The sequence below is a fragment of the Bos taurus genome, chromosome 25 (assembly GCF_002263795.3).
Source record: "Bos taurus isolate L1 Dominette 01449 registration number 42190680 breed Hereford chromosome 25, ARS-UCD2.0, whole genome shotgun sequence".
Classification (NCBI taxonomy): domain Eukaryota; kingdom Metazoa; phylum Chordata; class Mammalia; order Artiodactyla; family Bovidae; genus Bos; species Bos taurus.
The window spans coordinates 20849081-20920898 of NC_037352.1; the positions used below are offsets into that span (position 1 = coordinate 20849081).

At 46.0% G+C, this 71818-nt stretch overlaps 1 protein-coding gene across 3 annotated transcripts; it reads left to right on the forward strand.

The window, feature by feature from the left end:
• Positions 1–4233: 4233 nt before the first annotated feature.
• Positions 4234–35566, forward strand: SCNN1G (sodium channel epithelial 1 subunit gamma). 3 transcript variants are annotated; one of them, XM_059881432.1, is made up of 13 exons: positions 4234–4363; positions 7774–8111; positions 9902–10211; positions 13340–13530; positions 14520–14623; positions 17801–17964; positions 26606–26704; positions 28232–28349; positions 29351–29429; positions 29513–29570; positions 29760–29821; positions 33360–33435; positions 33731–35566. In XM_059881432.1, exons 2-13 carry the CDS (start codon positions 7795–7797, stop codon positions 34109–34111), a joined length of 1959 nt encoding a protein of 652 aa, XP_059737415.1. In that variant the 5' UTR covers positions 4234–4363; positions 7774–7794; the 3' UTR covers positions 34112–35566. The 3 variants fall into 3 exon arrangements, with proteins under 3 accessions (XP_059737415.1, XP_024840811.1, NP_001180103.1); XM_024985043.2 differs by having other exon boundaries at positions 4234–4313; NM_001193174.2 differs by lacking the exon at positions 4234–4363 and having other exon boundaries at positions 7795–8111; positions 33731–34093; positions 35197–35436.
• The last annotated feature ends 36252 nt before the right edge of the window (positions 35567–71818 follow it).

Here is a 71818-nt window from a genome sequence, read left to right on the forward strand (position 1 = left end):
TATAGAGATATGTAGAGAGAGAGAGAGGAGTTCAGATAGAGTGGACACCTGTCACAAGGCCTGAAACAGCAGTGTGTCCATCATATACAAGAAACAATTGGAGGTCAATGAGAAAGAAGCAGAATAAACCAGAGTATAAGCCTTAGGAGTTAAAGGACGCTTGATAACAGGAGTCAGGTCATGGAGGACCTTGTAGGTGTCGTGAAGACTGGCTTTTACCCTGAATGAAGTAAAAAGCCACCGAATGGATTTAAACAGAAGGTGATATGATACAGCTAATATAACAGCATCCCAGTGGGCAGTGTACTGACATCAGGCTGTAGAGGATGGACTCATCCAGACTAGTTGGGAGGCTATGGTAACGATCCACAGGAGAAAGATGATGGATTGGAGCACAGTGGTGGCCCCAGAGGTAGTGAGAAGTAGACTGTAGATACTATTCATGAATATGCTTTCAGGGGGAAAAGAAGTGGATTATGGTCTAATAAGGGCTTCCCAGGTGGCACTAATGGTAAAGAATTCACTTGCCAAGGCAGGGGACAAAGAGACACGGCTCCATCCCTGGGTTGGGAAGACCCCCTGGAGGATGACATGGCAACCCGCTCAAGTATTCTTACCTGGAGAATCCCATGGACAGAGGAGCCTGATAGGCTACAGTCCACGGGGTTGTGAAGAGTCAGACATGACTGAAATGACTTAGCACACATGCATGCATGGTCTAATGATGATAGAGTTGTTTCAGTTTTTATAACTTTGATTAACCATGCCACCTTATGCAAGCACCTTGACAGAAGGCTTGCAGTCCCATGGCCTAGGAAGTGAGGGGCTTCTCTCCATCTCAGCCGTTCCAAGGATGTTTTATCATCCTTCACGTGGAACCTGGAAGGATGAAGCTTGGTCCTACTCACAGCAAGATTCTTATGCAGACTTGGGGGTAAGTGTGTAGGTTTTGTATTCTATAAAGCAGACTTGTATGCAGATATTGGCTCCGCCACTTACAAATGGTAAACTTCAGCTTTCCGAGTCTCAGTTCCTTCATCTGTAAAACTGGGGTAATAATAATTCCATAAGCAGAGGCAGCGATAGCATAGTAGAAAAACAAAAGTCACAACTGAATTCAGGGGGAAAACCAGACACAAAAAGACACACGTACTGTGTGACTCTATTTACATGAAGTTTAAGAACCAAAAAAGTGAATCTATTATTTGCCCTAAGAAATGCTGGCTGTCTGTGGTAAGCGAGTAAAAATGGGCTGAGGGAACTCTCTGGGGCAATGCACTATATGTTGATTTGAGTGAAGCTTACATAGTGCATATAACTTACCAAGATTCATGGCAACCATAAAATCTGTGCATTTCATTGTATATACATTCAACTGGATTTTTAAAAAGAAGGCAATCAAGCCTAAATTAACTATAGCCACAATTGCACTTATCTCACACGCTAGTAACGTAATGCTCAAAATTCTCCAAGCCAGGCTTAAGCAATACGTGAACCGTGAACTTCCAGATGTTCAAGCTGGTTTTAGAAAAGGCAGAGGAACCAGAGATCAAATTGCCAACATCCGCTGGATCATGGAAAAAGCAAGAGAGTTCCAGAAAAACATCTACTTCTGCATTATTGACTATGCCAAAGCCTTTGACTGTGTGGATCACAATAAACTGTGGAAAATTCTGAAAGAAATGGGCATACCAGACCACCTGACCTGCCTCTTGAGAAACCTATATGCAGGTCAGGAAGCAACAGTTAGAACTGGACATGGAAGAGCAGACTGGTTCCAAATAGGAAAAGGAGTACGTTAAGGCTGTATATTGTCACCCTGCTTATTTAACTTATATGCAGAGTACATCATGAGGAACGTTGGACTGGAAGAAGCACAAGCTGGAATCAAGATTGCCAGGAGAAATATCAATAACCTCAGATATGCAGATGACACCACCCTTATGGCAGAAAGTGAAGAGGAACTCAAAAACCTCTTGATGAAAGTGAAAGTGGAGAGTGAAAAAGTTGGCTTAAAGCTCAACATTCAGAAAACGAAGATTATGGCATCTGGTTCCATCACTTCATGGGAAATAGATGGGGAAACAATGGAAACAGTGTCAGACTTTATTTTTCTGGGCTCCAAAATCACTGCAGATGGTGATTGCAGCCATGATTGCAGTAAGTAAAAGACACTTACGCCTTGGAAGGAAAGTTATGAGCAACCTAGATAGCATATTGAAAAGCAGAGACATTACTTTGCCAACAAAGGTTCGTCTAGTCAAGGCTATGGTTTTTCCAGTGGTCATGTATGGATGTGAGAGTTGCACTGTGAAGAAAGTTGAGCGTTGAAGAATTGATGCTTTTGAACTGTGGTGTTGGAGAAGACTCTTGAGAGTTCCTTGGACTGCAAGGAGATCTAACCAGTCCATGCTAAAGGAGATCAGTCCTGGGTGTTCTTTGGAAGGACTGATGCTAAAGCTGAAACTCCAATACTTTGGCCACCTCATGTGAAGAGTTGACTCATTGGAAAAGACTCTGATGTGGGGAGGGATTGGAGGCAGGAGGAGAAGGGGACGACAGAGGATGAGACGGCTGGATGGCATCACCGACTAGATGGACGTGAGTTTGAGTGAACTCCGGGAATGATGGACAGGGAGGCCTGGTGTGCTGCAATTCATGGGGTCGCAAAGAGTCGGACATGACTGAGCGACTGAACTGAACTGAACTGATAGTGACATAGATCTGATGTTAAGTGGTATTCCTGATTTCAACTAGCTCCAAATCTTGTAAAAACATTTTTTATTTTTATGACACAGGTTTATATATTTATGTATATATACCTATATTTATATGGCTAAGCATTGAATAATCGATGCTTTCAAACTGTGGAGAAGACTTTTGAGAGTCCTGTGGACTGCAAGGAGATCAAACCAGTCAGTCCTAAAGGAAATCAAACCCGAATATTCATTGGAAGGAGTGATGCTAAAGCTGAAGTTTCAGTACTTTGGCTACCTGATGTGAAGAGCAGACTGATTGGAAAAGACCCTGGTGCTGGGAAAAACTGAAGGCAAAAGAAGAGGGCAGCAGAGGATGAGATTGTTGGATAATATCACCAAGTCAATGGACATGAGCCTGAGCAAACTTCAGAAGGTAATGGAGAACAGGGAAGCCTTATGTCCTGCAGTTCATGGGATCACAAAGAGTTGGAAACAAATTGGTGACTGAACAACAGAATATATATATATATATATATATAAACAAGAAAAAACAAATGAAATTCACTTGTAAGCCTACCCCAAGAGATAACTTCTTTTTAAATATTTTGATATATATTCTCTGTATTGTTTTGTAGCCTGCTTTTTTCTCTTAACTGTCCTTTTTATTGTGCCAATTAAACTGGGTAAATACATTGTCAGAAAAAAATACACTAATAGGATTTGATCTCCCCAAAATAATTAGAAATGAACATGATATTTTACAGAATAATTTATATTAGTAAAAAATTGGACATGATCTTGAAATAAATCAAAAGATCAATTAAATGATGTGTGAGTGGAATACTTAGGTAAATGTAGTTATTGGCAAGGCGAGTTACATATACTATATCAGGAAGTGAAAAAAGTGCAGACCCCTTCTCCTCTCTGCACCTGTTCCTTCTCTAGTCAATGGGGCTGTGACAGAGGTGTCCCACGGTCCCTCCCAGTTGTAATTTTCCAAGCTCATTTATTGTAGTTTTCAGCGTGAGTTCCTAAAATAAAAAGAAAATGACAGCTGAAGAGACTGAAAGATGAGCGACCTGCCCTAACATCCCTGCTGCCCAGGTGGGCACTGAAGTGCCCTCGGACTCCATCCAGGTCAGGAGGAAGTCGGGGACAGGAGGCTACTTGGGATTTCTCTTGATGCTGGGGCCGGGAGGGTGCCCAGCTGAACCAGGATGGAAGGCGCTGGGCAGTAACAGGGCGGCAGGAGGCGCTGCGAGAACGTGAGGAACAGGATCCAGTGTGGCCTCAGGGCGGCAGCAGGCACAGCGCCGTACCGCCTGGAAGCACGGAGCGGGACGGGCTGGGACGCAGAGCGCCCTCGGGATGGCAGGGGGCGCTGCAGAATCGTTGCCGACTCTGGGATGCCGCAAGTCCCCCCGGCCGCTGGGGAAATACACCTGGGCAGGTGGGGGGCGGGGCCCTATGGGGGCGGGGCCCTATGGGGGCGGGGCCCAGCCCACAAGAGCCTTGGCTGCTGCGGCTGCGGGATGCTCTCGCTGTAAGAGGAGCGGAACGGAGCGTACTCGGATCGCGCACACGCTAACCGCAGACACTTCCGACCCGAGTGAGGTGAGCCCAGCCGAGTTGGGTCGGGAGTTTCAGGCCTCGGAGCGGCCGCGGTGAGCTTCCGGACTTTGGTCGGGCGGTAGACGCGGAGTGTGCATCATCAGCCCGGGGCTGCCTTCGGGTACCGGGGATGCTCGGACTCTTTCCCAAATACATCCATTCGGTCTAGCGCTCTGCTGTCTGCCCACACGGTGGCCGGGGAGGCAGAGCTAGAGCCGGAGGCGTTTCTGATTTATTCAGAAACTGGGTCCAGGGGTTCGGGGCTGCGCCCCGCCCAGTCTCTCCACCCAGCACTTGCTCATTCCTTTCCTGGCCTCAGTGAGACGCGTGGACCTGACCGCGGTCTTTCCTTCCACCCCCTGGAATGTTTTCTTTAGGGTGACTGTGGTTGCAGAAAACAGCAAACACTTGAAGCGAGTTGATTGGGTTCTCTGCTGCAGCTTCAGCCCTGGCTGCCCTCAAGCAGACGTGGCTTCGGGCACAGCACCGGGTCTCTCTGCGCGGGGAGGGCAGGGGCTGCAGAGTTGCTGGTGAGAAGCGCGGATCTGGCGCCCAGAGCCTGAGGTTCGGCTTCCATCACTGAGATTTTGAGGACAGTCGAGGTCGGGAATGGGCGAGAGGGGTGCAGAAGAGAATCACGAGGGACCCCGGAATTCCAGAGAATTATTTTAATCCTTCTACCTGTGTGGCACTGGACAAGTTGCCTAAACTCTGCACCTCAGTTTTCTTCTCTGTGCCTGCTCGAGCTCAGTTGTGTCTGACTCTTTGTGACCCCATGAACTGTAGCCCGCCAGGCTCCTCTGTCCATGGGATTTCCCAAGGCAAGAATACTGGAGTGGGTTGCCATTTCCTCCTCAGTGAGGATTAAATAAGGTAATGGGTGAAAGGACTCTGAGGAGAAAGCTTGAGAGTAAAGGATCAATAAATGAAAGCTGGTATTATTTTTGTTGTTCTTGCTGCTGTTGCTGTTGTTATTATTATTTGGGGAGTAGTTTGTAGTTCAAGGCTCCTGGTTTCAGTTGCAACTCCACCATTTTCTAGTGTGACCTTGGGCAAGTTGCTTAACTGCTCAGCATCTCTGTTTCATTTGTATCATGGAGAAAATTGTGCTGCCTATTGCCGAAAATAGTTGTAGAAATTAAATCAGCTAATACTTGTAAAGTGCTTAGAAGAATGAGTGCTGGGTGTCAGTTACTAACTCTACCACAAGGGCATCATGTTTAATCAAGCAATATAACCTAAATGTAGCTACATCCTTGCTCTGTAGCAAACCTTACTTTGCTCAGAAGTTGAAATATTATATTATTTGTGTGAAGATGTATATGTTTTATGATGAGCAAGGTGGGTTCCCTTCTTTCACCTGCGGTTTCACTGACATTGGTGGCTGACCCACTGGGGTCAAAGCAGTCCTGGGGAAGGGGCTGATGGGCTAGAGGGACCCTAGGAGTTGTATTTAGTGAGAGGACAAGAAGGTTTGATGACAGAAACTTCCAGAATCACAGTTTCTGTGGAACATTCACAGAGGAGAAAATCTTCCCTGGATTGCAGTTTTATTTGATACAAAATTGTACCTGGACCTAGGTTTCTAAAACAAACTCTTGCAAATTTTTGTTTTTGAATTGTAGGGAGAGAGGAGGTCGGGATGGACAGCATTTAAAATGATAAAACACAATAAATCACTTTCCTCTTGCCAAGAGGTTTATAGCATAATTTTGAAGGTCAGAGACCACAGCAAGATTATATACATCTGTGAAGGCTTAGAGTGGCTGGCTGCCTCTGGACGTCTTATCTCCCTTGCAACACTCTGTATCCTTGCTGTCATAAACCTGAAACTCACTGACACCATAAACTTGAAGGCTTACCAGCTTGGCCCAAGCTCCCAATTTTGGACAATATCCCATGGGTTTAGGGTAGAGAAAAAGTGAGTGCTCAAGTCCAGAATCCTGAAGAACAAGATGGGGTAAACTATAGTCTTTGTCCCAGGCCCAAGCCTTCTGGTGGGGTGGGGTGGGGTGGGGGTGCGGGGGAGCATGGGGATTACACCGTATATCCTACTCCAAATTATAGTATATCCTAATTTGTCTCTGTCACCTATGGTAGGCACAGGAGACAGAGTTTCCATATACCCCTCCTCAATGCCCATGTTTACTAATACCAATGTTAGGAAGCGATTGTACTAACTACCCAGAATTTGAAAAGTAGATAGCTCAGGATCCCATCCTTAGTTCCAGGAACTGCTAATTAACTCATGAGGAGTGGGCAGCACCCAGCACAATACCAGTCCCCTCAAGGCATATACCATGATGATAAAGGTTGCAAGATTCCAACCAAGTGCCTCCACTATGTGATTTTGCACAAGTTACTCCAATCTCTCTGAGCTCATTTTCCTCCTCAGTAACCTGGAGATAATAATAGTATGCCTACCTTATGGCATTGTTGAAACATGAACTGAAGTATACATAGATAGATAGATTTGGATCGAGATTTATTATGTATGTTCTATATGAAGAATGAGACTGTACGCATTTATGAGATGAGTGAGACTATATATTATTTTAGTTCATATCTTAAAAGATTGTTATTGTACATTGTAAAGCTTCTGTAATTCATATACATCGTGCATATTGATGAATGTGGTAATTTGCTTTTCAACATTCTTCCCCAGACAAAGCTATTATAAAATCAAAATGTATTCTCCAAATCAGTGGTATGTTAGAATAAAGGAAATCTGGCACAATGCCTGGCAAATATTAAGTGGCCAATATTTATAGGCTATTGTTGTATTATTGTATCAGGTGCTCTAGAAACACTAAGAGATTGAGTATAAAGAGAAAAAGTGAAACAGAAGTGAAACAGAAACACTCCACTTGCAGTAAATCAGCTGAGAAAAGCTCAGGAAGCTACGGCTGGTCTGGCAAGGGACTGAACATGATCTAGTGTGGCTGCCTGGAAATTCTCTTGGCAGATTTTATCTGTTAGAATCGATTCATAAGGCACTTGCTCTGTGCCAGACGCTGAGGTCAGCACCAGGGGGGCAGGAGGAGGTAGGAATGATGCCCTCAAGGAAGGCAGGCTAATGGAGGTGATAAAATCAGGCCTCGGCTGCTAAGCTCACGATGGAGCTTGATAAGAGGGAAGTGGAGTCTGATGGGGTGGGGTTGTTCCAAGCACCCAGGAGAAAGGTCTTTCAAACTCATGGAGTCATTTTCATGTTAAGCCTTACCCAGCCCCGGCATCCACACGGCTTGGCCTGGGGGCTGCCCTGGGAAGCAGGCAGAGAGGGAGGCAGCTGTGGTGGCCCCAAAGCAAATATCCTGGAGCAAGGGCCAAGGCCTCAGAAAGCAGACTGTCTAGCCCAAAGGGAAAGAGGAAGACAGCCTTTGGGGACACATGAGCTGGTGTTTCCCAGCGCCCAGCCTCTGGGCTGTACCCACTCACTTGCCTTTTTTCTCTGCCCCTCCAGCTTGTCTGTCCCATCCTCACCATGGCTCCTGGAGAGAAGATCAAAGCCAAAATCAAGAAGAATCTGCCCGTGACGGGACCTCAGGCACCTAACATCAAAGAGCTGATGCAGTGGTACTGTCTGAACACCAACACCCACGGCTGCCGCCGCATCGTGGTGTCGCGTGGCCGCCTCCGGCGCCTGCTCTGGATTCTCTTCACGCTGACGGCCGTGGCCCTCATTTTCTGGCAGTGTGCCCTCCTCATCTCATCCTTCTACACCGTCTCTGTCTCCATCAAAGTCCACTTCCAAAAGCTGGATTTTCCTGCGGTCACCATCTGCAACATCAACCCTTACAAGTAAGAGGCAAGAGCAGGCACGTGGAGGAGGGGTCATGCCCCCTCCAGATGCCAGTGCCCCTCCCAAAGGTGACGCACTCCAGCCTGCAGACACACTGTTTAGAAACTTGAATTTCTTGCCAGTGTTGGTAAACTGCCCTCTCCCTGGTTTAAAATCTGTACCAAATTTTCAATCCATCAGCAACTTCTGAGGATGGACTGGCTCAAGGAAGGGAGGAGGGTGAGAGAGGCTGCAAGGAACTCTTCTGCTTGGCAGCTGGGTCTGGAATAGACAAGCATCCCTCCTGTCTTAGACACACACACACACACACACACACACACACACACACAGAGTCCAGCTTAGCCATTTGCCCTGAGCTCGCCAAGCTCACACCCTCACTCTCCCCTGAGCGTGAGCTGGAGGCTGACTCAGACGTGACACCTAGATGACTTCCAGAAGCACCTCCGCTGCCCAAAACCCTCACCTGAGTCAACCCAGCCCCACTAATTGAGATCACTGGGCTCTGGGCAGGACCATCCCTTCGTCCTGCCTAATTGTCTGTTGCCTGACCTGTTCTAAATGGGTCATCGGAATCCTTCTCAGGATTATTGAAAACTGATCTGTGAGGCAGATCAGAATTTGGCAGAGCAGGGGTGGGGGCTGGGAGAAGGGAAGAGCAAGGGAAGAAGACCTTCAAAGGGAACTAACTTGTAGAGTCCTCGATGAGTTGATGGCAAAGCTCAAAATCAAAATCAGGTCTAAACTTATCCTCCCCCTCAAAGTCTTTCTTTCCTTCCTTCCTTTCTTCCTTCCTCCCCACACCCTTTCTTCCCTCCATCAATTGTTCCGTAATCTCTTACTCAGCCTCTACAAGTTGTCATTCACTATGCCTCCTTCTGGGGCTTGGAAGTGAATAACTCAGACACAGTCTTTGTCCTCGTGCAGCTGATGTTGGTAGAGGATTGAAATATTAACAAATAAAATTACACTAATAAAATTAATAATATTTATTATTTACATACATACACATAGAGATATGTGAATGGATGGATAGATAGAATAAACTGGTTAACTCTTGCCAATAATCACATTTTACAGATGGGAAAACTGAGACATGAAAAGGCTAAATGGCTTGTCCAGAGTCCCACATCCAGAACCAGGATGGGGAACTGGAACCCAGGCAGTTTGGCTCTGAAGTTTCTATGTTCAGTCACTATGCTGTGTGGTCTGTGTGTAAAGCAAGGGGGCGAGAGAGTAAGGAGAGTTAAGAGGGAGGTCAGGACCATTCAGTATTGTGAAAATGAAAAGATGGTGTTGTTATGCTTCATGTAGTCAACTCCTGAATCATTCTGTGTTCTTGGGGGTTTTCAAGGTAACAGTAATACCTCTCCCTCCCAGCACTGATTTGAGGAGAACCTGTGGGCAGGGGCAAGTATGCCAGGTGGAAACAGAGCCTGCTGCTGGGGAGACTCCTGGTTAGCAGTTATTTACTTGTCTTCACTGTGGCTGGTTTATGGGAGGCAGCTGACAGTCACCACTCCAGAAATGCTGGTTGGGGCAAACTCATCAACACACCCCGAGAGCAAGCAGACAGTGATGGCAAAGGTGAAGCCACAGGCAGTTACACAAGGGTCATACAGGAGCCTGTCTCCATTTATTTGAGCCAGTGGTCACGTTGGAGGAGAAAATTTTTAAATGGCCTGGTCTTCTTGGCCAAGGGCGCTGGGGCGATGGGCACATCAATGGGAAGCAGCATGGTAAAGGGCCAGAGGGGTTTCCCCATCCCAATTCCTCCTTCCCACCTTGGCAGGTACAGTGCTGTGCGCCACCTCCTAGCTGACTTGGAACAGGAGACCAGAGCAGCCTTGAAGACCCTGTATGGCTTTTCAGAGATTACGTCTCGGAAACGCCGAGAGGCACAGTCCTGGAGTTCAGTCAGGAAGGGCACTGATCCCAAATTCCTCAACCTAGCCCCACTGATGGCCTTTGAGAAGGGTGATACAGGCAAGGCCAGGGACTTCTTCACGGGACGGAAGCGGAAAGTCAACGCAAGAATCATTCACAAGGCATCAGATGTCATGCATATCCACAATTCCAAGGAGGTGGTGGGATTCCAGCTGGTAAGATGCACATCCTCTCGGTTTCCGGGCCTGGGGTGGGATTATGGGTCCGGGGAGGTGAGGTCATGGGTCGGGGAGGCATGTCATGGGTCCAGGGAGGTGGGGTCATGGGTCCAGGGGGGTGGGGTCATAGGTCCAGGGAGGTGGGATCATGGGTCCGGGGAGGTGGGGTCATGGGTCTGGGGAGGCGGGGTCACGGGTTGGGGAGGCAGGGTCTTGAGTCCAGGGAGGTGGGATCATGGGTCTGGGGAGGTGGGGTCATGGGATGGGGAGGCGGGGTCATGGGTCCGGGGAGGCGGGGTCATGAGTCTGGGGAGGCGGGGTCCTGTCCAGGGAGGTTTCTTCTTTGCTGTTAGTCCTATAGTCCCTCAGAAAGAAACACATTCAGGGTGAATCAGCTGCAAGCAACTGAAACTGATCCAGGCAATCGTTATTATGTGTGCTGTGCCCAGTCATGTTCAACTCTTTGCAACCCTGTGGACTATAGCCCGCCAGGCTCCTTTCCATGGGATTTACCAGGCAAGAATACTGGAGTGGGTTTCCATTTCCTCCTTCAAGGGATATTCCTGATCCAGGGATCGAACCTGAGTCCCCTGTGTCTCCTGCATTGGCAGGCAGATTCTTTACCACTGAGCCACCTGGGAAGCCCCCAGGCGATCTTAAACAGATAAAAATGCCATTAGAACTGGTATCAGGTGGGTGGCCTGTTAGGAACCGGCCACAGAGTAGGAGGTGAGTGGTGGGTGAGCCAGCAAAGCTTCCCTGCTGCTCCCCATCACTTGAATCATCACTCCCACTGGCAACATCTGTGGAAAAACTGTCTTCCACGAAACCAGTCCCTGTGCCAAAAAGGTTGAGGACCTCTGTCTTAGAAGGTGACCAGTAGCTCATGGAGTCCTCTCAAAGGACAGAAATTAGGGAAGATTCAGGGATCCTGGTGGCAAGAAATGATGAAGAGTCATTTCAGATATTGCTGCTGGATTAAATAAGCTTCAATTGTTGATTCAAATTCCACTGGGGACTATCTGATTGACCAAGTTTGGGTCACCTGATGGCTCATGTAGGGTAGGGCATCTTGATGGACAGTCTTGGCTGACTATATCCAAAGAGGGAAAGGAAATTCTACCAAATAAAATTGGAGTGCAGATACCAGAAGGAAGAAAATAGAAAATGAGCAGCAGAAACACACAGTGTTCCCAGCAATACTTGCCTTCATGAGGTGCTATAGCCTGACTTCTCATCTCTCCTTCTTGGTCCCATTTAAGGGGCTCTGAAGAAGCAGCCATTTACCAAAAATGAATTCCATTGCCTTCCTGGCCACACTCAACCATCACCCTCCTCTCTGTGCCCCAGCTGTTTCTGCAGGATGAGAGCTACTCAGTCTTCATAGTCTTGGTTGCTGATTGTGAGACCTGATGGCTCCATTTGCCAATCCTGAGGGGAAAGTGGCACTTTTTCTAAATCACTGAACCTTTGTGAAGTTTTCCTGGGTCCTTACACAAGATAAAGTTCTCCTTGATACTCAAATTCATCTTTTGGTGTCTGTCTTTTAGGAGAGTTTTCAAGCCCTGTTGATGAAATGAGAGGGGCTTCTCAGGTCATGCAGTGGTAAAGAATCTGCCTGCAATTCAGGAGAAATGGGTTCGATCCCTGGGTTGGGAAGATCCCCTGAGAATGGAATGGCAACCCACTCCAGTGTTCTTGCCTGGAGAATTCCATGGACAGAGGAGCCTGGCAGGCCACAGTCCATGGGGTCACAGAGTTGAACATGACTGAGTGACTGAGCACACACACACATAAGTATGATGAGAACATCTGGGCCATATCACAGTTTACCTATAGAACTCCCATTATTATATATTTTGAATGCTGGTCTTCCTAACCAGCATATGAGGTGGGGAAGTATGGTATTTTGATCACATTTTGCAGGTGAAATAAGGATAGGTATGCAGATGACGCTACCCTTATATGGCAGAAAGTGGAGAAAAACTAAAGAGCCTCTTGATGAAAGTGAAAGAGGAGAGTGAAAAAGTTGGCTTAAAGCTCAACATTCAGAAAGCTAAGATCATGGCATCCAGTCCCATCACTTTATGGCAAATAGATAGGGAAACAATGGAAACAGTGACAGACTTTATTTTGGTGGGCTCCAAAATCACTGCAGGTGGTGACTGCAGCCATGAAATTAAATGATGCTTGCTCCTTGGAGGAAAAGTTATGACCAAACTAGATGGCATATTAAAAAGCAGAGACATTACTTTGTCAAAAAAGGTCCATCTAGTCAAAGCTATGGTTTTTCCAGTAGTCATGTATGTATATAAGAGTTGGACTATAAAGAAAGCTGAGCACTGAAAAATTGATGCTTTTAAACTGTGGTGTTGGAGAAGACTCTTGAGAGTCCCTTGGACTGCAAAACAATCAAACCAGCCAATCCTAAAGGAAATCAGTCCTGAATATTCATTGGAAGAACTGATATTGAAGTTGAAACTCCCAATACTTTGGCCACCTAATGCAAAGAACTGACTCGTTTGAAAAGACCCTGATGCTGGGAAAGATTGAGGTGGGGAGGAGAAGGGGACGACAGAGGATGAGATGGTTGAATGGCATCACCAACTGGACGGACATGAGTTTGAGTAAGCTCCAGGAGCTGGTGATGGACAGGGAAACCTGGTGTGCTGCTGTCCATGGGGTCGCAAAGAGTCATACACGACTGAGCGACTCAACTGAGTGCCTTGCCCAGGGTCTTGCAGAGAGGTCATGGCAGTGTCTGGGCTAGAATCTCAATTTTTAGACTGTTGATCTGATAAGAAATGGTGAGGGTTGGGTGGAACTCAGTAGCCATGATTGGTAAAAGCCTGGCTATCTGGGGACTCTGAGGAAGCTGGTCTTGGTTCTCACTGAGAGACTCATGAGAGTGAGGCTCTGTGTCCTTCCTCACTTAGCCCCTTCTTGGTCCTTGAGGCTTGAGGATGTTGAGTCCCTGGTCTCAGAAGTGAGAAGAAGCCCATCCTTGCCCAGGTATCTCTCCTGTTCCCCTGAGTATCTAGAGTCCAGTTCCTTAGGCTCACAGTCCTTCTAAGGGCCCCTGGCAGGGCCCATAGCTTTATCTTGGTGTCTCCTCCTCTTCACAGTGTTCTAATGACACATCGGACTGTGCGGTCTACACCTTCAGCTCAGGGGTCAATGCTATCCAGGAGTGGTACAAGCTGCACTACATGAACATCATGGCCCAGGTGTCTCAGGAGAAGAAAATCAACATGAGCTACTCTGCTGACGAGCTGCTGGTCACTTGCTTCTTTGACGGGGTGTCCTGCGATGCCAGGTCAGTAGTGGAAGGCTGCTCTCTCAGCTCCAGGGACCAGGGGCTCTAAGTGCTGGGCTCCTTGCACGCACCTGCAGCTCAGCTAGAGTCTTGGGAGTGACAGGTGCTCTTCTCACTGACCCTGCCTTTTGGAAAATGACTTATACAGGAGCTCAGCTCTAGAGTCTGTGAGGAAGATGAAGATGACTTAGCGTCAAAACATCCTTAAACTCATTAAATTATTAAAACAGAGTAGTTGATGGTGGACATATAACTTTGTATATTACCATCATGCATACCAGTGAGAACCATCAATCTAGTCAAGAGGAAGTAAGGAAGGAGAGATGGAAGGAGGCAGGAAGAGAAGAAGGGAGGGCAGGAAGGTCTGTGGACAGACGTGAGCTTTCATACCTTTCTACCATTAAGATAACACCCAGATTCCTGGTGGACACTAGGAAGTCATGGGGCATTCTAAAGTGTTCCTGTTTATTGTAAAGGCTTTCTTCATTCTTTTAAAATACTAAATGTTTCTATATGTTAGTTGGTATATTGATCCTTGTGAAAACTGAGTGATTAGAATCATGTCTCCTGAAGGTTGGATTCTAAAGTCAGTATAAGGATATGCATGATGTGATTCCTTTTCTGGGAATCATTTGCTAGGAATCGGAATGGGAAAAAAAAAGTCAAGTGTTGGCTGAGATATTCAAGCGAAGAGGAAGTGAGGACAGATTTATTGGCACAAAGCCTGCCAAGTCAGGATGGAGAAGGAGGTGAGTGGATTAAGAGGATGAAGGGAAAGCAGAGGGTGGTTCTACATCGACATGTGTCAACTGGACGAGGGGCCTTGTTTGTCATCTGTTGGAGGAAAGATGGGGAACATAAGTTGTGTCTATCATCCATTGTCCACAGAAGAGAGCTGGCCCGTTAGCACTGCCCACTGAGATGTCAGCTCAGGTGCGTGACGGGAGTTCCCAGCACAGCCCTTTCTGACCTGTATTCTTTCACCGTAGGAACTTCACGCTTTTCCACCATCCAATGTATGGGAATTGCTACACATTCAACAATAGACAAAATGAGACTATCCTCAGCACCTCCATGGGAGGCAGTGAATTTGGTAAGAAAACCTGCATCAAGGGGATCCTGGGGTGCTCTAATGACAAGCTTGCTGACAGCAGGCAGTTGGGGTGCTTGAAGCCTTCCAGAGATACAGGCTCTCCCTAACCTGGCCAGAAACTGGGGATACAACTTTTTCTCATCCATGTCGGTTCTTTCCTTCTCTATCAGAATCTGTTTTCTTTTTTGACATCTCCTCTTTGCTTTTGAGAGAGCAGCAGGGACAACCCTGGTGTTTCTTCACCTGGGGAAACCACTCAGGTTTAAAATTGTAGCTGGAGTGAATAATGCCGAGCAGGCAGCTTCAGAATGGACTTAAATCCAGACGTGCTGAGCAGGAGATTAGAGAGGCCAACACACCTTTATCCTGATTAAGATGACAGATTTTGGAGCCAAAACCCACTCTGTCACTCACTGTGAAGCCCAGTGAAAGTTTACTCCCCTTCATTTATAAAGTGGGAATAACAATGGTACTGATAATACAAGGTAATTGAGAAGTCAAAACATGAAAAGCAGTTAATAAGACCTGACACACGCTGTATTCATTTGGTTGGGCTGCCTTAGCAAAATATTATAGATGGGTGGCTTAAACAATGGACATTTAGAAACTCATGGTCAAGCTGCTGGCAAATTTGGTCCTGGTGAGGACTCTCTTGCTGGCTTGCAGTTGGCCACCTGTCTCTGTCCTCACATGGCCTCTCTTTGGTGGCATGCAGAGAGAAAGCTGTGTTGTCTCTTCCTCTTCTTATGAGAACACCAATCCTATGGGATTAGGGTCCACCCTTCTGACCTCATTTAACCTTAATCACCTGCCTAAGGCTGATTCTCCAAATTCAATCACAGTGGGGATTAAGACTTCAACATATAAATAGGGTGGAGGGTGGTCTGCAGAAAGACACGCAATTCAGTCCATAACACATACTAAGCACCCAATAAATGCTAGTTGTGGTTGTCATTACTACTGTTACTGCCGTTACTACCATTGCTGCTGCTGCTACTATTACCACCAAAAATTACTACCTCTAATATTATTATTATTGCTACTCTACTATCGTGACTTTTGTAGAGAAGACAGGAACTCAACCGATTGGTCTATCTTGAAAGATTCTAAGCAAACTGAACACGATTTTATACATAGATATGCTCCTATAAGGATAGGTAAGGTCTTATGGAGGAAAACCCAGTTGGACTCCTCCTCTTTGTTACTGCACAGTCTGTGTTCTTACCACACCTGCAAGAAACCATAACTCAGAGCACATACGTCAGTGGGAAGAAGTTGTCTGGGAACTGTTGCACAATCCTGTCTCTGCTGCATTTGAGCTGTGTGACCTTGAGCAAATCACTTCCCCACTCTGGGCTTTGATTCCTTCACTTACAGATAGAGTAAAGGCAAAGGCAGAAGGGGACGGCAGAGGATGAGATGGTTAGATAGCATCACTGACTCAGTGGACAGGAATCTGAGCATACTCCAGGAGATAGTAAAGTACAGAGGAAACTGGTGAGCTACATACAGTTCATGGGATTGAAAAGAGTCAAACACAACTGCTGCTGCTGCTAAGTCACTTCAGTCGTGTCCGACTCTGTGTGACCCCATAGACGGCAGCCCACCAGGCTCCCCCATCCCTGGGATTCTCCAGGCAAGAACATGGAGTGGGTTGCCATTTCCTTCTCCAGTGCATGAAAGTGAAAAGTGAGAGTGAAGTCGCTCAGTCATGCCCGACTCTTAGCGACCTCATGGACTGCAGCCTACCAGGCTCCTCAGTCCATGGGATTTTCCAGGTAAGAGTACTGGAGTGGGGTGCCATTGCCTTCTCCACAAACACAACTAAACAACAACAAAAAGAAGTCAGAATAATTTTAAAAATTCTCTTCTTTCAACTCACATAGGCCCTGTTCATTTGCTCATTTGTTTACCAAATATTTTTGAGTATCTTCTATACTTCAGGCTCTCTTCCAAGTCTTAGGGACCCAGTGGTGAATAACACAGATATCATCCCTGCTTTCAAGGAGCTCGTATTTTGTTGGAGAGAAACAGATAAATGGATGAACAAGCACATAGACATTATCTGGTTATCAATCCTAGGTTTATACCTCAAGAATTACCCCGCACAAGGGCTGAGTTGAGATGGGAATTTTATTTCAGATAAGGAGGTCCAGAAAGGCCTCTGGGATGAGGGTTATTTGAAGAGGAGAAGATGTATGATACGGTCCATTGAGGAGCATTTGAGCACTAGCAGGTCCGAGGACCTCAATGAGGAAATGGATTTGGTGTGCTCTGGAAACAGAAAGATGACCAGTGTGCTTGGAGCTTCCTGATGGAGGGGGAGAGTGGGATGAAGAGGAAGGCATCACCATATGAGAGCTAGTCAGGTTTCTGGATGGAGAAGGCAATGGCACCCCACTCCAGTACTCTTGCCTAGAAAATCCCATGGATGGAGGAGCCTCATGGGCTGTAGTCCATGGGGTCGCTAAGAGTCGGACACGACTGAGCGACGTCACTTTCACTTTTCACTTTCATGCATTGGAGAAGGAAATGGCAGCCCACTCCAGTGTTCTTGCCTGGAGAATCCCAGGGACTGGGGAGCCTGATGGGCTGCTGTCTTATGGGGTCGCACAGACTCGGACATGACTGAAGTGACTTAGCAGCAGCAGCAGGTTTCTGGACAGTATTTTATGGTGTCCCCGTGTATGCAATGAGATGCCTCTGAAGAGTTTCAGACAAGGGAGTGACCTGATTTTAAAAGGTCCCTCTGGCTGCTCGGCTCAGATTAGACACAGGTGTAACAGTAGGATCAGGGAGAGGATTTAGGGCAGTGGTCAGATGCACTACTGGAATCTCAACCGCAGTCCTGCACATCCCTTTGGGTGCCCAGCAGAACTTCCCATCTCAAAGAGCCCCAAGGAGGTTCACGTCTTAGGCCAGGTAGCAAAACTTGTGCTTGGCAACACTGCAGTAACGATACTATTCCTGAACCCTATTTGAGCTAAGCTCTGGAAACAGAGCAGTGAAAAGTCAGGCTCCCCTCACAGAGCTTCCCATTTTGCTCCTGTCCACTTTTCACTTGTAGGAAATGCCTGGGTCTTGGTTTTGAGGCTCCCAGAGTGGTGGGAGAGGTAAGCTATGAGCAGGGAATCTTCTCCTGGGTTTTGACCACAATGGGCTGCCTTGTCCTTCCAGGGCTGCAGGTCATCCTGTACATAAATGAAGAAGAGTACAACCCCTTCCTGGTGTCCTCCACTGGGGCTAAGGTGATTATCCATCGGCAGGACGAATACCCCTTCGTTGAGGACGTGGGAACGGAGATTGAGACGGCCATGGCCACCTCCATAGGAATGCACCTGGTAAGAGCACGCTCTGACTTCCATCTGCTTGGCAAGGAGGACAGCTTTCATTGAAGGACAATCAGTGAGGTGGGACTTACAGAAAAGGGTATTGGTTTTAAGAGGAAGCATAGTCTCATGTTTTTCAATGATTACTCAAATGGTCACTCTCTAAGTTACACTAAGGGCTGTCTTTATGTCTTCTGTATGGATGAACAATGACAGGACACCATTTAGGATAAGAATTGAAGGAACCTTCCTTGTTCAAGAGACAGACATCCACATTTATGAAACCTGTGCTGGAAGCAAGGCATCAGATACTAATGATGTATTTGTCAGTGATATAAATGGAGCGGATTTACACCTTCCTGGGCCACCTACAGGCCAATGGAGCATGTAAACCACTATTGGAAAGTCACTGGGCCTTCACAGGTCTATTTAGTCCCTCCTGCTTCCGTCAGTTTCAGCTCATGTACCAAGAACCCCTCTTCTCTCAAGTCTTTGACCTTCTCTGAGCTCACTGGGTGCTGAGAACACTCATACCTGTCACCAGGAGCACATCTGGGCTGCAGACTCCAATCCTTGGGTTGGCCATGCCCAGTGGAAGTAGAAGGGCAAGGTGAGGGGTGTCCAAGGACACCCCTGGTCACGTCACTGCTTGTATAGTCTCCTGTTTCTAGGCCTGGGTTTTTTTATGCCAGTCTCTCTCTCTCACTCTGTGACTCTGTCTCTCATTCTACCTACCACAATAACTATTAAGTACTTATTTCAAAGGAGTATATGTACAAAGTCAGTACAAGGATCCTACTGTGCAGACACACCTCCTCTATCCCTAACTGCTGGTCTCCTCCTTCCTTCACATGCAGCTATGGCTGTTGCTTCCATGACTCAGAAGGGTGTTACAGTCTTCTTCAAGCCTGTGTATGAAAGTGAAAGTGAAAGTGAAAGTGAAGTCGCTCAGTCGTGTCCGACTCTTTGCAACCCCATGGGCTGTAGCCCACCAGGCTCCTCCATCCATGGGATTCTCCAGGCAAGAATACTGGAGTGGGTTGCCGTTTCCTTCTCCAGGGGAGCTTCCTGACCCAGGGATGGAACCCGGGTCTCCTGCATTGTAGGCAGACGCTTTACCATCTGATCCACCAGGGAAGTCCTATAATCATTTCTTCTTTTATGCAAATGCAAAATACTGTTCTGCCCCACTTTTCACTTGATAGTATAGCTTGGAAATAGTTCCATAGCAATACACATAGATTCTGCCTCATTCTTCTTAAAGACATAATATCCCATTGTGTGGGTAAGTTATTGAAGCAATTCTCTGTTGATACACTTGAGCTTGTTTCCAGGTATGACTAAAAACAACAGTGCAGTGGGATGTGTAGTCATCCAATTACCTCCTAGAAGTATATCATTCAAGACGTAGATTAGCCAAATTGCCCTCCAATGATGTTGTACCAAAACAGATATCAAGCAACGTTTCAGTTCAGTTCAGTCACTCAGTCACGTCTGACTCTTTGCGACCCCATGAATTGCAGCACGCCAGGCCTCCCTGTCCATCACCAACTCCTGGAGTTCACTCAAACTCACGTCCATCGAGTCAGTGATGCCATCCAGCCATCTCATCCTCTGTCGTCCCCTTCTCCTCCTGCCCCCAATCCCTCCCAGCATCAGAGTCTTTTCCAGTGAGTCAACTCTTCGCATGAGGTGGCCAAAGTACTGGAGTTTCAGCTTTAGCATCAGTCCTTCCAAAGAACATCCAGGACTGATCTCTTTTAAAATGGACTGGTTGGATCTCCTTGCAATGTTTAATCTTTGCTAATTTAAGAAAAAATGGCATCTATTATAAGTTTAATTGACAGTCATTCTTAGTGGTATTTTTTTCACCTATTTATGGAGGGGAAAAAATCTCTCCTTATGGACCCTTTGTTCATGCCTTTGTTTATAGCGAACCTTAACATTCCAAGGGCTTCCCTTGTGACTCAGCTCGTAAGGAATCTGCGTGAAATGTGGGAGACCTGGGTTTGATCCCTGGGTTGGAAAGATCCCCTGGAGAAGGGAAACATTACCCTCTCTAGTATTCTGGCCTGGAGAATTCCATGGACTGTATAGTCCATGGGGTCACAAAGAGCTGGACACGACTGAGCAACTTTCACTTCACTAACGCCCCAAATTAAACCTCTTACCCTTCATCCCTCACAATTTTTTCCTCCAGAGAAGTGGTCTCCAAACTAGATTGGTCATTAGAATCAGGTCTACTGAATCAATCTCTCTGAGAGATGAGCCCAAGGATCTGTATTTTTACTGGACCCCAGCGGTCATTCCAAGAGAGAGCAAACTCAGGAACCTCAGCTTTAGAAACCTGAGTAGTTTAGAATGAAAGAAGAAGAAAAGTGTGTCTTCCTCAGAGAAAGTAGAGCTAGGATGACACCAGAGCTTTAGCACAGCCGTAAATGCTGTCTCCGAAGTGTTACAAAGTCACATTACGGGCACTGGAGTGCATATATCTATCCATTATCTATTCATCCAACAAGCATTTTCTGAGCACTTCATGTGTGCTAGATCCTGGAACTACATCAGTGTCCCCAGAACTGTCCCTGTCCTTTTAGACTTTGGGTCTAGCAGAGAGAATTTATAATAACAAACCAAAAATCACATAGGTGATTAACTGTAATCATCATAGGTGCTAAGAAGGATAAATACAGGATGCATGAGAGCATACCACAGAGATGCCTGAAATAGGGCTTTTATGGGGGGGGGGGTAGTGGAGAGTTCAAGGGGCGCTTTCCTGAGGAAGTAGTGTTTAAGTTGGGAAAGCAGAGTTGCTGAACTGGGATCTGTGGCTTCGATGCCTGGCCATGTCCCATTCAAGAGCAACCTTGGACAAGAGAAACCATGGGGATGGTCATCTGGGAGCCCCGGCGCTCAAAGGAGCCATGTCACTTAGGGGCTTTGTTCAATGTGGGCAGTTTGTTCCACATGAGAAGTGTTGTGTACCAACTTGGCCTGTGTGGATGCTGATGGCCCAGGAAAAAAATCTTGAGCCCCAACTTGCTCAAACTGTGATTTGAAAGACTTTAGGTTCCTACTTAAGGAACTAGGTCTCTGATTCCTCTCTTTACCAGCAGATTACAAAACTCCCTGATCAGAACAGTGAGCATTTTGATCCAATGTTCCCCTGGCAATTTTGTACTTGAAGAAGCACCTGGAATTTACAGCACATTCTTACAGCACGTGCTCTTCTTCCCTCCTGCCTGTTACAGTGTCTGCAAACTTAGAGCTTGGGAAAGTTTGAGAACCAAGGGAATTGCCCTCTGGTTTTCTTCTCTGAGCTTAAGAATGCCCATCACATTGTTAAGCAAATGCTCCCTTTAGCAGTGATGGGTAAACAAAGACATGGGTGGGTTTTCTGCTACACCTAACTTGAGGTGTACAAAATCAAAGCCACAGAGCAGGGGCAGGCAGCTCTGGTTCTGATTTATGAGCATTTAAGACAACAACAGAAAAAAACAGAGATTACTGAGAGGTCACCAGAGGGTCATTAAGAATAAATCCAAACACACTAGACGTCCTTCCTTCTTTATTTTTTAGGTAGTTATTTATTTACTTTTGAGAAGCATGTTAAACTGGTGGAATCAGTTGGTTAGGCAGCTGGTTAACAAATCTTCTTTCATTCATTGAGGGACTGTGTGTCCAAAGCACTGGCTATTCAGAGATGGGTATAACAGAGTACCTACCTTCAAAATTCACCTTTAAGAGAAGATAACACAGCTTTGCAATACAGGTCCAAGCTCTGTGGGAAGAGGGACCATTTCTGTCTGTTCCCAGGCTCAGTTCTTAGAGCATAGTAGATCCTCCGTAAATATTTTTGGATGGCTGGATGAACCGGAGCCAGGACAAAAGCTGTTGGTCTAGGCTTTCTAGATGATGATTTCTTAAGGACAAATGTCAGGCAAATAGAATCAGGAAGGGCCACTCCAGACAAAGGGCAGAGCAATTACAAAGGGGGTTGCAGAAAGGATTTGAAGTCTCATTTCAAAATGATTCATAATGTAGTGAATCATTTCGAAAAACCACTTTGAAGCGCACTCAAAATACTAGAGTATTCAAATCACAGTTTGAGCAAGTTGGGGCTCAAGTATTTACAGTAGCAGCCAAGTATTTACAGTAATACTAGAAAGAAATTATGACTCCCTCCCTGAGGCAATGGCTGTGGGGATGAGCAGAAGTGACTGGATTTGAGAGATCTTACAGTGTGGAAGCAACACTGCTTGACAACCAAGGTCATCGGGTAAAGGCCAGGGGAAGTTAGATCCATATTTAGGTTCTGACTTGGGTATTGTGTTGAATGGGAGTACAGGTTCTGAATTAGGGAATACAAGAAGAGTAGGGTTCAGGGAGAAAATGACCACTTCAGTTTGGCACATACCCAAGGTGTAGCTTTGGGAAATCAGGCTGAAAACGTCCAGTGATTAGATGCTCTAAGCCTGGAGCTCAGGAGAAAAATCCAGAGGCAATGGCGGGGTGTGGGCTGCATCTAACATAGTTCTAGACTTAGAAATAAATGCCATCACTCAAGACCTGAGACAGAACACAGATGTTTAAGGGCTGAGCAGAGAGGAAATGGAGAAATAGAGGCACCAAAGTAGCAGCAGAAGCTGGAAAGGCTTGGTGTCAAAGAAATGAAGATCGTTTCAAGGAAGGTGTTAGCTAGAGTGCCAAACACAGTTGAGCAGTCTGGCAAGATTAAGGGTAAAAGCTGTTTTCTGGGTTTTGCAACCAAGAGGTCACTGGTTCTTTGCCAGAACAGTTTTCAGTGGAAGGAGTGGAACAGAAACCAAAGCACAATAGGTTGGATCATGAATGGGAGATGAGGAAGTGGGCAAAGACAAGTTCACCTAGGGGGCTGCGGACCAGGCCCTGAAGAGGGGCGAGACTTCACTGCCACTGCAAACCCTACTGTGCATTCCTATCTTAAAGCACCCTCTTCTTTTCACAGGCATGTTGGTAACAGGAATTAAGGGCTCAGACTCTGGAGCCAGACAACTAGGATCCAAACCCCAACTTTGCACTTTGGTCGTGTGATCTCTGTGTCTCAGTTACCTCACTGTGAAATAGGGCTGATAGTAAATTACTGTACAGGCTGGTGAGAATTCACTGAGCTGATTCATGCTGCTTGGTGTGTGTTGAGTGCTCCAAAAATATTGGCTGTTACTATACACCTTTTTTTTTTTTTTAAAGAAAAGAGATATGAAAGGATGGAAAAATAAGCATTAGGGGAGATTTTTCTTGTCCTTCCTGACACCCCCATTCTTTATGAGTGAGATATTGTTCTCTTCCATATAGTATTTAGAAGGAGTACTAATGATTTGCCGTATGTGTTACAAATATCTTTCCCAGTTTGTGCTTTCATTTTAGTTTTCATTATGCTACCTTTTTCACATGCAAAACATCAGATGTTTACATAGTCAAAGTCTTCGGTTTCTTCTTAAGTCATTATGTTTACTGAGTATTTTTCCTCCTTGAGATCAGATACTGAGCTGAATTTCCTTCCAGTTATTTCATTATTTCTTTTCTTTATTTTTTCTTTTTACCTTGAATTTTATTGTTTTTGATACATTTATTTTTCCCTGGTGCATATTTATTCAGCTAATATTTCATTATTTCATTTAAAAGTTTAACCCACTAGAATTTCTATCTCTGAAGGATTTGAAATTGAGATAGGATTTATTACTTCCTCCAAATTCTTAACAAGTAGTCCTAACTTCATATGTTGAATAGTTCTTTTTCCTCCACTGATTAGGAACACAAATTCTTATAATTTATTAGCATCTAGGAATTATTTCATAACTTATTACAATATAAAAACAAAACAAAAGAAAAGAGAGTCAAAGCACCCATAACTCCATCTAGGGTTTCCTGTTGCCCTTGGGTGTTTCTCTGACACAGTTCAGACTTTACAGGGGTGAGCTAAGGATTCCTGTCTGACTTCCCTCCTCCCCCAGAATTCTCAGAAGGAAGCAGATAGGACCTGGTTTGAGAAAAATGAGTCTGTTTCCCCATACACCCACATACAACACATGTGCACACATACGCCTAATCACACCCACACACACCTGTGTGTGCATGCATACCACACACCTATCTATCCATCTGTTTAAACTTCACACACTCTCGCTCTCTCACACACACACATATATTCATTTTCATTTTGGGGTCTCTAGGGATCAGGACAGAAGCCAAAATGTTTCCCCACCCTGCCCATGTCAGCAGTTCTGGAAAGCTGACAGGGAAAAGCGGAAATGAAACATGAGGGAGTAAGGGGGAGAGAGAGTGAGAGAAAGCCAGGGCTCTGTCCAGGTTCCTCTGACTGAGGCTCCGAGAAGCTGAAGACATCTATTCCACTCTAAAAAGGCTGCTTGCCCTACCTGCCCCAGCCCAGGTGTTTTAGGAAACAGCCTGAATAATCCAGGAGCTCTGAGTTTGATAAGCATCATTCAGAGTAAAGGGCCATTGAATACTCAAAAAGCATAAAAATCACGATGTTAATGATTTTCTCACAATCAGTTTCCTGGAAGTGGTCTTCAGGCTGGTTCTCAAAGTAGAAGGAGCCACAGCTGCCTTTGCCAACTGCATAGGGCTTACCTGTGTGGACAGACCCTCTCCTCTAGATTTCAGGGTACTGAACGCTCCCTGCAGGCAAATAGAGCCCAGGGCTGACACTCGAGGCTCTGTGGCCAGTTTAGCAGGACCTGGGGGCTCCAAGGGACACCTGATTGGGAGTGTGCAGCTTGGAGAAGCTTAGAGGGTAGCATTGGGTGAAAGTGCCCTGAGGGAAGCCACTGCTTGGCATCTTGTGCCCATTTCCCAGCCTAGCCCTGGCATGTACTAGAAGCTCCGAATCTCTTTGTTCCCCAGCTCTTAGAGGAATGAAGTAAGTCTGTTTATTCTATACTGACACGGAAAGACACACTCTTTATTATGAATGAGAAAAGGATATCGTAGGGCAAGGGAACATGTGAATCTTTTTGTCTGGGTCTCAGGATGGAAATCTGACCTGTTGAAGTAGGTGCCCAGGGGAAGGGAGGAAATCAGATGATTACTTTCCTCTTTGCTTCTTCTGTTTAAATGTTTTAAAATGAGCCCTGTCTTTTGCCCTGGAGGTTCTTGCAGTTAATTGAGGAAGACTAATGGATCAACAGATGAATTACAATACAAACAGAAAGAGATCGTAGCCCTTTGAGATGGCTACAGTTTCTATCTGCACCAAACTTCTTGATTTCTTTCCCCCTCACCCCACCCACCCCCAACTATCTTTCTCTCTATTCAGCCACTTTTCAGGAGTTTTCTTCCCTCCCATAAATCTGACATCCATTTGCCCTTTACCCTCCCCATCTCAAAAAAAAAAAAAAAACTTTGTACACACACATACACACACACACCAAATCCTAGCTGTGAGTTGGTCACAATTTATATTCTATATTTGCTCCCCCTTGGGAGACATTATCCTTCTTTTCCCCTAATTGTCTTGTCTGGATTGTTCCTTTATAGTGACAAATATTAAGCTAGAATCAAATGTGTAAGCCATAATAAAAAACATAATTTAATAAGGCTTTCAAATAGTGAGTTGCAATGTTCTTACCTCCTCTGATCAGGGTATCATTCTATACTGCTGGGCATTCTTTGGTCCTCTATAAGAAAGTCCATTTTTCCAAATCACCTTCTGGGACCAAAAGGCAAGAAGGTAGGAAATGAGTCCTTCGCTGAGACAAGAATACCATGCAGCACAGTCACTGCTCATCTAATCCCTCCTGCCCCATCCCCGTGGATTCTTCAGTGGCTCACTACTCTTCAGAAAATCAAATCCAAACCCATGTTTCTCAGCAGTGTAGGAGACTGCCACAATTTGTCCTTAAATCCCTCTCAGACGTCATCTCCAGCAACAGCTCTCCCTTTTACCATGGTCCAGCCACCCTGGCCCTCTCCCGCCTCCACTCTGGCTGCTCCTTCTGCCTACTCCTCTTCCTATGTTTCTTGACAAGTCCAGCTCTTTCCTGCCATTCCATGTCCAACCAACATGTTCTTTTCTCAAAGATGTCTTTACTAATCACTTTGGAAAGGTTGTCCCCTCCTCCCAACCCTTCCAGTTTCTACCTAGTTCCATTAATCACTATAAAAAATTATTCAAAATGATTTATTTGCTTTTTGGTCATCTGTCTACTGCATTAGAATGTGAGCTCCAGGAAAGCAGGGAACTTATTTCGATCATTGTGGATTCCATAGTGCTCACAAGAGGGCTTCCCTGGTGGCTCAGTGGTAAAGAATCCAACTGCCAATGTAGGATATGTGGGAGACTCAGGTTCAATCCCTGGGTCGGGAAGATCCCCTGGAGAAGGGCCTGGCAATCCACCCCAGTATTCTTGCCTGGGAAATCCCATGGACAGAGGAGCCTGGCAGGCTAGTCCATGGGGATGCAAAGAGTTGGACATGACTAAGCAACTGAGTGACATAGTGCCTAGAATAGCATCAAGCTCCTAGTAGGTGCTCAATAAATAAATTGGTTAAATGAATGAGTAGGTGGTTGCTCAGCTCCTAGAAGCTGCTAGCAATGCCCCTTGTCTGGGTCCTGGAGAGGTGCAGGGCTGAATATGTGCTGCTGTGATTACAGACGGAGTCCTTCAAGCTGAGTGATCCCTACAGCCAGTGCACGGAGGACTGGAGTGACGTGCAGATCACGAACATCTACAATGCCACGTATTCCCTCCAGGTACAGGCTGGAGACAGCACCCAGCCCCAGGCTGTGGTCTGGACCCAGGAGACAGAATTATACATAGGTTGGGGTGTGTCTGGGACCAGGAACTGTGGTGAGAATCCTGGGGTTCATCCAAAGATCTCAAGAACAAATGATGCCGGCTGGTTCCAGTCCTCTTCAACCCACCTGTAACCAGAGCTTAGTCGAGGTTTGCGTGGAACAGAACGTACAGCTCGGCAAACCTGCTTCCAAATCAGCCTTGGGGAATGAGAGACAGGAGGAGGAGGCAGTCTGGGAGGGGCTGGCTAAGGGGTGCCTTTTATCCACTGACAGCCTTAGACAAGTTGTGTGCTCCTCAGTAGCCACCAGGGGAGTTTGCATTGGATCAGGAACTGCTAATCGGTGGTTTCCAAGGCCTCTACCAACCTGCCCACCTGGTTTTTCACCCGGTTTAAAAGTCGGGGAATTTCATAAGAAAACCCAGATTTCTAGCTTCTCTTGAAAAACAAGATCTGGTAACAATGGGCCCGTATTCCTACAGGATAAACAGTGGGTAGAGTGGCCTTATCAAATGAGACACGTTCTTTGGTTCCCTGCATTCTCCACCACCCATTAGTTACTACCTACATTGACCCTTGGGTGCGATCACCTGTTACACCTTGTCTTCTGTTTTGCGAGTCTGCCCTTTGCCTCCCACCAGGACACCTAGAGAGTCAAATGAGAATCACCCAGCAGAGCAAAAGAACCAGGCGCCCTCTGCCCTGAATCCTCTAGCTTCTATTAGAGCTGAGCTGAGAGGTGGTGGAGACACTGAATGAAAAGAGACTAGTGGTCAGACAAGGTCTGCTTGTAAGAAATAGAGATGCAATCACACTGACATTAAGACAGAAGAAAAGTCAGCTCAGTGGAAAGACACTCGGGACAATATTTAGTGAGAAGCTAGCATTTACAAACACTTTACATCTTTCTATTCATATCACAACAACCTCATGAAGTAGGTGCTGTTATACTGATTTCACAAATGAAGACAACAAAGCATCAGAGAGTTTAAGTAACTCACCTGAGGTCACACAACTGGGAGGTGGCAAAGCTGGTATATGAACTCAAGTAGCCTGAGTTCCAAGCCCCCATTGTTAGCTTTTATGGCTCTAAGCTTTGTGGATATCATGGTACCTTAAGATCCCCAGGGATCCTGCGTGGAGTGCGTGCAGCTGAAAACTGGAAAGTTGGAGACTGTGTTTGTTTCTCTGTTTCTTGGCACCTGCTCCAAGTTCCCCACTAACCTCTGGGTCAGCACTCACATGGTGGCAAATGACCACCCCAGCCCCTCTCTAGCTCATCCTGGCCTCCACAGCTCAAATTCCCAATACGTTTTCTAGCTTTGTCCCTTTGACCCTATCAGCCAGGACATGAGGGGTACATTTATGCTGTCTGCCGAGGCTGTGGGAGGCTGACCCTCTCTGACTGGGGGATGTAGGGAGGGGAGATCTCTGGCAGCCGCAAGCAAGGAGGTTAAGGGAACTCCTGGGTCTTGTCTTTCAGATCTGCCTTCACTCGTGCTTCCAGGCAAAGATGGTAGAGAACTGCGGATGTGCCCAGTACAGTCAGCCTCTACCTCGGGGAGCTGACTACTGCAACTACCAGCAGCACCCCAACTGGAGTGAGTGAGACACCAACACCCCCCACCTTGCACACCCCCACCTTGCACACCCCCACCTTGCACACCCCACCTTGCACACTCCCCCACCTTGCACACCCCCACCTTGCACACCCCCACGTTGCACACCCCGACCTTGCACACTCCCCACCTTGCACACCCCACCTTGCACACCCCCACCTTGCACACTCCCCACCTTGCACACCCCCACCTTGCACACCCCCCACCTTGCACACCCCAGGAGCAGCATCAGCCCCATCCTGGCAATAGCTAAGGCCCTCCCAGGACCCTGCCCTGATGGCTTTTGACCTGAGGGAGACAGAGAGATATTAACCAGTTTCACTCTTGTTGTGAAGCCTGGGTTGAATTCCACTTTCTGATTAATGACCAAATGCTACAACCCAGCTTCTGCGAAGTCCCTAACCCCCTCTGTCAGCTTGAGGAGGTAGGGACTATTGATAGTGTCCTTTCACAGAACAGGTAACTGAGGCTCAGAAAGGTTAAGCAACTTGCCCAAGGTCACACAGCCAGGGTCTAACAAAGCTAGACCCAAGGCAAGGACTGCCAACCCATCCCACCTCCAGCTAATGTTCTTAACTGTGGCAATTTTCTGTCTCTCAAAATCACAAGGTAGCAATTGTTTCCAGAGAACTAGTATTTGTAGAAAGTGGAAGGTGAAATCACTAAAAGGAGACTGTGGGGTTATCAGGCTTCCCAAGTAGCCTGGGTAAAGAATACGCCTGCAATGCAAGAGATGCAGGCAGATGCAGGTTCGATCCCTGGGTCAGGAAGATCCCCTAGAGGAAGGCGTGGAAACCCACTCCAGTCTTCTTGCCTGGAGAATCCCACGGACAGAGGAGCCTGGCGGGCTATGGGCCATGGGGTCGCAAAGAGGCAGACACGACTGAAGCAACTAAGCATGCATGCATGGGGGCATCACTGGGAAACCCTAGAAAGGGCCCTGTGGCCCCAAAGTTCATATCTCCCTGCACCCCGTTCCTCAGTGTACTGCTACTACCAGCTGCACCAGGCTTTCGTCCGGGAAGAGCTGGGCTGCCAGTCGGTGTGCAAGGAAGCCTGCAGGTGAGTGGACCCAAAGGGGTGGGACGAACACGGCTGGGCTGGGCCAGGCCACCCACACTCACTCCATGCCCTTCTCCGCTTAGCTTTAAGGAGTGGACACTGACCACCAGCCTGGCACAGTGGCCATCGGAGGTCTCCGAGGTAAGTACTCTGCCCACTCTTCCCCCCTGGAACCTTCAGCCTGTAGCCTGAGGTCCTGGCTGAGTCCTCTGGCCTCAGAGGTGATCCACATGGGAGGTCCATGTCAGGAGCTGGGGCTGAGAGGAGAGAGCAGACAGGCTGGCTCTGGCCTCTCCAGGCATCCCCAGGCCACTTCTTTCTCCACCACAGAAATGGTTGCTGTCTATTCTCACCTGGGACCAAAGCCAGCAAATAAAGAAGAAACTCAACAAGTAAGCTGATCTCCGCCCTGCTCCCTCTGCTCCTGCCCACCCTGGTTCCAGCCTCCTTACTTGATTCCTCTGTGCTAAACCCTCTCCTTTTCATTTGTTCATCCCTTCACTCATTCCTTTATTCAACAGTTATTTCTTGAGTCTTATCATGAGGTAGGCCCTGCTCTAGGCTAAGGGCTCTCAACTGTTGACCACAACGCACAGCATGAAAATATTGATACTTATCCTATTGTGGTGCATTGAATACACCGCCAGAATAAAACTATCATGAAACAGTACTCTTTTATGATGTACAGGGCATTCAGGCTGCTTGTCAGATGTTGCACACTTGTGTACCAAACCATCCGACTTGTGTACCAATTGTTTACAACCGTCTGACGGGTCACAGCATAGTTCCAAATGCTTAGTGCCTATATCAGTTGATAAAGATTTCGAATCTCTCTGTGCATGCAACCTGATCTTTTATATTTCACTTTGTAAAAGGTACTAGTAAGCTCAGTACATTTATTTCATGATTTCCTAATGTATCTTGACCCACTTGGAAAAATACTCTTTTAAACCTTGCAGCTTCTAATCGCACTTGATTTTCCTTATCAAAATTCACTTCCAAGAGACTTTTAGCAAAAATCAGCCAGGCCAGAGTTCAAGGATCTCAACAGATGGAGACAAAGGTGGAGAGGGTGGGTGGGGGATTGCCATGTAAACTCACATTTCTCTGGGTCATTACTGTTTACACGGTTCCCTACCCCAGTTTGGTCTCCAGCATCTTATTTAATGTCCACTAGGCAAGGTGTGAGGTGCTGGGGGGTGCCATGATGACCAAGCAGACATGATCCTTGCCTCCAAGGTACTTCAGTTCAGTTCAGTTCAATCGCTCAGTCGTGTCCAACTCTTTGCGACCCCATGAATCGCAGCACGCCAGGCCTCCCTGTCCATCACCAACTCCCAGAGTTCACTCAGACTCACGTCCATCGAGTCGGTGATGCCATCCAGCCATCTCATCCTCTGTCGTCCCCTTCTCCTCCTGCCCCCAGTCCCTCCCAGCATCAGAGTCTTTTCCAATGAGTCAACTCTTCGAGTGAGGTGGCCAAAGTATTGGAGTTTCAGCTTCAGCATCAGTCCTTCCAAAGAACACCCAGGACTGATCTCCTTTAGCATGGACTGGTTGGATCTCCTTGCAGTCCAAGGGACTCTCAAGAGTCTTCTCCAACACCACAGTTCAAAAGCATCAATTCTTCGGCGCTCAGCTTTCTTCATAGTCCAACTCTCACATCCATACATGACCACAGGAAAAACCATAGCCTTGACTAGACGGACCTTTGTTGGTAAAGTAATGTCCCTGCTTTTGAAAAATGCCATCTAGGTTGGTCATAACTTTCCTTCCAAGGAGCAAGCGTCTTTTAATTTCATGGCTGCAATCACCATGTGCAGTGATTTTGGAGCCCAGAAAAATAAAGTCTGACACTGTTTCCACTGTTTCCCCATATATTTGCCATGAAGCGATGGGACCAGATGCCACAATCTTAGTTTTCTGAATGTTGAGCTTTAAGCCAACTTTTTCACTCTCCACTTTCACTGTCATCAAGAGGCTTTTTAGTTCTTCGTCACTTTCTGCCATAAGGGTGGTGTCATCTGCATATATGAGGTTATTGATATTTCTCCCGGCAATCTTGATTCCAGCCTGTGCTTCTTCCAGCCCAGCGTTTCTGCATCTGTACTCAGTTAAATAAGCAGCCTTGTTTAAATAAGCCAAGTTAAATATATACCCTTGACGTACTCCTTTTCCTATTTGGAACCAGTCTGTTGTTTCATGTCCAGTTCTAACTGTTACTTCCTGACCTCAGATTTCTCAAGAGACAGGTCAGGTGGTCTGGTATTCTCATCTCTTTCAGAATTTTCCACAGTTTATTGTGATCCACACAGTCAAAGGCTTTGGCATAGTCAATAAAGCAGAAATAGATGTTTTTCTGGAACTCTCTTGCTTTTTCCATGATCCAGCGGATGTTGGCAATTTGATCTCTGGTTCCTCTGCCTTTTCTAAAACCAGCTTGAACATCTGGAAGTTCACAGTTCACATATTGCTGAAGCCTGGACTGGAGAATTTTTAGTGTTACTTCACTAGCATGTGAGATGAGTGCAATTGTGTGGTAGTTTGAGCATTCTTTGGCATTGCCTTTCTTTGAAAGTGGAATGAAAACTGACCTTTTCCAGTCCTGTGGCCACTGCTGAGTTTTCCAAATTTGCTGGCATATTGAGTGTAGCACTTTCACAGTATCATCTTTCAGGATTTGAAATAGCTCCACTGGAATTCCATCACCTCCACTAGCTTTGTTCGTAGTGATGCTTTCTAAGGCCCACTTGACTTCACATTCCAGGATGTCTGGCTCTAGGTGAGTGATCACACCATCGTGATTATCTTGGTCATGAAGATCTTTTTTGTACAGTTCTTCTGTGTATTCTTGCCACCTTGTCTTAATATCTTCTGCTTCTGTTAGGTCCATACCATTTCTGTCCTTTATCGAGCCCATCTTTGCCTGAAATGTTTCCTTGGTATCTCTGATTTTCTTAAAGAGATCTCTAGTCTTTCCCGTTCTGTTGTTTTCCTCTATTTCTTTGCATTGATCTCTGAGGAAGGCTTTCTTATCTCTCCTTAGAGTCTAATAATAAAGATAGACTTTGATGAAATCATTGAAAACTGTTAAACCAAGTATTGCAAAGTGATGACCCCTGAGCCAAATATGATTCCACCAATATAACCTGTTATTTCCAACTTTTCCTGAGAGATCAAAAATTCTGGCAACATTCAACTTCCATTTTTGCAAAGCACTGAAGAGTACTGAGTACTGGCTACCTTTCTGGGATAAGCATGAATTTTCTAGCTTGCCACAGTCCTAACAGGAGGGAATTTAGTCCAGTGAGTGGTTAAGAGCACGAACTTTAAAGTCAGATGTAGCTAGGTTTGAATATCAACTCTACCAGTCATGAGCTGTGTAGTCTTGGGCAAGTTACTCAACCAATCTGTGTCTCAGTTTCCATGTCTGTAAAATGGAGATACCTGCCTTATAGGACTGTTGTGCGAATTAAATGAGTTAATTCACACAAGGTTCTTGGAAGAATGCTTGGCAACACAGGAAGTGGTCAATAAGTGCTAGCTATTATTATGGTTATTATCATTTTTCCCCTCTGGTTCGTTTACATCACTTACCTGTCTCCCAGACGTGTTTTAGATTGCCATCAGACAATCACGATTGCAGGGTTTAGTTGTGGGAGGGCAGCTGTGGGGACTGACTTAGTCTAGAGCTGGAGAAATGGTTTTTGAGTGAAGGGATGGCTTGAGTGACTAGGTCCCGGCTGGAGATGTGCTCTGTGGTGCACAAGGAACCCCATAAACCAGGTTCTAAGACACCCTATGGAGCTCAGAGCCTGGGCCTTGCTGGGGGCTGGGCCGGAGATACACAGCCATGCTGAGGGGCTGGCTATTTGCTAGAGCACAAAAGCCTCCAACTCACCTTGGCCCTGCCTATTGGAATTCTTACAGGACAGACTTGGCCAAACTCTTGATATTCTACAAAGACCTGAACCAGAGATCCATCATGGAGAACCCTGCCAACAGCGTGAGTGGCTCCCTTCTGAGACTGTCCTGAGTCTGCGACTTTGCCCATCTGCCTGGCCTCAGGGAGCAGAGTCAGACTGTGGGGGGTCCAGCCCAAGCTAGTAGGGCCACCAAAGGCCAACCAGGCCTCAGATCAGAATGGGCAGGGTAGGAGGGGACAGACAGCCTGCCCTTGTCTTCCCCAAACCTGTTCAGGGCCAGGGCTAACCAGTGGCTCCCTTGGGCCTCAGGGTCTTTGCATGAAGCCAGCTTGGTGGGGATTCCCCCTTGATCATGTGCTTTGGCCTCCCTTGCAGATCGAACAGCTTCTGTCCAACATCGGTGGCCAGCTGGGCCTGTGGATGAGCTGCTCCGTCGTCTGCGTCATTGAGATCATCGAGGTCTTCTTCATTGACTCCCTCTCCATCATTGCCCGCCACCAGTGGCACAAAGCCAAGGGGTGGTGGGCCCGGAGACGAGCACCCGCCTGCCCTGAGGCTCCCCGTGCCCCGCAGGGCCGGGATAACCCCAGCCTTGACATAGACGATGACCTGCCCACTTTCACCTCTGCCTTGAGTCTGCCTCCAGCCCCAGGGTCCCAGGTGCCTGGCACACCACCCCCCAGATACAACACCCTGCGCTTGGAGAGGGCCTTCTCCAGTCAGCTCACAGACACTCAGGTGCCTGCTGAGTCCTGAGGCAGGGCGGGGAAGAAAGATGGAGCCAAGACCACCAGCCACGGTTGAGAACTTAGAGTCTCCAGCACACAGGGGGTGTCCTCCCCTCGCTGGGCTTTTCAGAGACATTGACTACGAGTCTGCTTTGAACAAGGTGGGCCTGGGCATGTGCAGGGGACCGTCGGACCCCTCCCAGCCGTACTCACGGCCGCCTAGGACAAGCTAGATCCTGCAGGCCAAACCCCTTAGCACACCTGCTACAGAGAGAGATGGGGCCAAGGAGATGGGGCCGGCCTGGACAAAGGCCAGGAGTGAAGCCTGACAGAGTTCTTGGCCAGATCTTGAGAGAAAGAGAGAGCAAGAGATTCCTCCAAAGCCCCAAGTTGGGGGTTTCAGCCACTCCTCCAGCCTGGGCTGGGACCCAAGGATGTGACTTTACGTGTTGAGGCCTGACATTCACTGCCTGGTGCCAAAGATAGGAGGAAGCTCTGGGCCTGGAGCTGGAGCTGTTTGTGAATAAACCATTCCTAGTCACTGACTTCAGAGAAGGCAATGGCAACCCACTCCAGTACTCTTGCCTGGAAAATCCCATGGATGGAGGAGCCTGGTAGGTTGCAGTCCATGGGGTCGCGAAGAGTCAGACAGGACTGAGCAATTTCACTTTCACTTTTCACTTTCATGTATTGGAGAAGGAAATGGCAACCCACTCCAGTATTCTTGCCTGGAGAATCCCAGGGACGGCGGAGCCTGGTGGGCTGCCGTCTATGGGGTCGCAGAGAGTCAAACACGACTGACGTGACTTAGCAGCAGCAACAGTCGCTGACATGGGGGCAAGGTCTGCTCTGAGCCCTCAGAAGGGAGCTGGCACAGGGTCCTTGGAGTGTTAGAGGGGAAGGGGGCTCTATGGGGGCACCTAGGGGTGTGACAGGAGGCCCTCACTCTGAGCTGGGGCAGGGAGGGGGACACATTCTGGACAGCTAAGCCAATACTCTGGGCCCTTAGCAGAGAAGGGCCAGTTAAAGGACTCTGTTGGCCACTCCTGTCCGGTGGTAGCCCAAGGCATGACTTCCTGATAACCCATCTCAGCTGCTTTTTCTCCAAGGCAGACCACCTTCCCCCACTGACGGCCTGCCCCTAAGCAGCAAGTCAGCCACGTGGACAGCTGCCTCCTGCCATATCCACACCTTCCATGATGATAGAAGCTGACGTGTATTAAGCACACAGTAGGTGCCTACTATCAGCTCAAGAACCATGTGCTGGCTGCTGCACTCAGCACTTCCAAAGATTGGCATAGGGGACTGCACTCTTCAACCCACAAGCCAAATCCTGTTTTTGCCTGTGACCTAAGAGTGATTTTGGTGTTTTTTTTTTTTTTTTTTAATACTGTTAAAAATATCAAAAGAAGGACCGTTTGTGACATGAAAACTATATGCAATTCAAATTTCAGTGTCCATAATAAAGTTTTATTGGAACACGGTCATGCCCCTTTGTTCACTAATTGTGTATGGCTGGATTACCACAGCAGGCAGAGGTGAGTAGCTGCTGTTGCAGCCCCCCGGAAGACTACAGTATTTATTCCCTGGCCTTGTACAGAAAAAGAAATCTACCAACCCTGGGATTAGCACAGTAAGTAGGTATGGTTATCCCACTGTGTGGATGAAGAAACTGAGACAAAGAAAGGTTGAGTGACTAGCCCAGGGTGATCCAGCTAGGAAGTTGCAGAGCTGGGTTTCCAACCTAGGCAGCGTGACTCCAGAGCCCATGCACTTTATCAGTACCATTTTTGCATCCAATCAGTGTCTGTGCCTTTTAAGGATGAGGCTCCTGTCAGTCCAGGTGGGAAGAGGGAAAGGCTCCACACCCAGCTGTAGGGCAGAAGGAAGTCCCTCATCTGTGAATGTGGACAGGCCTGCATTTCAGGACTGCCTTCTGCCCAAGGATGGCTGCTAGATGGAGGCAGGAGACTCAGTGAAAGAGCAAGGGGGGACTTCCCTGGTGGCGCAGAGGATAAGAACTTCCTGCCAATGTGGGGGACATGGGTTCGATCCCTGGTCTGGGAAGATTCCACAAGCTGTGAGCCACTGATCCCAAGCACCGCAACTACTGAGACCTAGCTCTAGAGTCCACGTGCCACAATCCCTGAAGCCCGTGTGCCCTAGAGCCTGTGCTCTGCAACAAGACAAACCACCAAAATGAGAAGCCAGTGCACAGCAATAGACCCCGCTCACCACAACCAGAAAAAGCCCGCACAAAGCAGCTAAGGCCCAGCTCAGTCAAAAAAACAAAGAGGAAGGCACGGGGAACCTTGCCTGGTCCAACCCCACCTCAGACTTGTGGCAGCCACAGCCATCTCTGCCTCGTGCAGTGGTTCCCCTGGTCCTTGCAGGTGGGGCACTGCTAGGAGGCATGGCAGCACACAGGGAGAAGGTCACCGTGACCTCTGGCAGGAGCTGCCTGAGGAGTGGGCTCAGAAGTCAGGGCTGATGCAGGCAGGCATCAGGTTACAGAAGGCGAGAGCCTGGCTCCTGTCCATGCTGGGCTGGGGTGGCTGCAGCCAGTGCCGACAGGGAACTTGCCACGGATGCCTGCCTGGGCATTGCACAGAGGGAGCTTCCTCCTCCTCCCCTGAAGTAGGAGGGGTGGGGGCCCGGCCTCAGATTTGTGGAACCAACCTGCCTCAGCATGATGTCACAAGCAGAACGTTCGCAGCAAGGCTCAGGATTTGCTGGATTTGTCAAAGTGAGTGTTAGTCATTCAGTCGTGTTGACTCTTTGCGACCCCATGGACTGTAGCCCACCAGGCTCCTCCGTCCATGGATTCTCCAGACAAGAATACTGGAGTGGGTCGCCATTCCCTTCTCCAAGGGATCTTCCCAACCCAGGGATTGAACCTTGGTCTCTTGCATTGCAGGCCAATTCTTTACCGTCTGAGCCACCAGGGAAGCCTGGCTTTGTCAAAGGGGAGGTCAAGAGCATCTGGAGGCATAGCCACCCACATCTCCCCCAGCACACAGGTGACACCCCATGGCTCAGTCACCTCCTTCCTGCCCGGCTCCCAGCCTTAGCCAACCTATGGTGCCAAATGCTGCCCTCTCTCCTCCTCCACTCATCCTCCTAGGTACAGATATCACCACTTCAGCAGAGTCTTCCCATCCCTTCCCTTTCTAGCTTCCTCTATAAGAGAGTTTCCAAGTGAGCATGCTAAGTCATTTCAGTCATGTCTGACTTTGCAAACCTATGGACTGTAGCCCACCAGGCTCCTCTGTCCATGGGATTCTCCAGGCAAGAATACTGGAGTGGGTTGCCATGCCCTCCTCCAGGGGATCTTCCCGACCCAGGGATCCAACCAGCATCTCCTGTGTCTCCTGTAACAGCAGGCGGGTTCTTCACTACTAGCACCACCTGGGAAGCCCTTTAGTTTCCATTCCTTCATACAATTTCTTATCCATTTGTCTGTCTCTCTCATTAAACAATTCCCTGGTGGCTCAGATGGTAAAGAGTCTGCCGCAATGTGGGAGCCCCAGATTCAATCCCCAGGTTGGGAAGATCCCCTGGAGAAGGAAATGGCATCCCACTCCAGTATTCTTGTCCAGAAAATCCCATGGACAGAGGAGCTTGGCAGGCTACAGTCCATGGGGTCTCAAAGAGTCAGACACAACTGAACGACTTCACTTTCCTTTCCTTTCTCATTAAACAGTGGATGCTTTGAGGGCAGGAATTGTGTCTTATCTCTTTGTCCCCAAACTGGAGTAAGACTGAGAATAGTGATGGTGTTTAGGAAAAGTTTATGGAGCTAATAAAAACAATAACAACCATAACAATGGCTAATATTCATTAAGCATTTATTGTTGGCCAGGGAATCTGCTGAGCACTCCACACACACCGGTTTGTGGGATTCTCACAGTACAGGTGTAGATAAGGAAACAGAGGCCCGGGACACCATCTCTATGGGCCCCATTCTTGTGACCCCAATCCCTAGTGATGGGTGGACCCTGGCTTGTCTCAGAGCTCGTGTGTTTAACCACTGTGCACCCTGCCTTTCAAGTCCATCTGCCCCTGAGGATTTCCCCTCCGATATCCTCTGGCTTCAGGTCCAGCCTGCTCAGCTGAAGGGCCCTCCTGTGCAAAGACAGAGGTGGGGATGGGGGAGGACTGCTTCATTCCCAGACCCCTCGGATGAGCAGCCACGTACCAGGAGTTGAGCGCAGGTTGGAGCAGAATTTTCAGACACAGAGTATTGCAGAGAGGAGTGAGTTTATTAAGAACAAAGAGCAGAGCTAAAGTAGGCACTGCAAGTGCAGCAGACCGACAAATCCTGACAGACCAGGGCAAGTCAACAGTTTTCACTGAGTTAATAGACAAGTTTTATAGTCTCAAGACAAAATTCCTGCTGAAAGGTTGGCATTAGGTGATTGGTTGGGGTGCCATAGGGTGTTTATTGGAGTGGGCATCTTTGCCTAATTGGGAGTCAGGAAGCTTGTTAGTGATGATCGGGGGCTTTTGGCAATGGTTACTAAGGGGCTCAATTAGCTTCGGAGGTGACCTTGGTTCTGGGCTCCGCTGCTGTGGCCTCGGTGCAAGGCCTCACACCTATGGCCTGTGGGCAGGATGCAACATTACCAACTCCAAGGGGCAATGGCTCTACAAGCAGGTCGTGGAAATGTTTGTTCTTGATGCACCCTTGTTCTTCTCAAACTGAGCTCCTGACCTCACTGCTCTTCTGACCTCCCTTCCAGGCCCCTGAGTCCCAGCCTCAAGCATCCCGTGGCCCGTAGAATGTCTCCCTGATGACAGAGCTGCCTCAGACTCAACATGTCCCCCCTAAGCCTGCACCCCATGGGGTGGTATCAGATAGACTCCAGCCTCTCCTGGGGTTGAAGACTCAGGCAAGAGGTCTGGGCCAGACAGAGACTTGTGGGGGTCAACAGGGGAGGGGATGAGGTCACCATGGAAGAAAAGCAGATCAAACAGGAAGAGAGTCAGTGATGGACTCAGACCTGTACACTAAAGATGCAGCTGGAGCCTGAGACGGAGCCCAGACAAAAAGGGGCACAAGGCTCCCCTCCTCATGAATCCCCCAGCTCTCCTATCTCCCATCCAGTCTCCAGGCTCTGCCCCGGGGGGATGTCTCCGCAGGGCAAGCCCCTCACAGACGTCCTGCTGACATGCCCCTGGCGACTCCCCCTTACCTCAGCTACATTCCTCAAGTCAGAGGACCTACCCTAGAGTGGTGACTTGTGGTGGCCCCCAAACTTAGCTACAATGCCAAACTCTGCACTGTAGACTCTCTACAGTGCAGAGAGAGAGAGACTCTCTCTCTACTCACCCTCCAAGACCAGGAATGGAGGTCACCATCTCTGTGAAGTCTGCCTTGACCTCCTCCCCTACCCCAGCAAACTGGAGCATTAAGTACCATGGACAGAATGTGGAAGGCCATTTCATTCTTCAACACGCAGAGACATCAAGTCTGAGTTTGGGGCTCATTGATTTCTAACGCTTTCTGATGGGTGCTCAGGTCTTTCTTTTAACAAAGAGAAAGCCAAATCAGAACCCACAGATTTCTGGCTGTCCAGCCCAATTTAACTGCCTCATTCTGTTTACAATGCCTTTGTTTTCTCAGTTACCTTCTGCTTGTTGTACTTAATACCGGAGTTTCCTTTAGTTACTGATTGGGCAGTGTATTCATTAACAGCTGTTTACTGAGCGCTGTGTTAGTTTCCTGTGGTTGCTATACCAAATCGCCACAAACTGAGGGGCTTACGACCACAGAAATGTATTCCCTGACAGTTCTGGAGGCCAGGGCTATGAAAAGAGTCTTACAGGGCTAAGATCAAGGCGTGGCAGGACCATGCACACCACAGGGGCTCCAGGTGGGAATCTGTCCTTTTGCCTTTTCTGGCTTCTGAAACTGCATTCCTTGATGCCTGGCCCCTTCGTCCATCTTCAGAGCCAGCAGAGTAGTGTCCTGCTTTAATTATCACTTTGTTTTCTTTTATTTTTAAAATATTCACTTATTTACTTTTGACTCTGCTGGCTCTTCATTGCAGAGCAAGGGCTTTCTCCAGTTACAGTGAGTCGGGGCTACTCTCCAGTTGCCGTGCACCGGCTTCTCATTGTGGTGGCTTCTCTTCTTGCAGAGCACAGGTTCTAGGGCATGCGGGCTTCAGCAGCTGCTGCTCCAGGGCTCCAGAGTTCAGTAGTTGTGGTGCACGGGCTTAGTTGTCTCGCAGCGGCAGGATCTTCATGGACCGGGAATGGAACGAACGCTGGTCCCCTGCATCGCAAGGTGTATTCTTAAGCACTGGACCAACAGGGAAGCCCATCACATTATCTTCTTCTGTTGCTGCCAAATCTTCCCTTGTATTTTTTTTAATAGGGATACTTGTGATTACATTTCAGATCACCTGGAGACCCCAAGATAGTCTCCCCATCTCAAGATTCCTAACTTAATCATATCTGCAAAAGCTCTGTGTGCCAAAGAGGTGACATCCAAGGAGTAGGACCTGGACCTCTTGGGGCTCTGTTACTCAGCCTCCCTCAACTGCTTACTCTGCCAAGCAGCACTGTAGGAACTGGGGACACATGTGTGGGGCAAGCAGATAAAGCTCCCTGCCCATGTGGACCTCACCCCCTCCTGAGGGAGAGCAGACCCAGAAACAATCTGTGTAAGCAGTGAGTACAGTGGATAGCGCGTCAGAGGGTGAGAAGTGCTACGGAAAGAGGAAAATGTACTGCAGGGTAGAGAGGGTCTGGGAGTCCAGGGGCAGGCAGAGGGGCCAGCCTGGGAGTTATGTGCTCAGGGGAGACCTCTGGGCAAGGGTATTATCTGAACAGCTTGGGGGAGTCATTCATATCTGAGAAAACATTTCAGGCAGAGGGAAAAGCCAGAGGTGATGGAACAGTTTTCTTTTAGTTTATTTAGTTAATATCTAGATTTTGGTTTCTTTTTGGCTGTGCTGGGTCTTTGTCACAGTGCTCGGGCTCTTTTCTAGTTGTAGTGCATGGGGCCTTCTCTACTTGCAGCACTTGGGATTCTCCTTGTGGCATGCGGGCTTAATTGCCCTGAGACATGCGGGATTTTAGTTCCATGACCAGGGATCAAACCTATGTCTCTTGCATTGGAAGGCAGATTCTTAACCACTGGACCACCACGGAAATCCAAGGAGGCCAGCCATGCATTGTGTAATTCCATTTACGTGAAGTACTCAGAATAAGTAAATCCATGGAGACAAAGTAGGTTGCTGGGGGGAGGTGGGGGGTGAGAGGTGATTGCTCAGTGGGTCCAGGATCTCCTTTCGGGGGTGAAGAAAATGTCTGGAGATAGACAGGAGTGAATATGTTGAGTGCTACGGAACGGTACACTTTAAAATGCTGAATGCCATGTTACGTGAATTTAACTCAAAAAAAAAAAAAAGTCAAAAAAATTTAGTTGAATTAAAAGAGTGAGTTGGGGCTTCCCTGGTGGCTCAGTGGTAAAGAATCCACCTGCCAATGCAGGCAGGTTCAATCCCTGGTTCAGGAAGATCCCACAGGCCACGTGGCAACTAAGCCCGTGTGCCACAAATACTGAGCTGCAACTGCTGAGCCCGTGTGCCCTAGAGCCTGTCTTCTGAAACAAGAGAAGTCACTGCAATGAGAAGCCCACGCACTGCAACAAAGCGTAGTCCCTGCTCGATGCAACTAGAAAGCCCAAGCTCAGCCACAAAGACTCAGCCAAAACAAATAAAAGAGTTGACTTAAAGGAAAATAGTAAGAGAGACTATAAAGAAAAGCAGGAGGCACTGGCCACAGAAATCAGGATAACAGAAACTTCTGGGGAGGGGGTGGCAGGAGTGGAGGTGATCAGAGGTCTAAGGGCATGTGGAGAACTGGCTGGTGGTGGTCCCCTCTTCAGCGGGTGCTCAGAATTGGTGTTTGCTCTCCTATTTTTAAAAACCGCATAGGTGTTCTATGCATATTATAGTGCAGGATTCTGCACATTTTTTAAAATCTCAGAAAACAAAATAGTGAGTGGGTACGGAGAAGACAATGGCACCCTACTCCAGTACTCTTGCCTGGAAAATCCCATGGACCGAGGAGTCTGGAAGGCTGCAGTCCATGGGGTCGCTGAGGGTCGGACACGACTGAGCGACTTCACTTTCACTTTTCACTTTCATGCATTGGAGAAGGAAATGGCAACCCACTCCAGTGTTCTTGCCTGGAGAATCCCAGGGATGGGGGAGCCTGGTGGGCTGCCGTCTATGGGGTCGCACAGAGTCGGACACGACTGAAGCGACTTAACAGCAGCAGCAGCAGCAGCTCGCAAAGGTAGTACATGGATGTTAATAGCATCCTCAATCAACTCTGAATATTCATTGGAAGGACTGATGGTGAAGCTGAAGCACCCATGTTTTGGCCACCTGATGCGAAGAGCTGACTCATTAAAAAAAGACCCCAATGCTGGGAAAGATGGAAGGGAAAAGAAGAGGGTGGCAGAGGACGAGATGGTTAGATATCCTCAGCAACTCAATGAAGGTGAATTTGAGCAAACTCCGGGACACAGTGAAGGACAGAGTTGTCTGGCACGCCGCAGTCCATGGGGTCACTCAGAGTCGGACACGACTTAGCAATTGAACAATAGTAACAACGCTATGTGGTGTTCCACGAAATGCCCCCAAGGGCAATTATCTGTCTCTGTCCCCTCCCTCCTCCACTGAGACAGCTCGGGAGATTGCCAGCGAGGCATCCCCAAGGTGCGTGTCGTGTGTGTTAAGTGACTTCAGTCTTGTACAACTCTTTGCGACCGTATGGACAGTAGCCCACCCGGGGGGTTTCTCTGCCTATGGGATTCTCCAGGCAAGAATACTGGAGTGGGTTGCCATGCCCTTCTCCAGGGGATTTTCCATACCCAGGGATCAAACCAGGGTTTCTTATGTCTCCTGCATTGGCAGGCATGTTCTTTACCACTAGTGCCACCTGGGAAGCCTTCCTCCAGGGTGGGTGTGCTGAAATGGCACCCCCGCCAGGCCCAGCTCTGGCCCACGCTCTGGCCTACCTCCTACCTCCCAGGAAACAAGGAAATTGTTCCAGCTCCTTCTTTCCAGGGACAGGACCAACCCAGGGTGGAAAAAGGGCGTTATCAGCAGGATTCCTGGGTGCTCTAATTGCAGGCTGAGGGCTGAAGGAGCCTCATTCATCGCACACCCAGCTGGAGCTGGAAGGAGCCGGAGGAGGAGGTGGAATGGAAGCCAGTTGTTACTGGGCCTTCCCTTCCTCCAGGAAAACTCCCGGAACAATCTTCCCAGCCAAATCCACTCACATCTCTGGCCAGATCTGTAGGTGTTTGTTTGACAAATTCTATTTAACAGCTCTGCTTGTTGACCAACTACACATACTCAGGAATCTGACAGTTGTCTTTTGTTCCTCTAAAATAACATTAGCAAAAATACAGATTTGTATTCGTACAAAAGTAATAAAGATTGTGTAAGGAATTTGGTGCAAGTTCTAAAAACCTAACTCACATTGGGTTGAGAAAATTTTGGCTCACCTAACTGGAAATGTGTTTCTGGCTTCAGGTACAGGTGGATCCAGAAACTCAAGTGATAAGATCAGAATCCTCACTTCCTGCCTCTTTGTCCTTTCCTTCATTCTCAGACATACTCCCCCTACAGAGTGGAAGCCCCAAATATATGCTCCATCTCTCACACCCGCAAAAGGAAGAAAGCTTCTTTCTTACAACTCTAAAAAAAAAAACAAACAACCCAAATTAGTTAATGGTCTTGCATTGGACATACTTGAGTCTTGGGTCTTTTCTCAAACCAATCGCTGTAACCAAAGACATGAAACACTATGACTGTCCAGGCCCGGATTGTGTTACTTCTATATTAGAGGAGCAGCCTCCCTTCAAAAACTGTATTGAAAGAGAGTGGAGTAAGGAGTGGGGTTGCTCAAGAACCACTAGGGTGCTGTTATCACAAGAAGGAAGAGTGTATACTGGTTCAGCACAAGCAATAAAAACCTGCTATACACTGTGGAGGGCTTCCCTGGTAGCTCAGATGGTAAAGCATCTGCCTGCAATGCAGGAGACCTGGGTTCGATCCCCGGATCAGGAAGATCCCCTGGAGAAGGAAATTGCAACCCACTCCAGTACTCTTGCCTGGAAAATTCCATGGATGGAGGAGCCTGGTAGGCTACAGTCCGTGGGATCTCAAAGAGTCCGACACAACTGAGCAACTTCACTGGTTCATACACTGTGGAAAATTGGATCATTTCAGGAAAGCACAGACAGCAAGCAGAGAGCAGCCATTAACCCACCATGGGACAATCTTCCTCCATAGATCCTCCAGGTTATCACTTCATGTGAGAGGGAACTCAGTCGAGCTGAGGATGATGCCTCAACCCAGCAACATAACACTGATCCAAGTAAGAACGTGAGAAAGAGAAGAATAGCGAAGGGAGCTTTGGCAAGACCATGAAGTTGGTTATCCATGGTCCTGTCAGCCTCCAATGACCAGTACATACCCAGGTCCTCACCAACCTTGGAACAAACTTCTGCCTCCTTCAATAATGCCACTCACCTATCCACCCATCACCAATTCGTTCATCCAGTTATCCATCTGCTCATATATCCATCTATTTATCGTCATCCACTTAGCTGCTAATTATCTTTCAAGCTCTGAAATCAGACTGGGCTCCTGAGAAATCACTATACTGGACCACTGGGGCACCTCCATTTAGATGCAGGTCTTGGGGCGGGGGGCAGGGGCCTGGAGAAGGAAATGGCAACCCACTCCAGTACTCTTGCCTGGAGATTCCCATGGACAGAGAAGCCCATTAGGCTGCAGTCCATGGGCTTGAAAAGAGTCAGATATGACTGAGTGACTGAGCAAGCAAACTGGGGGACCCACCCTTCATAACCCTGATGAACAGTTTTTGGAAATGCACAGACTTCCAGAGCACAACCAGAGCCAGGGGGGTGTCCTCATCACTCTTTCTCCCCATGGCAGAGATGTCAGGAAAGAGGATGACTGGGGAGATCACTAGCTGGTTCTCCAGGTGGAAAAGTGGATTTGGATTTCTGGGTCAGAGTTTGAGATCTTGGAATAATCTAGTCCCTCTTGAGTGATGGGTGTAGTTCAGAGACTAAGGGGAGACTGGTTGCCCTGAGTCAGCTTGCCCCAGAGTTTTTGCACTGAGTCCAAGAAAAAGAAGAAAGAACAAGATCAGGACTTAGGATTGAGTTAACCTATGGCCCCAGAAGGGCCCAGCACACAGTCGGGATCAGGAGTCAATCTGTGCTCAGATCAGCTGAGGGCCAGGCCCAGTCCACGACTAGGTCCCTGGTCCGGCTGACCTCACTTTGCTCTCAGGCTTAAATGGAGGCGTTGCCTGCAGGCACTTCTCAAGGTGGGCTCACCTTTCCCTGAACCCTCTCTGCCACTTCCCTAACCCTCCTTCTAGCCTTCTTCCTGTGACGCTCTTGCACCTGATATACACCATCACCCATCATCCAGAGCTCTTGTTCACATCCCCCAGGAGACTTCAGCCCCTGATGCGCTGTTTTATTCCTCTTTTTTTTTTTTAAGTATTTATCTCAATGTATTTATTTAGCTGCGCTGGATCTTGGTTGAGACATGCAGGATCTTAAGTTGCTGCATATGGGATCTAGTTCCCTGACCAGGAATTGAACCTGGGCCCCCTGTGTTGGGAGCATGGAGTCTTAGCCACAGGATCACCAGGGAAGTCCTGCCTCATTTTCTTCTTGAATCTGTGCTCTCTCACTTGTGACAGATACCCCAGCTCAAAGAGCTACGTAGGCTTCCACAAAGAAGAGGGTGGGGGACTATCTTGACTCATTTAAATGAAACGTGCAGATGCATCTAGCTTTGGGCATGAACAGTCTTGGGACTTCATCCACCCCTCTCCACTTCATCCATCCCCACTTCCCTGAGCAACTTGCTGCTTGTCAAGACCACCTCTCTCCACACAGTGGGAAGATGGCCTCTGACACTCACCCTCACCACCCCAAGCCTATATTGCTTTGACAGCTCATTCATGTCAAAGAAAATGAGATCCTCCTTCCCCAGCTATACATATGCCAAACTCACCAAAGGACTCTGGTCCCACTTGGGCCACATGCCTATTACCAAGTCCAAGCTCATTCTGCTCGCCACATGAGAGGCCAATGAAACTGAGAGACGAGGGTTTGAGGCAGAGAATGCATCTTTATTCAGGGAGCTGGCTGACCAAGAAGATGTCAAGTTAGCACCTCAAAATAACCATCTTATCAGGGTCTGGATGCCAGATTCTTTTTATAGAGAGATGGATGAGGGGAGGTGAGAGAGCAAGGTAAACTGACTCTTTGTGACACCATGGACTGTAGCCCACCAGGCTCCTCTGTCCATGAGATTTCCCAAGCAAGACTACTGGAGCGGGTTGCCATTTCCTTCTCCAGGGGATCTTCCTGGCCCAGGGATAGAACCTGAGTCTCTCACATCCCCTGCAATGGGAAGCAGGTTTTTTACCACTAGCACCACCTGGGAAGCCCTGAAGCAAAGTAAAAAGGCCATTAATCTTGCAAACATCTCCTAGAATGGCAAGCCTCAGGCAAGGGATGTGTTAATAATCTCTTCCTTCCTGCTATCTACAGGTGGACAGGGTTCTGAACAAAGGCATTTTAACAGTCCGATAGAGGGGCAGGATTCTCTAAGGCTGGCCATTCTGTATGATTATAATAACAAAAGCAATGAAAAGCAAGTCAAAGAAACGGTCCCAACATGGAGCCAGAATTGGCTTTTTTTGGTCAACATTCCCACCTCTGAACCAGTCACTGTGGCTACAGGATGGTACACTCCAGTTGGCCACATTTGTGCACATACCCACCCCCAGAAAGCACGAGTTCCATCAAACTCACATGGATCCCAAAGGATGGTGTCTGAGCGAACAAGCACCTTGAGCAAAGTTGATGTGAAGAACTGACTCATTGGAAAAGACCCCGATGCTGGGAAATATTGAAGGCAGGAGGGGATGACAGAGGATGAGATGGTTGGATGGCATCACTGACTCAATGGACATGAGTTTGAGTAAGCTCTGGGAGTTGGTGATGGACAGGGAAGCCTGATGTGCTGTAGTCCATGGGGTTGCAGAGTCGGGCACGACTGAGCCACTGAACTGAACTGAACAGATGGTAACAGTGGTTACTTAACACAATGCTTCTCAAATTCTGACATGCCAATGATTCACTTGGGGATCAAATTTAAAATGCAGATGCTAATTTCTTAGGTCTGGAGTGAGGTGTGCTGTACTAACCAGCTCCCAGTTGAGGCTGATGCTGCCAGTCATCACAGCATATTTTAAGCAGCCAGAGCTTAGTCATCTTTTACTTCGATGTTCCTCCAACTTCCCTTCAGGGAAGAGCCACCTGGGGTCACTTGTTAAACGAAAAGGTTTTCAAGTCTCTTTCCTGGTTTGGGTTGGAGGCACAGAGACTTGGATTCTAGCACGTTCCAAGTGACCCTTATCTCCCAGGATGCTTGGGAAATACTGCTATCTCATGGTTGCTTGGTCGCATGACGCACTTTGGCTTCCAGACCTTCTCTGTCATCCTCAAGCTTCACATTTTCCCCACCCCTCCTCAGGTGAGCTGGCCCCTGCCTCCCAAAGAAACCCACTTCAGCATTCTTGGGCTGCCCTTGTGACTCAGCTGGTAAAGAATCCGCCTGCAATACGGGAGACCTGGGTTCGATCCCTGGGTTGGGAAGATCCCCTGGATAAAGGAAAGGCTACCCGTACCAGTACTCTGGCCTGGAGAATTCCATGGACTGTATAGCCCACGGGTTCGCAGAGTCGGACACAACTGAGTGACTTTCACTTCACTTCACTTCAGTCTTGGAGAAAGAGGCACCTCGTCCTAAGGTCCCACCTGCCTTCCTCAGACCCCCTTGTTCAATTACAGCTCTCTTCACGCTCATCTTCAACCTCTGCAGTCTCCTGGGCCCTCCTCTGCCTGTGAAAACTCTCCTATCCTAAAATTCCACTCCTGTAATACTCTACCTTTCTCCTCCCTTCATCACCAAGCTTTGTTTTTTGGTCATGTCTACATTCTACAATGTGATCACAGTAGAAAAAATAATATTTTAATTTTTTAATATATTTATTTTTTTTTGACTGCCTTGGGCCTCTGTTGCTATTCCCAGGCTTTCTCTAGGTGTGGAGAGCAGGGGCTTCTCTCTAGTTGTGGTGTACGGGCTGCTCATTGCACTGGCTTCTTTCGTTGCAGAGCACAGGTCCTGGGCATATAGAATCTTCCCAGACCAGGGATTGAACCCATGTCCCCTGCGTTGGCAGGTGATTCTTAACCACTGACCATAAGGGAAGTCCTGAAAAAGTGACATTTTTAGATAACTAAACTTATGCCAGAAAATTTGGAAAACTCAGCAGTGGCCACAGGACTGGAAAAGGTCAGTTTTCATTCCAATCCCAAAGAAAGGCAATGCCAAAGAATGCTCAAACTACCACACAGTTGCACTCATCTCACATGCTAGTAAAGTAATGCTCAAAATTCTCCAAGCCAGGCTTCAGCAATACATGAACCGTGAACTTCCTGATGTTCAAGCTGGTTTTAGAAAAGGCAGAGGAACCAGAGATCAAATTGCCAACATCCGCTGGATCATGGAAAAAGCAAGAGAGTTCCAGAAAAACATCTATTTCTGCTTTATTGACTATGCCAAAGCCTTTGACTGTGTGGATCACAATAAACTGTGGAAAATTCTGAAAGAGATGGGAATACCAGACCTCCTGACCTGCTTCTTGAGAAATCTGTATACAGATCAGGAAGTAACAGTTAGAACTGGACATGAAACAACAGACTGGTTCCAAATAGGAAAAGGAGTACGTCAAGGTTGTATATTGTCACCCTGCTTATTTAACTTATATGCAGAGTACATCATGAGAAACGCTGGACTGGAAGAAACACAAGCTGGAATCAAGATTTCCGGGAGAAATATCAATAACCTCAGATATGCAGATGACAACACCCCTATGGCAGAAAGTGAAGAGGAACTAAAAAGCCTCTTGATGAAAGTGAAAGTGAAGAGTGAAAAAGTTGGCTTAAAGCTCAACATTCAGAAAACGAAGATCATGGCATCTGGTCCCATCACTTCATGGGAAATAGGTGGGGAAACAGTGGAAACAGTGTCAGAATTTATTTTTTTGGGCTCCAAAATCACTGCAGATGGTGACTGCAGCCATGAAATTAAAAGACGCTTACTCCTTGGAAGGAAAGTTATGACCAACCTAGATAGCATATTCAAAAGCAGATACATAAGTGTAATAATGTACACTTAATCCACTGATTTACATTATAAAGATACTTTGATTTAACAGCTTTTGCTACCTCCCTTGTCCAGCTATCCAATTATCCCCTTTGGGTGAATTGTTAGTGGAGTGGCCAGGTCAATGAGTTGACACTTGTGGGGAGAGAGGAAGGGCCTTTTGATTTCAAATGGCTTTTTAGAAAGACTATGCACCACTTCCTACACCTACGCTCACACAGGCTATCAGACTACACCAATCAGATGGGCCATAGTGATGCTGGTTTAATCTGTATCTCTTTTGTAAATAGAAAGGTTGAGTCATGTTTATTTGGTATCTGTGTACAGATGAATTTCTTGGAAGATGTCCTCAGATAGCTAACACTCCCACTTCTTCCTTCCCCATTGACTCCTGCCAATCTGGGGTCCAACTTCATCCCCCCACCCACCAAGATTCTCCAGCACAGCATGGCACATAAGCATCCAATCAGTCCCTTCCCATCCTCATCCCATTTAATTTCCCTCTGTTACTGAACATTACAGAAGAGGCTATCTTAAAAAAAAAAAAAATCAGGGCTGTTAGACTAAGTCTTTTTTTTTTTTTAATCCAGCTTTGTTTATAGAAGTCACAATCTTATGTATCTAATTTGAGCTTCTAAAGTTTTGTTTATTTATTTTTGACTGTACTAGGTCTTCACTGCGGCACGGGCTTTTCTCTAGTTGCGGCAAGCGAGGGCTACTCTAGTTGTAAGTGGGCTTCTCATCGCAGTGGCTTCTCTTGCTGTGGAGCACGGGTTCTCTAGTGCAGGCTCAATGGTTATGGTGCACAGGCTTAGTTGCTCCGAGGCATGTGGGATCCTTCCAGATTTGGGGTCAAACCCATGTCTCCTGCATTGTCAGGCAGATTCTTAACCACTGAGCCCCAAGGAAGCCCTCTAGTTTGAGTTTTGACAAACATATACAGTCATGTAAACAGCACCAAGAACATACCATAGAATGTTTCCGTCAGGCCAAAAAATTCCTCTCTGCTTCTTTATATATAGTTAACCCCTCTCCAACCCCAATCCCTGGCATCCACTGATCTGCTTTTCATCCCTGTAGTTTTGCCTTTCCTTGAATCTTAAATAAACCGAATCATACGGTACTGGAGGTTTTGTTTCTGGATTCTTTTACTTAGCACAGTGCCATTAAGATTCACCAGTACTTCTGCAAGTATTAGTTCTTTCCTTTTTACTTCCCTGTATGGATAAACCACAGTTTGTTTATTCATTCCCAAGTTGATAGACTTTTGGGGTGTTTCCAGTTTGGGGCTATTTTGATTCAAGTTGCTAAGATTATTCAAGTACAAATCTTTCTGTGAACATAAAGTTTCTTCGGTAAATCCCTGAGTGGAATTCGGAGTTACTGTGAGATGTATTTTAATCTTTATAAGAAACTGCCCTGCTGTTTTCCCAGTGGCTATCCCATTCTACATTCCCACCAGCAGCGTAAGAAAACGTCAGTTGGACACATCTTTACCAGCACTTAGGGTGATTCACAGCCCCACAGTGATTGGTTCAGAGCTGAACATGTGACCCAGGCAGGATCAATTAGAATCCCTCAGTGAGTTTGGTATAGGGAGGATCTCATTTTCTTTGACATAAATGAGACACCAAAGCAATGTGGGCTTGGGGCGGTATGCTTGGTATTTTCAGTCTTTATAATTCTAGCTGTATGCATAGACTCAAGGTCGTATCTTATTGTGGTTTAAATTGTATTTCCCTAATGAATGGAGCCTCTTTTCCACCTGCTCATTTGCTACTCATGTACTTTCTTAAATTTTTTTAATTAAATGAAAATTAGGGTAACAAATGCCCACGGTTTTAAAATAATTCAAAAAGTGCAAAAGGGAAAAGTCAATCCCCTTTACATTTCTGATAATGCTGTGGAGACAGGTGAGGAAACAAGCGCAGGTCGCCTTCCCTCAGGTACATAGCTAGACAAGGGTGGGGCTGGGAATTATACCAAGGTCGTCTGGCTCCAAAGCCACCCTTACCCACTTTTACATAAATGATGTCACATCCTGTTCTATTCTGCTTCTGACCTTTTCACATCAAATATCTTAGATATTCTTCCAAATGAGTACTTATTGATCTTCCGTGTTTAATAACCCCATATATTCCACTGAAATGCATATATTCCACTAAACGATGTGTCCTTATTAATTTTGCAAGTCCTCTATTGATGGATATTGAGGTTGTTTGCAAGCCTTTGCTACAACAAATCATGCTGCAGTGAATATCCTTGTACAAACCTCTCCGTACATATAAATAAGCATATCCATCCAGTGGATTCCTAGAAATGGAATTACTGGGCCAAAATGTGTACGTCTTTACTATTTTAGAGTGTCTATATCCCCACGTCCTCTCCAATATGTTGTTAAACTTTTCCATTCTTGCCAGTCTGGTAGATTTTTTTTTTTTTTTTTTAGTGCTACCTCTTCATTGTTTTATTTAGTTTTTATATTTATTTATTTATTTATTTTTGGCTGTACCAGGTCTTCATTGCAGCATGCAGCTTCTTTGTTGCAGCATATGTGATCTTTCATTGTGGCACGTGGACCGCTCTCCAGCTGAGGCTCGTGGGCTCAGCAGTTGGGCTTGGTGGTTGTGGCATGCCAGCTTAGTTGCCCTGCAGCACATGGTATCTTATTTCCCCAACCAGGGATTGAAGTTTCGTCCCCTGCTTTGGAAGGTGGATTCTTAACCACAGGACCACCAGGGAAGTCCACTCTCCACTGTTTTATGGTGCACTTTTTCATTATGAGTGAAGATGAGTGTGTTTTCATGCCTTTAAAATTCAACTTCATTTCTTGTGATTCCAAAGTCTCCTTAAAATGTGTGGTGGTCTCACATCTGGGCCCTGAGTTCAGTTCAGTTCAGTTCAGTCGCTTAGTCATGTCCAACTCTTTGCGACCCCATGAATCGCAGCACGCCAGGCCTCCCTGTCCATCACCAACTCCCAGAGTTCACTTAGACTCACGTCCATCGAGTCAGTGATGCCATCCAGCCATCTCATCCTCTGTTGTCCCCTTCTCCTCCTGCCCCCAATCCCTCCCAGCATCAGAGTCTTTTCCAATGAGTCAACTCTTCGCATGAGGTGGCCAAAGTACTGGAGTTTCAGCTTTAGCATCATTCCTTCCAAAGAAATCCCAGGGCTGATCTCCTTTAGAATGGACTGGTTGGATCTCCTTGCAGTCCAAGGGACTCTCAAGAGTCTTCTCCAACACCACAGTTCAAAAGCATCAATTTTTCGGCACTCAGCCTTCTTCACAGTCCAACTCTCACATCCATACATGACCACAGGAAAAACCATAGCCTTGACTAGACGGACCTTTGTTGGCACAGTAATGTCTCTGCTTTTGAATATGCTATCTAGGTTGGTCATAACTTTCCTTCCAAGGAGTAAGCGTCTTTTAATTTCATGGCTGCAGTCACCATCTGCAGTGATTTTGGAGCCCCCCAAAAAATAAAGTCTGACACTGTTTCCACTGTTTCCCCATCTATTTCCCATGAAGTGATGGGACTGGATGCCATGATCTTCGTTTTCTGAATGTTGAGCTTTAAGCCAACTTTTTCACTCTCCACTTTCACTTTCATCAAGAGGCTTTTGAGTTTCTCTTCACTTTCTGCCATAAGGGTGGTGTCATCTGCATATCTGAGGTTATTGATATTTCTCCTGGCAATCTTGATTCCAGCTTGTGCTTTCAGTACAGCATTTCTCATGATGTACTCTGCATATAAGTTAAATAAGCAGGGTGACAATATACAGTCTTGACCTACTCCTTTTCCTATTTGGAACCAGTCTGTTGTTCCATGTCCAGTTCTAACTGTTGCTTCCTGACCTGCATACAGATTTCTCAAGAGGCAGGTCAGGTGGTCTGGTATTCCCATCTCTTTCAGAATTTTCCACAGTTTATTGTGATCCACATAGTCAAAGGCTTTGACATAGTCAATAAACCTCTCCTCTTACTCTCCAATTTCTTTTTCCTTCTCCATTTTCTTTGATGGCCTTCTTTCCTCCATTTTTCCTGTCCAAATGGCAATTCTCTATGGTGTTCTCCTTAGTCCTTTTCTTGGTCTACTTTATACTCTGGGATATCTTGTTCTTGCCCACAGTGGACATTATCTCCTTATTTACAATTCTTATTTTCCATCTTTCTTTTTTTTTTGGTTGTCCCATGTGGCTTGTGGAATCTTAGTTCCCTGACCAAGGATTGAACTTGGGCCCTCAGCAGTGAAATCATGGTGTCTTAATCAATGGACCACTAGGGAATTCCTTCATTTTCCATCTTTATATAACTCTCTGTGACCTCCAGAGCCACATTTTCAATTGCCTTCTAGACGTATCTACCTCATTACCCTTCAAACACCTCCAGAGTCTCTCTGTTCAAAACTGGACTTGGCCCCTTCCCTCTCCAAATATGTTCATCTTCTCCAAATGTCAACTAGTGGTATCTCCATCTATGCAGTTAGTCAGGCAAAAAAGTTGGAAGTTATTTTGCCTTCACCGTCAATCCAACTAGCCCTAGATGTTGGACAGGCTTAAAAAGAATCCAACTAGCCCTAGATGTTGGACAGGCTTAATACATTGAACTAGAGCCATAATTTAAACATCTACATTTTGAAACAGAGGACTTTATCTATGTACGGCCTTTTCAAACTGCCTTTGGCCTACATTCTTCTCCGCTTGATCCGTGATAGCTGTTTTATTGCTAAATCTAGATTTTTCAATGATATCAAAGTAACTCCTTTTATCGTTGGACTTTTCCCCATGGTTAGGTATGGTTAATGCGTGTTGAGACTTTTTACCTTGTTGAGCTGGCCTTAGGCCTCATCTGCAGGTTCAGCATGTAGGGGAAGACCCAGCTGTTCTGTGCTATATCCCAGGCACAGGGAAGTCTGGGGAGGCACCGGTCCATGCAGAGGCCTTTCATCTGCTGTGGCTGCTATATACCCATGGCTCTAAGAGACAGCTAAAAATATACTTTCAAACTGGGACAAAAGTCCTGCTCCTCCTATTTCCCCACTAGACATACTGCAAATTTAAAAAGTAAGCCTACAATGTTATGTGACAGCTTGGATGGGAGGGCAGTTTGGGGGAGACTGTATAATACATATATATGTAAGCCAAGTCTCCTTTCTGTTCACCTGAAACTATCACAACATTGTTAATCAGATATACCCCAATATTGGAGAAGGCAATGGCACCCCACTCCAGTACTCTTGCCTGGAAAATCCCATGGACGGAGGAGCCTGGTAGGCTGCAGTCCATGGGGTCGCTAAGAGTCGGACACGACTGAGCGACTTCACTTTCATTTTTCACTTTCATGCATTGGAGAAGGAAATGGCAACCCACTCCAGTGTTCTTGCCTGGGGAATCCCAGGGACGGGGGAGCCTGGTGGGTAGCCGTCTATGGGGTCGCACAGAGTTGGACACGACTGAAGTGACTTAGCAGCATACCCCAATACAAAATTAAGTTTTTAAAAATAAAATTTAAAAAGGAAGCCTAGACAACAATGCATTGTAACATTGATTATAACTGTAATACTGGTTACATGTTTTAATATTTGCCAGACCCTAGCCTGATGTGTTATACACATGATCTCATTTAATCCTTGCAAGGGCCTACAAAATAGATACCAGTCTTATTCCCATTTTACAGAAAAGGAAACAGGCTCTGAGAGCTTAAGTAACTTTCTCTGATGCAAAGACCCTAGATTTACAGACTTCACTAGGCTCCAGCATAGTAGCTTGTTGGCACAGAACTCTAGCCAAGGAGGAATTAGCCACAGACACTCATGATGGCTTAGCACAACATTGGAGGGCCTGCCCGGTTCCCAGCCCCACTGACTCCTCACCTGAGCCCTGTAGAATAAATTCCTGTTGGCTGCCGTCAGGTGGTTTGTGCTTCAGGCTGACCTCAGGGCATCAGCCCAGGTTAGGAGAGCTCCATTCCCTCTACCCTGGACTTATCTTGCTCCCTGGAGCTGTGGCAAGACTCCACCCACCAACCTGCCAACATTCTTTCTGATCACCAGCTACCATCTCAGGCCCAGTTCCTGGAATATATAATTTGTGGCAAGCACTGTGCTAGAGAAGACTCTTGGGAGTCCGTTGGACAGGAAGGAGATCAAATCAGTCAATCCTAAAGGAAATCAACCCTGACTACTCATTGGAAACACTGATGTTGAAGCTTTAATACTTTGGCCACCTGATGCAAGCAGCTGACTCTTTGAGAAAGACCTTGATGCTGGGAAAGATTGAGGGCAAGAAGAGAAGGAAGTGACAGGATGAGATGTTTGGATAGCATCACCAATTCAACAGACATGAGTCTGCACAAACTATGAGAGATAGTGAAGGACAGGGAAGCCTGGCATGCTGCAGTCCATGGGGTCACAAATAGTCAGACATGACTGAGCAACTGAACAAGAACAGCTGAGCAGGAGACAAAAATAGTGCCTAGCACATTTCCACTTGACACAATGATTTAAAAAAAATGTTTTTTTAATGATTTTAAAAATTTTTTATTGGAGTATAGTTGATTTACAATGTTTGTTCATTTCCATAAATGATTTTTAAATGAATGAATAGGCACTTCCCAGTGCTCTGTGGCCTACAGTCTACAGGGGAAGACAGATCAGTAAATATAACAGAAGTAGAATTCTAGGTGTGGGTTCTATGACAGGCAGAATATGAGAATTTCTAAGAGCACAGCATAGGGCATCTCCTTGAGACAACTTCCAGATGCATTTCCTACAGGAAGTAGGGCTTAAGCTGAGGCTGGAGGCATGATTTGGTTAGCCAAGTGAAGGAGGACAAGCCAAAGGGAGAATAAGAGGAAAATCTCTACCCACAGAAGGAAAAACAGGGAAGGGTGTACCTTACAGCTGAAACATCAGGGATTTCTGCAAAATACACCGGGCTTAAGTGCCAGATTGAGGCACCAGGCAAAAGAAAAGCCCATTCAAGGGGGGAAGTTAGAAGGGACAAAAAAGCCCATGACCCTTGCTGGCTCTGAGCACACAGGGACTTGGGACAACAGTAGACAGGGTGCAGCTAAGGGGATGGAGAGGAGCAAAACCTGGTTCTTCTGAGCTGTCTGCCAATGTCTCCCAAACCAGGAGATACGCTCAATTAAAGAGGGGCACCCCCAACAGAGGCAAAACCCCCTCGGGCTTCTGCTCTGGGCTGAAGCTGCCTCTGTATCTTCACAGATTGCTGACTCTTTAGTAGGACAAAGTAAAAGTGAAAAGCGTGAGGTAGTTCAGTCATGTCCAACTCTTTGAGACACCCTGGACTGTAGCCCACCAGGCTCCTCTGTCCATGGAACTCTTCAGCTCAGAATACTGGAGTGGGTAGCTGTTTCCTTCTCCAGGGGGTCTTCCCAACTCCAGGATCAAACCCAGGTCTTCTGCACTGCAGGCAGATAGATTCTTTACTGTCTGAGCCACCAGGGAAGACAGGGAAGCCCAGGAAATCTCCACAGATTGCTGACTCTTTAACAGGACAAAGAAAAGGTACAGTCAACATAAACTTTTCCCTCCTCTCTTTGAATGGACCAAAAATATTTAAACAGACTGTTTAATTCATGTTAATGGTCAGTGTTGAACAAACACAGGCATCCTTCTGTAAGAATGAGAAAACACAGAATGGTGACTGGACATATACAAAGATTTAGCAGGTCAAAAGGATACTGAGATGAGGAATTAGAACAAATGTTGATGCATAAATCACCTTTATGGCCCTAAGGGCAAAACTTAAGGGGAAAAGTTGCTAATTTGTAGGCTTACCAATCTTAGAGGCTACTGAATTTCTAAACCGATTCTTGCTAAGAAAATAATCATAGAATGTAAATCTATTCTGAAGATGAAAACTGTATTACTGACTTTTGAAAAGTCACAGAGGCAGTTAACAGAAGATTATATGTTGCAGCTGATCAAGTCAGTGAATCTGAAGAAGAGATTAAAAGGTTCTAAAAACTCAGAGAGAAAGGACTGAGCAAGAAAGAGATAAGCCAATTGGAGAAAAGATTCAAGGAATAAACATGAATGTAATCAGATTCCCAGAAGAAAAGAACAAAGGAATAACAAAAGATAAGAAAGTTTCCAAGGAATAACAGAAGAAATTATCCCTGAACAGAAGTAAAACAATTTCATGAAGTAAAACAATTCCCTGATAATCTGGCAAAAATTAATATGAAAACTCAAAACTCCCTGACATTTTAAAATGTCAAACGTCCAGGAAAAGTCCTACAAAAACCCAGGCAGAAAAACTAGTTATGGCAGCAGATTTCTAAGATTTAGATAATACAGTAACACTAGAGAATCAAGTATGATTTTTAGTGGGAAAGATTGTGCTCTACTTACATGCAAGTGAAACAGAAAAAAGTCTGGCATGCAAGAGTTCAGAAAAGATACCACCTATATAATTTTCCAAAACAAAGTTCAAAGAATTTCTCTCGCCTAGGAAACAATTTCAGGTAAAGATCCCAGGGACAGGAATGGCAAAAAACAAAAGCCGTAGTAAAAGACAGGTAAGCAATTTGGATCTAAACATCTCAGTTCACTTTGAGAATACCAATAATGATTCTAAGCTTTATTAATTATCTATTGCCACTTAACAAATTACCTTAAAACGAGTGGCTTGCTAGTATTTGAATCACTAGACTGAGTAAAGCAGAGTGACCTCCCCAGTGTGGGTGGGCCTCATCTAATCCAGTGAGGACCTGCAAAGAACAAAGGGTGGAGGAAGGGAAAATTTGTTCTCTCTGCCTGACTGAGCTGAGACATTGTCCCTCTCTCACTGTTGGACTGGGACATACATCACTGACTCTCTGGTCCTTGGGCCTTTGGACTTGAACTAGAACCTACATCATCAGTTCTGCCCAGTTCTCAGACCTTTGAACTCAAATGGGAACTACCCTACTAATTTTCCTAGGTCACTGGCTTGCAGACAGCAGATGGTGGGACATTTCAGCCTCCAAAGTCACATGAGCCAATTCTTATAGGCTATATATGTGCTTAGTCACTCAGTCATGTCCAGCTCTTTGCAACTCTTGGAATGGTAGCCCACCAGGATCCTCTGTTCATGGGGCTTTTCCAAGCAAGAATACTGGAGTGTGTTGCCATTTCCTTCTCCAGGGGATCTTCCTGACCCAGGGATCAAGCCTACATCTCTCAAATCTCCTACATGGCAAGCAGATTCTTTACCCGCTGAGCCATCAGGGAGCCATAAATATATATTCATGCATTCTGTTTCTCTGGAGAACTCTGACTAGTTACAGAAACACCATAGCTACTATATTCATCAAAGTGTGGTGGTGGCAAGGAACAGAAACCCATTCAAGTCAGCATAAGCGAAAGGGGGAATTTATTGTTTTACCTAAGTGAAAAGACAGAGATAATCATGAAGGCTTCAGGCATGTCTTGATCCAGGGACTCAAATGATCTCATTTGGACCTCTCTCTCTCTCTCACTCTCAGTTCTTTAGAAAGACTCTCTCAATTCTGGTGGACAAAGTGGGATCAAGCAGCCCAAGACTCATATCCTAAAAGTTTAGCAACTCCAGAAGAGAGATTTTTAGTACACAAGTGCTGGGGAAAATTCTGATTGGCCTACATTGTGTCACATACTCATCCAGGAAGCAATCATTATAGCCAGAGTAGTAGGGAGCTCCAACTGGCCAGGACTACTTGAGTAATATATCAGTGTAAACTAAGTAAATGATGTCAATCATATGCAAGCTAATCTTAAAATATATTCACAAGTTATTTGACATTCCTTCCTTTGAAAGGGGCAATTTAATTCTTCCCTTAAATGTGGACCAAACTTAGTGACTTTTTCTTAATGAATAGAATGCGGCAGAAGTGATGATATGTGACTGCCAAGCCTAGATTATGAAAGACACTGCTCCTTTCACCTTGCACTCTCTTGGGCTGCTTGCTCTGGAGGAGGTCAGTCATGTTGTAAGGATCCTCAAGCAGTCCTGTCGAGACATCCAAATGGAGGAGGACCTCAGACCTCTCACAAACAAGCAGCACAAATTTGACAGCCATATGAGTGAGTTGCCTTCGAAATGAATCCTCCAGGTCCTAACCAAGTCTTCAGATGACTGTTGTCCCAGCTGACATCTTGACCATTAACATCATGAGAAACTCTAGAACCTTCCAGCTAAACCACACTTGAATTCATGACTAACACAAACTCTGAAGATAATAAGCATGTGTTGCTGTTTAAAGCCAGTGAGCTTGGGAATAACTTGTTCTATAACAAAAGAGAGCTAACATTCATATCATTGTGCAGCATGTGTTCATTCAATATTGTGTTTTTAGCTCTAGAGGCATGGATGCATGTAGATTATTTATTTTGGTTGCTGCAACCACATTGCATCCATCCATTTCCCTACTGCTAAGCTTTTTAAGTTGTTTCTGGTTTGTTTGTTGCTTTTGGTTTTGGGATATTTTCTGGCCTTTCCACGGCTTGTGGTATCTCAGTTCTCCAACCAGGGATTGAACGTATGTCCCCTGCCATGGAAGCCCAAAGTCCTAACCACTGGGTCCCAGGGAATTCTCTGTTTTCTGTTGTTGTTTTCTTACAAACCGTACTGTGATGAGTATGGTCTTGTACTTGTACATGCTTCCTTGTAGAAAGACAACCAACTCTAAAATTCTTCTGGAGAGTGCCATTTGTTCTCCAGAGTAAATATCCCTCGATGACCTTCCACTTGCAGAGTTTGAGGACCACTTCCCCTCCTACCCCTAAGTGCCCAGTGTCATTAATGCTGTCACTCTGAGAAGTGACAAGACTCTCATTGTTCTAATCTTCACTTCCCTGATGACGTATGACCACGCCCACTCAGAGCCTCCTGCTATCTGGCCACCCTCTTCCGGAACTCAGGAAATATACCTGGGGCCAGAGTCCTTGGGGACAATGAACACACTGCTCGTCTGAATACTCCAGTGGATGTTCATTTCCCAAGGAATTTCCCATGGTCATCCATCCCCTGCCTGATGAAATACCTAAAAATACTTCAGCCAGCCAGCCATTTCTAGGGAGGATGCAGGCTGCAGACTGGGGTCAGGACTTACCCCGTTCCAGGCCTGGGAGCCAACTCTACCTACTACCTTCCCCTATGGGAAGGGGCAGCAGCCAACCAGGCTGTGAGCCAGGGTGTAGAGTCTTCCATAAAAAACACCCAAGAATTCTGCCCTCTGGAGGGTGGCCCAATGGAGCAAAGGGGAAAATGGGGGGAAGCAGACATCACTAAGTTACCTGCTGGAGCTTCAGGCACCATGCTGAGTCTACACAGCCCTGCTTATCCCTGAGGACCTAGCCAGTGGGGGCCCAGGAACAGGGCCATGACCCGGATTTGGCTCATAACTGGGCTGTTCTCATAGGCCCTGAGGACCAGCCCAGGCCTCAGGCAGTGTTTATCTTTCCTCATCCTGAATCATCCTACTCTAGCTACCAAGACAGAGGAATCAGAGATCAAATTGCTAACATCAACTGGGTCATAGAAAAAGCAAGGGAATTCCAGAAAAACATCTTCTGCCTCAATGACTATACTAAAGCCTTTGACTGTGTGGAGCACAACAAACTGTGGAAAATTCTTAAAGAGATGGGAATACCAGACCACCTTACCTGCTTCCTGAGAAACCTATATGCAGGTCAAGAAGCAACAGTTAGAACCAGACATGGAAAAACTGGATCAAAATTGAGAAAGTAGTGCATCAAGGCTGTATATTGTCACTCTGCTTATTTACCTTACATGCAGAGTACATCATGCAAAATGCTGGGCTGGATGAATCACAAGCTGGAATCAAGATTGCTAGGAGAAATATCAATAACCTCAGATATGTAGATGACACCACCCAAAAGGCAGAAAGTGAAGTGGAACTAAAGAGCCTTTTGATGAAGGTGAGAAATGAGATTGAACAAACTGGCTTAAAACTCAACACTCAAAAAACAAAGATCATGGCATCTGGTCCCATCACTTCATGGCAAATGGATGGGGGAAAAAATTGAAACAGTGACAGATTTTCTTTTCTTGGGCTCCAAAATCACTGTGAACAGTGACTGCAGCCATGAAATTAAAAGAAGCTTGCTCCTAGGAAGAAAAGCTATGACAAACCTAGACAGCATATTAAAAAGCAAGAGACATCACTTTGCTGACAAAGGTCCATATAGTCAAAGCTATGGTTTTCCCATGAGTCATGTACAGATGTGAGAGTTGGGCAATAAAGAAGAATGAGCACCAGAGAATTGATGCTTTCTAATTGTGCTAGAAAAGACTCTTGAGAGTCCCTTGGACAGCAGGGAAATCAAATTAGTCAATCCTAAAGGAAATCAATCCTGCAATTTCATTGGAAGGACTGATGCTAAAGCTGAAGCTCCAATACTTTGGTCACCTGGTGTGAAGAGCCAACTCACTGGAAAAGACCCTGCTGCAGGGAAAGATTGAAGGCAAAAGGAGAAGGGGATGGCAGAGGATTAGATGGTTGGATGGCACACCAACTCAATGGTCATGAGTTTGAACAAGCTCTGGGAGATGGTGAAGGACAGGGAAGCCTGGCATGCTGCAGTCCATGGGGTTACAAAGAGGTGGACATGACTTAACAACTGAACAACAACAAGATTCCGGGGCCTTGTCTGTGTTCTTTCTCCTCCCAGTTCACTGAACTAGTCACCATGGGGAGGACTGCATGCAAGAGTACCAAAGGCTATTAAATGAGTCAGGAATGCAATTTTTAAATATTTATTTTTATTTCCTTTATTATTAATTTGGCTGTGCCTGGTCTTAGTTGCATCACACGGAATATTTTAGTTGCAGTATGTGAACTCTTAGTTGCAATGTATGGGATCTCGTTCCCCAATCAGGGCTCAAACCCAGCTCCCCTGAATTGGGAGCCTGGAGTCTTAGCCACCAGGACCACCAGGGAAGTCCCATGAAATGCATTTTTATTTCATGAATGCATAACATGTTTGGGCATTTGTTACAGCCACTTAGACTATTGTAACACTCCCCCAAACCTACAACTTTTGCTCTTACTGACACTTATTCCACAAAAGGAAGCAATGTATGGCAATGATCAGGGATATGGTGTTGGACGTGAAATAAATCTAGATTTAAATTCTGGCCCTGCCGCTTACTAGACGCATAAACTTGGGACAGTTAGTTAATCTCACTGAGCCTCATACTGTGGGTAACAACCACACACACCACATAAAGTTTTTGTAAGAATAAAATGAGAAAATGTCTCATATTCACTCATTTTTCAAGCATACTTTTGTTTTACATTGCAATGTTTCTGAAATCTAGGTGTGTCTTTTAATAATAAGTTTAATATGGTACTGTTTCCTTTTTATGTTTTTTTTTTTTTAATTCTTCATTTCCTGGAAAGCTGTTGCTATATAATTGGTGTGTGAGGCATCTTAGAAGCAAGGAAATGTGTTGGGAGGTAAACGTCCCATTAAGTTCCCAATAAAGAGTAGATACTGTTTGTATTATTGTAGCTCTGCTAGACTTCCAGAGTGATTCATTCAACCAACCATTAAACCAGAGGTTGCAAATAGGATGTCCATTGGCCAAATCTGGCCCCAGGGTATGTTTTGATGCGCCCATTTCATTTGAAAGAATTACCAAAATCTGAAAACTGAGAGGCTTCATGGAGTAAACTGGATTCTCATCTTCTTTTTCAAAATTTTGGAAACTTCACTGGCCTGCGTTCTCTGACATTCTCCAGCATTCATTAGCTGGAGCTACAGACAACACACCTTTCATTTATGTCTTTTTTATTTTGTGTATTTATTTTCAGCTGCACTGTGTTTTCCTTGCTGTGTGTGGGCTTTCTGGTTGCAGCAAGTGGGGGTACTCTCTAGTTGCAGTGTGCAGGCTTTTCAAAACGGTGACTTCTCTTGTTGCAAAGCACGAGCTCACAGGCATTCCCAGGCTCCAGAGCACAGGCTCAGTAGTTGTGGCACAGGAGCTTAATTGCTCTGCTGCATGTGGGATCTCCCGTACTGCTGGAACACATGTCTCCTGCATTGGCAGACAGATTCTTTACCACTGAGCCACTGGGGAAGCCCCCCATCATTCTTACTGTGATAACCCAGCGTCTCATTCATGTACCCACCGGGCTCCTGGAGGCATTTGACTGCGGGACCTCAGCAAGAAATAGTAATTATTGGGTAACTGCCATGTACATCTGTTCTTTCAGTTGATCTAGGAGCCAGTTTGGTGACTTGGGGTGAGTGGTTCTGCTGTGTCCTTCAGCTGAACCATATACCTGAATAGTCCCTGTATAGTGGGCAGAGCCTCTCACAGTTATCTCATATCTGGTGTGGCAGTCACTTTTGAAAAATTGTAGTTTTCCTCACTGAGGTGCAACCTACAGACAAAGAAAAAGCACACAAAACATAAATACATAGCGTGACAGCTTGCCACAGGCCACACACAACTGTGTGACCTCCAAGAAAGAGAATGTCAATCATATGACATTGCTGATTGTGAAATCTAAAAAAAAAAGGTACAAGTAAACTTATTTACAAAACAGGAAGAGACTCACAGACATAGAAAACAAATTTATGGTTACCAAAGGGGAAAAAGAGGTAAGGGGAGAGACTAATTAGGAGCTTGGGATTAGCAGTTACACACCACTACATATAAACTAGATAACCAACAAGACCTACTGCATAGCACAGGCAACTAAACTCAGTGTTTTGTATCACACACCTTTATTTAGAATTTAAACTTTACAATGACTATTGTATTCTACGTAATCATGAGACATTAAGTAATAAATGTAAAGAAATAATAAAAAAGAAAGGGAACACAACCAGTGCTCCCCAGATGTCTGCTTCATGTCCCCATTCAGCCAGGAACACCGCCTCCTCCTCACACTTCCCCCACAAAGAGCAACCACTATCCTGGCTTTTAACAACATAGACTGGTTTCTCCCATTTCTGTATTTTATTTAAATGTAAACATGCAGTGTATGCCGCATGGTTTCTTTTGCTCAACATTAGGTTTAAAATTTATATACATTCTTGCATATATTTTTAGGGAGTTCATTATCATTGTTGACAGGGTTCTCGTGGATGAATATACCACAATTTATTTGTCCATTTTACTGTTGATAGGAACTTGGTAGCTTTCAGTTGGAGTTATGACAAATAATGCTGCTGTGAATATTCTAGTACATGCTTTGTGCTGTGCTGTGCTTAGTCACTCAGTCATGTCGACTCTTTTTGATCCCGCCTGGCTCCTCTGTCCATGGGGATTCTCCAGGCCAGAACACTGGAGTGGGTTGCCATGCCCTCCTCCAGAGAATCTTCCCAACCCAGGGATAGAACCCAGGTCTCCCACATTGCAGGAGATTCTTTGCTGTTTGAGCCACCAGGGAAGCCATGAATACTGGAATGGGTAGCCTATCTCTTCTCCAGGGGATCTTCTCCTTAGGAATTGAACTGGGATCTCCTGCACTGCAGGCGGATTCTTAACCAGCTGAGCTACAAGGGAAGCCTCATTCTAGTACATATCCTTGTTAAATAAATAAGTAACCACACACAAGTATATTTATATGTATATTTTTCCTTTATTGGGTATTTCTTCTGAGTATGGAATTGCTAGCTTCCCCAGTGGTTCAGCAGTAAGGAATCTGCCTACAGTGCAGGAGCCACAGGAGGCACGGGTTTGATCCCTGGGTTGGGAAGATCCCGTGGAGGAGGACATGGCAACCCACTCCAGTATTCTTACCTGGAGAATCCCCATGGACAGAGGATCCCGGCGGGTTACAGTCCATAAGGTCACAAAGTGTCAGACATGACTGAAGCGACTTAGCACGAGTACATGCAGGGTATGATAATTCCAGCTTTAGGAAGCTAAAGTGTTTTCCAAAGTGACTGTACCAATTCTTCACTCCTACCAGTAGAGTATGAGTGTTCCAGTTGGTCCATATCCTCAACACTTGCCCATTTTTCCATCCTTCATTTTAGCCATCTGTTAATAGGTCGATGTGTGTGATAACTCATTGTGGTTTTAATGTATATTCCGCTGATGATGGTGAGTACACTTTTAAGTGTTTATAGACCATTTGGATACTCTCTTTTGTGAAGCCACTATTTTTCTATTGTCTTTTCCTTCTTTAATGGCTTGTCTGTCTTTTTCTTATTGATTTGTACATCTTTGTGTCAGTTCAGTTCAGTTGCTCAGTCATGTCCGACTCTTTGTGACCCCATGGACTGCAGCACACCAGGCTTCCACGTCCATCACCAACTCCCAGAGCTTGCTCAAATTTATGTGTATTGAGTCGGTGACGCCATCCAATCAGCTCATCCTCTGCCGTCCCCTTCTCCTCCTGCCTTCCATCTTTCCCAGCATCAGGGTCTTTTCCAATGAGTCAGCTCTTCACATCAGGTGGCCAAAGTATTGGAGCTTCAGCTTCAGTTTCAGCATCAGTCCCTCCAATGAATATTCAGAATCGATTTCCTTTAGGATTGACTGGTTTGATCGCCTTGCAGTCCAAGGGACTCTCAAGAGTCTTCTACAACACCACAGTTAGAAAGCATCAATTCTTCGGTGCTCATCTTCAGAATACATTTTTGTGTATTCTGCACTTATTTCCTTTTCGCATCTTCCCCCTGCCCCGCCCCAGTGCTGTTTGTCTTTTTGCTCTTTATGGAGTTAATTTGATGAACAGACAGACCTTCTTCATTTCAGTATGTCCAGTTTATCTTTTGTGTATTGTGTGCAGTGGAGGTGGTCGTACTTTTGGTGTTCTGGCAGACATTTTCAGTCGTCTATAAATGTAGATTCCCTACTTTTTCCTTGAAATGTGCTTAGCTGAATAATTTTCCTTCCCAGCCTCCCTTGCAGATGAGATGGCCATTTTGAAACCATGCCCCATAGGGTTAACAGAAGCTGGAACCTTAACAGAAATGCTTGAGTGTGTCTTACCGAACAGTAGATAAGGAAACAACTTGTTAGAAACCCCTCTGTTTGTAACCTGCCTTTACTGATTAAGCCTGCTCTAGGGTTTTGTTTTTTTTCTTCCGTTCTCTAACCGCATACTCTCCCAGCTCCAAGTTTCACGTAGCTTGGGTAATATATCACCAGGCTTCTTAACCACCCCTATAGATAATGCCTCTGACATATGGGTCACTATAGTAACAGGGGTTTAAATTATTTTTCAGAAATTTGGAGTAGGCTTCTGTCCAATTCAGGCTGGCTAAGACTGGAGAGGACCATGGACTCTAAAACTGGGCCTGCTCAGAACATCGATTACCTCACCATGTCCCTGCTTCCAAACTCCTTTCCCCACACCTTAAGACCACTTTACAGGATGAACCTGGAGCCTATTATACAGAGTGAAGTAAGTCAGAAAGAGAAAGACAAATACAGTATGTTAATACAAATATATTTAATTTAGAAAGATGGTACCAACGATCCTACATGCAGGGCAGCACAGGAGACACAGATGTATAAAGAACAGACCTTTGGACTCAGTGGAAGAAAGCGAGGGTGGGATGATTTGAGAGTGAGTGAGTGATAGTTACGTGAACCGTGAACTGCCTGATGTTCAAGCTGGTTTTAGAAAAGGCAGAGGAACCAGAGATCAAATTGCTAACATCCGCTGGATCATGGAAAAAGCAAGAGAGTTCCAGAAAAACATCTATTTCTGCTTTATTGACTATGCCAAAGCCTTTGACTGTGTGGATCACAATAAACTGTGGAAAATTCTGAAAGAGATGAGAATACCAGACCACCTGACCTGCCTCTTGAGAAACCTGTATGCAGGTCAGGATGCAACAGTTAGAACTGGACATGGAACAACAGACTGGTTCCAAATAGGAAAAGGAGTACGTCAAGGCTGTATATTGTCACCCTGTTTATTTAACTTATATGCAGAGTACACCATGAGAAACGCTGGGCTGAAAGAAACACAAGCTGGAATCAAGATTGCCGGGAGAAATATCAATAACCTCAGACATGCAGATGACACCACCCTTATGACAGGAAGTGAAGAGGAGCTAAAGAGCCTCTTGATGAAAGTGAAAGTGGAGAGTGAAAAAGTTGGCTTAAAGCTCAACATTCAGAAAATGAAGATCATGGCATCCGGTCCCATCACTTCATGGGAAATAGATGGGGAAACAGTGGAAACAGTGTCAGACTTTATTTTTGGGGGCTCCAGAATCACTGCAGATGGTGACTGCAGCCACGAAATTAAAAGACGCTTACTCCTTGGAAGGAAAGTTATGACCAACCTAGATAGCATATTCAAAAGTAGAGACATTACTTTGCCAACAAAGGTCAGTCTAGTCAAGGCTATGGTTTTTCCAGTGGTCATATATGGATGTGAGAGTTGGACTGTGAAGAAGGCTGAGTGCCGAAGAATTGATGTTTTTGAACTGTGGTGTTGGAGAAGACTCTTGAGAGTCCCTTGGACTGCAAGGAGATCCAACCAGTCCATTCTGAAGGAGATCAGCCCTGGGATTTCTTTGGAAGGAATGATGCTAAAGCTGAAACTCCAGTACTTTGGCCACCTCATGGGAAGAGTTGACTCAATGGAAAAGACTCTGATACTAGGAGGGATTGGGGGCAGGAGGAGAAGGGGACGACAGAGGATGAGATGGCTGGATGGCATCACTGACTTGATGAATGTGAGTCTGAGTGAACTCCGGGAGTTGGTGATGAACAGGGAGGCCTGGCATGCTACGATTCATGGGGTCACAAAGAGTTGGACACGACTGAGTGACTGAACTGAACTGAGTGATAGTTGCTCAGTCATGTCAGACTCTTTGCAACCCCATGGGCTGTAGCCTGCCAAGCTCCTCTGTCCATGGAATTCTCCAGGCAAGAATACTGGAGTGGGTTGCCATTTCTTTCTTCAGGAATATCACTGAAACATGTATATTACCATATGTAAAATAGATGGCCAGTGCAAGTTCCATGCATGAAGCATAGGACCCAAAGTCGGTGCTCTGGGACAATCCAGATGAACAGGGTGGAAAGGGAGGTGGGATGGGGGTTCAGGATGGTGTGGACACATGTATGCCTGTGGCCAATTCATGTTGATGTATGGCAAAAACCATCACAAAAGTGTAAAGTAATTATTCTCCAATTAAAATAAATTAACAAACAAAAATAGACCACGTTACTTCTTTTTCTATAAGTAGCTCAAGCCTGTTACATTCTGGGAGGCAGATCTGAGATTTGCTCTCCCATTTCCTCACTTGGCTCCCTTGTGAATAAACTCTTTCTCTGCTGCAGACCTCAGGGGTTTAGCTTGCTGCATGTTTGGCAAACAAATCTGGTTCAGTAACAATATGATACAGCTCTGGTCAATTAGATAGAGAGAGAGAGAACTCTGCTGGGAAGTGGAAAGTTCTGGAGAGTTTTTGCTTTCCTAATAAAATGAGTCAACTCTGACTGTATTTCCATTACCCTCCATCTTGTGCCTGGAATACAAATACGATGTTTGGAGCTGCAATAGCCATTTTGTAACTATGAAGGAAAAGTCAAGAGAACTGAAATGACTTTAGCCCAATATCAATGAGCAGCTAAACCAAGATAAAAAATAAACACACAAAAAGACACAAACACACGCATATTCCTTTGCTCTCTGGACTTTTTGTATATGATATAAGTGAATCTTTATTCATTGTTTTCTGTGACTTGTAGCCAACTTCATTTCTAACATAACAAAACCGTCCTCCCTCTCCCCCTCTTGTTCTTCCCATTGTATTTGTCAGGCTAATCCTCCTAAAATCCAGCTGTTTGCATATCCTCCCTCTGATTTGATACCTTCAATGCCCTGTATCCTGGCTTTCAAGGGCCTCCAAGATCACAGCTTCTGTCTTCAAATCTGTCTTCCATTCATTTCTGATTCACACAATTCCTACCTGGAATGCCAAGGGCAATGTCAACAGAGTGCTGAGTTTTATATTCAGTTGGGATGTTGTTCATGTGTAAAGAGAATCTAAAGACATTCTCAGATATAAAAGAACTCAAATATTAGAGCACTATTTACTCATTCTGGGAAAATAATTTGAGGATACAATGCAACCAAAGGAAAGATGAACCAAAGTCAAAAACAAATGCACAGAGAAGGTCTAGGAAGAAAGCCCTGGTGGTGAGTACTACACCCCCATGATCAAAGAACTCAATCTAGAGAGAATTAAGGTCAGGACCTACTAACTATAGCTACAAGAAATGAAGTGCAATAGTTGTTATGAACATTGAAAGAAACATCCTTATGATAATTTTTTAAATTACATTCAACTGAGAATGGTACTTACAGGATAAGTTAAACAAAATAGATAATGTTGTCTGTATTCAAACAGTTCTTACAAACCAATGAAAAATGTATAAACAAATGAGACCATTCCAGAAGGAGTAAAAATGACTAAAAAAAATCAAAGAGGCTCAACCTTAAGTACTAATGATTAAATATATGCAAGTTAAACAACATTTTTTACTCAATTTCACCTTATCAGTTGTCATAGGATAAAATTTGGTAATAAGAGTTTTGACAGGATGGAAAGGAACAAACACTCTGTCTACTGGGTCTGTAAATAGGCACAGTCTTGTGGACGGCTCCTCACGTTCTCTATTAAAATACAAAATACACGAAGCAAGAAGCTTCCCAGACATCACCAGCACATGCCTACCAAACAAGGCTGCATTTTTAAAATGTTTATCCTGTGATGACTACAATTCCCCACTTTCCCAGATAGCAGAAAGTGCAAGCTTCCCCACCCCCATTTTTGGCTCTCCAAGGAAGGCTTAGAAGTTCCATTCCGTGACATTCCCACCAGCTCACCTTGTTGTGAACTGCTGCCGCTCAGGACTTTGTAGCTCATCTTGAAGTCTCTATTTTGTGGGTCCTGTTCCATTCCAATCCGAGACACAGACTTAAACTTAACCCTGACTTTAATCTCCCCTCAAAGGATGAGAGTGTTGAGCCAGATGTGACTGAGTGATTGAGGAAAATCAGAAATTGCCTGACACTGCTCCTCCAAGTAATCGTTCCTGGGAATCACAAGCTCTACCCGACCCCTGGGGATTTTCTAATTCCTACAGCCCAATCCTCATTCAAGATTTACAGCCTTCATGTTGATGTATAGCAAAACCAATACAATATTGTAAAGTAATTAGCCTCCAATTAAAATAAATAAACTTCTATTAAAAAAAGAAAAGATTTCCAGTCTTCTCTGTTGACTAGAAGACATTACTTTTCCTACCATGCACAGTTCTCCAAATGTTTGAATTTTTATGAGGATAGTATTTCACTTTATGATCAGAAAAACATATACACACATGATAAAACTACATAAGAAAAAAAAATATATATCCAGGAATTATAGGTGGATCCAAATAACACATATAGTCAAATTCTGGTGGCCAGAACAAGCAGTTAAGTTAAGGAACACCCCTCCTAGAGTACATCTTGTTCCTGTCTGGGTGTGCCACACATTACAGGCACTCAATAAATGTTTGTTGAATGAATAAATTAATGTTGACCACCCCCCTCCTCATTACCTTATGAGATAAAGTCCAAACTCATTTGAATGGATTCCAAGTCTTCATGTCCTGGCCTTAAACTTGCATGGTTTTACTCTAGTCACACTGCTGCACTCACTGGGCCTTGGCCTGCTTCATCTCATCCTCACTTCAAGGCTCATTTCCACCTTGACAACCCTGTGTTCACAGTCATCCGTCCTTCCTTGAGCTTTAAATCTGCTTACTCTTCATCACATTTCATTTCACATATTAGTTCTTTTCCTACACTTGTAAACCTTGTCTCCTTAAGAAGATACATCCCAGGAGGCAAGTCCTCTCTTGCTCCTGTTTCTTCCCTGTAATTGGTGACCAACAAATATTAATAGTTGTTGATTTCTGAATCCATTATTCTTCTTCTGTTCACTGAATCATCAACTCTGTCTTAGGCTGGGTTCCCCAGAAGCCAATCTGAGGACCTGAGACCAGGATTTTGGAGAAAGTGACTCATTAGGTAGTCTTCCAGAAAAATGGGTAAGAAAATGAAGCAGTAGGGTGGGGAGGAGAAGGAGGTCAAGTAAGGATGGGTTATCAACACAAGTCACAGAGAGTAATGGTAACCTAACTCTCTGGGGAGCTTTGGGGGCAGTGCAGGTCATGCAATATTTGACCACCTAATGTGAAGAGCCGACTCTTTGGAAAAGACTCTGATGCTGGGAAAGATCGAAGGCCAAAGGAGAAGGGGACGACAGAGGATGAGATGATTGGATGGCATCACCAACTCAATGGGCATGAATTTGAGCAAATCCGGGAGATAGTGAAGGACAGCAGAGTCTGGTGTGCTGTAGTCCATGGAGTCCCAAAGAGTCGGACACCACTTAGCAACTGAACAATAAAAACAG

Excerpts from the sequence above, each read along its gene's own strand:
- SCNN1G (XM_059881432.1), top strand. The coding sequence starts at position 7,795 with ATGGCTCCTGGAGAGAAGATCAAAGCCAAAATCAAGAAGAATCTGCCC. Across the intron at positions 10,212-13,339 it reads AGGTGGTGGGATTCCAGCTG|TGTTCTAATGACACATCGGA; the intron begins GTAAGATGCACA and ends TCCTCTTCACAG. Across the intron at positions 29,430-29,512 it reads GTGTGCAAGGAAGCCTGCAG|CTTTAAGGAGTGGACACTGA; the intron begins GTGAGTGGACCC and ends TTCTCCGCTTAG.